Here is a 68,067-nt window from a genome sequence, read left to right as displayed (position 1 = left end):
GTCAAAGTGCTTGAGACGAACACTGAGAGAACAGCAAGAAGAAACAGATGAACCCGCTGTCAAAGTTGGAGGCTTCAAAACCTCTTTCTCGCAAATGGGTAGATTCGGCAAGCAGAAAATCAGTAAGGAGATGGTGAAATTAACAATACCATCGATCAACCGCATACAACTGACATCTGTAGAATACTTCGCCCAACAAGGGCAGATTCTTCTCCAGATCATACGGAACGTTTTCCAAAACAGACCACATTCTGGACCATAAAGCAGAATAGAAAAGAACAAAATCATACAATGTCTTCTGTCAGAAGCAGAAATCATTGACAGAAAGATAGCTGGAAAACTCGGAATGTGTGGAGATTAAATAACACACTTAAAAATAACATGTGGGTCGAAGAAGAAATCACAAGAGACATTTTTAAATATTTTGAACTAAATTAAAATACAACTTTTCGGGGCACCTGGGTGGCTCAGCCAGTTAAGCGTCTGCCTTCGGCTCAGGTCATGATCTCAGGGTGCTGGGATGGAGCCCCGCGTTGGGCTCCCTGCTCAGAGGGGAGTCTGCTTCTCCCTCTCGCTCTGCCTGCTGCTCCCCCTGCTTGTGCTCATGCGTGCTCTCTCTTGCAGTCTCTCTCAAATAAATAAATAAATAAATAAATAAATAAATAAATAAATACCTTTAAAAATTTTTTAAATAAAAACAGGGGCGCCTGGGTGGCACAGCGGTTAAGCATCTGCCTTCAGCTCAGGGCGTGATCCCGGCATTATGGGATCGAGCCCCACATCAGGCTCTTCCGCTATGAGCCTGCTTCTTCCTCTCCCACTCCCCCCTGCTTGTGTTCCCTCTCTCGCTGGCTGTCTCCATCTCTGTCGAATAAATAAATAAAATCTTTAAAAAAATAAAAATAAAAATAAAAACGAAAAAAAAGTGGTTAAAAGAAAGAAAGAAAAGACAGAAATAACAAGATAGTGGCCAGGCCAAGAAAAGCCTTGTAAACAGTTAAGGAGACTGGTTCTTATGCCAAGAGCTTTAGGAAATGGCATGGCTGTTGTTTCCGGTGGCTTCTGCAACAAATTGTCACAAAGTGGGGATTTAAAAAAAGAGAAATGTATCCTCTCGTGGTTCTGGAGACCAAAAGTCCAAAATCAGGGTGCCAGTGGTCCCATCCTTCTCTTGAAGACTTTAAAGAAATCCGTTTTTCTTCTTGTTTTTTGTTTGTTTCTTTTTGCTCCTATTTTTGCCTCCCCTGTGTTCACCTGGCTCCGGTATTCCTTGGCTGTGTCCACCAAAGAATTGCTCGAATATCTGCCTCCGTCTTCACGTGGCCTTCTCCTCTGTGTCTCTAATAAAGACACTTATCATTGGATTTAGGGCTCACCCAGATAATCCAGGATGATCTCATTTTGAGATCCTTAACTTAGTTATAACTGCAAAGACCCTTTTCCCAAATAAGGTCACAGTCACAGATTCCGGGGATTAGGACATGGACATACCTTTTGAAGGACCCCCCTTCAACCTGTTCCGATGCTAAGCTACTTAACGCACATCTACTGGGGTGCTGCGTTAGTCAAGCCTCTCGAGGTGAAACCTACTCTGGCTAAACCAAGCCAAAAAGGTGGGGTGAGGGGACAAATGGGGGTTACTGGATATTACTGGGAAGGTGACAACATTGAAGGAAAAGTGAACCAGCTGGCCTTACAAAGGTCCAGGGCAGCCTCAGCAGTGAGAAGTCGTGAATTATTGCATTAGACCAGGGGTTGGCAATATTTTCTGTAAATGGCCAGATTGTCAATGTTTTCCGCTCTGCAGGACGCACTGTCTCTGTTGCAGCAGCCCGGCTCTGCTGTCCTACATCAACGCAGCCACAGGCGGATGGAAAGGAATGAGCGTGGCTCACTTGCAATATTGATTCCCTATTTATTTATGAAATTTTCCAGCTCTCCTTTCAAAAATGGGAGGTGGTCCAACCGGCGTACTGGGGTCACATGCCTTCCTCATGGCTGGGGGTTAGGGTGGAGGTGAGGCACGGCAGTCGATGAGCCCACCAAAGACGCGAAATGCTGGAGAATGTGTTGCCCACAGGAAAATCAAGATGCTCTTACAAAACCGAGAGGGAAAGGTACTGCCAGAATCCTAGTATCTAGACCAGGGAATGAATGTGGGGCCGTGCCAGGCTTGGAGGACCCTGTATGGACAGAAACCACCATGACTGTGCTCTCGTGAAGCTCACGGTCAAGCTGAGACAGATGGCAAAGAAACACACACGAGTGCACAGTCACACAGACACGCGGAGACAACGGACACAGAGAGACACGTAGGTCAGCTACGGAGCGTTTCAATCTCAGCACTATGGACATTCAGGGCCGGATAATTCTTTGTTGTGGGGGCTGTCCTGTGCCTTGTGGGATGTCTAGTAACACACTCGGACTTGATCCACTGGATGCCACTATCCAACCGCACCCTATCCCTCAGTCGTGACAACTAAAAATATCTCCAGACACTGCCAAATGTCCCCTGGGGGGGTGCCCCTGGTAGAGAACCACTGGTCTAGCGCAATGAAATACAGCAGGGGAACCTGCCCTCTTCTAGGGAGTCAGGACGGCTATCCCAGGGAAACGATGGGTGAGTCGAGGTCTGAAGGATGAGAGAACAGTTACCTGGACCAAGGAAACCAGAGAATCACAACCCAAAGCAGAGAGAGCACAGCAAACGCAAAGCCTTCATGGCTGGAGAGAGAGACATGCTGAGGAACCAAGAAGGGGATCACAAGGCTGGAAACAACGACGTGCAGTTGGGGGGTGTGTGTGTGTGTGTGTGCACGCGTGTGTGTGTGAAGCCACTGAGATATCTTAGCAGATCAGGCACCATAAGAGAGCTGAAATAAACAAAACATAGCAACCATGGTAACAAAGGCCCCGTGGCAGCGAAGGGAAGACAGAGGAGGCGAAGAGGAGGCTGTGGTCTGTAGGAGGGTGAGAGGCGACCAGCCCATTGGTGGCATTGAGGATGGCGAAAAGTAAAAGGATTCGAGGTCAGGGGCATTAGGTGATGAGCTGAAAATGCGGTGAAAGGGACACGTTTCGGGCATGAGCTTTAGGGTTCTCACTTGACCAGAAGGGGTGGTACCATTCGCCAAGGTAGATGAATTAATTCATCTTGAGACGCTCGCGCAACCTTGATTCCTGGAATAAATCCCAGCTGCTCATAGGCTCTGGTCCTTTTTACGGGTTGCCGGGTTTGGTTTGGTTTGTTCTTTTCCTAACTTCTTGAAAGGAGAGATTAAGTGATGGATTTGAGACCTTTCCTCTTTTCCAAGATAGGCACTTACAGCTATAAATTGCACCGTTACATCCCATACCTTTCAGTTACATCCCATACCTTTTCTTACGTTGTGTTTTTGTTTTAATTCTCCTCGGAGGTTTTTTTTTTTTAACTTCTCCTGTGATTTCTTCTTTGATCTGTAAGTTATTTAGAAATGTTGTTTAATTTTGGGGGCGCCTGGGTGGCACAGCGGTTAAGCGTCTGCCTTCGGCTCAGGGCGTGATCCCGGCGTTATGGGAGAGTCCCACATCAGGCTCCTCCACTGTGAGCCTGCTTCTTCCTCTCCCACTCCCCCTGCTTGTGTTCCCTCTCTCGCTGGCTGTCTCTATCTCTGTCAAATAAATAAATAAAATCTTTAAAAAAAAAAAAAAGAAATGTTGTTTAATTTTGAAAAATTTTAGGTTTTTCTACGTATCTTTCAGTTGTGGGTCTCCATTTTAATTCTGTTGTGACCAGAGAATGTACTTCATATGATTTTAATCTTGAAAAATTTGAGTCTTGTTCTGTGGTCCAGCTGATGGTCTATCCTGGAGAACACTCCATTTTAACAATCCTACTCTTGCTGACTTTTTTGTCCCGTTGTTTATTAATTATCGAGAATGAGGTATTGAAGTCTGCAACTATTATTATTGGCTTGTCTATTTTTCCTTTCATCAAGTCAACCTTTCCTTCACTTCTTTGGGTTAATCAAGAGAGGTTGATAACACACAATACACTTATAATTGTTATATCTAGCTCATAGATTGACCGTTCATCATTACGATATGTCTTAAAGTCTATTTGTCTGATATTTTTTTTAAAGATTTTATTTATTTGAGAGACAGAGAGAGAGAGCACAAGCAGGGGGAAGGGGCAGAGGGAGAGGGAGAAGCAGACCCCCCACCGAGCAGAGAGCCTGACGCAGGGCTCGATACCAGGACCCCGGGATCATGACCTGAGCTGAAGGCAGACGCTTAACTGACTGAGCCACCCAGGTGACCCTATTTGTCTGATATTGATATCGAAACTCCAGCTTTCATGGTTACTGTTTGTATGGTCTATATTTTTTCTATCCCTCTGCTTTCAATTCATTTGTGTGTTTGAATATTTGGTGTTTCTGTTTATAGATAGCATGTAGTTGGGTCTTGCTTTTTCACCCATTCTGACAATCTCTGTCTTTTGAAGTATTTACTCTGTTCACATTTAAGGACATTGCTGATATGATTAGATTTATGCTTGTCACTTTACTATTTGTTTTCTATTTGTCATATGTCTCTCTTTTGTTCTCCTTTGCTGTCTTATTTTATGTTAAATATGTTTTCACGAATCACTGATTTGTCGGTTAATTTTTTTTTACTATTTTTTGAGTTATTTTATTAGTGGTTGCTCTAAAGATTACAACATGCATTTTAATTTAGCACAATCTACTTCAGAAAACTAAATTTCAGGAACATACGGGAACTTTCTCCAAGCCTGTCTCATTTTTCTCCCCATCCTTTGTGCCATTATAAACCCAACTACACAGTGTTAGAATTATTGCTTTGCCCAATCTTTTATATATATATATTTTAAAGATTTTATTTATTTATTTGACAGAGAGAGAGACAGCCAGAGAGAGAGGGAACACAGTCAGGCGGAGTGGGAGAGGAAGCAGGCTTCCAGCAGAGGAGCCTGGTGCAGGGCTCGATCCCAGAATGCCAGGATCATGCCCTGAGCCGAAGGCAGAGGCTTAACGACTGAGCCACCCAGGCACCCCCCCAATCTTATATATTTTTAAAAGGCAAGAGGAGAGATGAAATGTACTTATACAATCTTTTATATTTACCATTTCTGGTATTCTTCATATCTTCTCATGAGTTCAAGTTACTGTCTAGTGTAAATTTTGACTTGAAGAACTTCCTTTAGTATTTCTTGGAAGGCAGGTCTGCTAGCAACAAATTCTTTGAGTCTTTATCTGCAAATGTATTTATTTCACCTTCATTTTTTATATTTGCTAGCTATAGAATTCTTGCTTGATAGTTTGTTTAATTTCAGCATTTTGAGTATGTCATCCCACAGCTTTTGGTCTCTATTATTTCTTTTTTTTTTTTTAAAGATTTTATTTATTTATTTGACAGAGACAGAGACAGCCAGCGAGAGAGGGAACACAAGCAGGGGGAGTGGGAGAGGAAGAAGCAGGCTCATAGCGGAGGAGCCTGATGTGGGGCTCGATTCCATAACGCTGGGATCACGCCCTGAGCCGAAGGCAGACGCTTAACCGCTGTGCCACCCAGGTGCCCCTCTATTATTTCTGATGAGAGGTCAGTCATTAATTGTATTTCCCTGGTTGCTTCCTTTTGATGTCCATTTGCCTGGTAAATGTTTCTCCATCCCCTTGCTTTCAATCTGCAGGGATCTTTAGGTCTAAAATAAATCTCTTGGAGGCAGCATACAGATGGGTCTTGTTTTTTTATCCATTCCGACACCCTAGGTCTTTTGATGGGAACGTTTAGTCCATTTACGTTCAGAATAATTATTGATAGATATGTATTTAGAGCTGTTTTATTACTTCTTTTGTCACTGTTTCTGGAGATTTTCTTTATTCCTTTCTTGTCTTTGTCATTTTTGGTCTTTCCCTTGTTGCCTTCCAGAATAAGAGCATCCTGGGGCGCCCAGCCGGTGGAGCATGTGACTCTTGAGCTCTGGGTTGTGAGTTCAAGACCCATGTTGGAGCAGAGATGACTTAAAAATAAAATCTTGAGGGGCGCCTGGGTGGCACAGCGGTTAAGCGTCTGCCTTCGGCTCAGGGCGTGATCCCGGCGTTATGGGATCGAGCCCCACATCAGGCTCCTCCGCTATGAGCCTGCTTCTTCCCCTCCCACTCCCCCTGCTTGTGTTCCCTCTCTTGCTGTCTCTCTCTCCCTCTGTCAAATAAATAAATAAAATTAAAAAAAAAATCTTGAAAAACAAAAAAAGAGAAGAACATCCACAGATCCACAGGCAAAAATGTCACCAATTTTACACTGTTCTTAACTGAAGTTTAGTAATTTTCATTAATAAACCTTCTCAGTTTGTTGTATGCCTTTGACCAATTTCCAGTGGGTTGTAATGGCATATTTGACAGTTTTGTCCAGCTTTTTTCTTTTAAGATTTTATTTATTTATTTGAGATAGAGTGAGACAGCAAGCATGAGCTGAGGGAGGGGGCAAAGGGGGAGGGAGAGGCAGGCTCCCAGCTGAGCAGGGAGCCTGATGTGGGACTCGATCCCAGAACCCTGGGATCATGACCTGAGCTGAAGGCAGACGCTTAACTGACTGAGTCACCCAGGTGCCCCTGATTTATGTTTTTAAAAAACACTCTGGATACCTGTATTATTTAAGTATTGCTCATAAGAAATTGCCTCAAATTTATTGCCTTAACACAATACATATTTATTATCTCATAGTTTCTGTAGGGCAGAAATTTAGAAGCGATTTAGCTTCATACTTCGGATTCAAGTTCTCTGGTGAGGTTGCAGTCAAGTTGTCACCAGGGACTGGACTGCGGGTCAAGATCCTCTTCCAAGTTCACTTCCTTGGCTATTGTAGGAGGCCTTTGTTCCTCACCATCTGGATCTCTCCAGAGGGTTGCCCATGACCTGGTATCTGTCTTCCTTCAAAGCAAGTAATGCAAGAGACAGAGTGACCCCGATGGACCTAGTCTGAGAAGCCTCACGGCGCCCCTGCTCCACTGCATTCATTAGAAGGGAATAGCCAAGTTCAGCCCGCACGCCGGGAGAGGGAAAATGAAGCACTGCTTCCTGCAAAGAGGGGTACTAGGAAACTTTGTGATGGCAAATGAGTCACTTTGGAGAAGCAGAAGGAAATTAAGGGGTGGGAACTGCACTCTCTAAGTCATTACAGGCACAGCTGCCAGGTTATTCTCATATTAAGCTTCATCCATGTGATTTTCCTGCTCAGACGCCTTCATAGTTTTGCACTGCCTGTGCCCTACAGGATGAAGGCTGCAATCTGCAGTGTGCAATTCTAGGCGTTCCAGGATCTCACGCTCTGTTCCAGCCTTGTCTCCCAACTGCCTCTTTCCTTTTCCCGTGGATCAACCGAACGGAGCAGTTCTTCTTCCCCATGCCTTTCCTTCTTGCTCTTTCTCCAGAAAATGCTCTTTTCTCCAATTTCAACGTGTTCAAATCCTTCAAGTACCTGCCCAAACCATTTCTTCTGTGAAAGAGTCCCATCTCAGCCAGAGATCGTAAGAGCTTCCTCTTCTGAATTCCGAGAGAGCTCATCGACACTAGTCTCCCAGCACACCACCTTCTCCCTCATGTTAAAGCCATCTATATGCCTGTCATGTCTCCTCCACAGGTTCTTGGCTCCTTGATGGCATACTCCCCTTGGTCACCCTGTCCACCCCACCCCGCCTTGACACCTAACTTTGCATCTAGAAGTTCAGTAAGTATTTGTCCATTTTATTTGCATCATAAGGACACAAATTATAGTAAAAAAATAGGAGGAGCTTTGGAATCTTTGGATTTTTTTCTTTATGATAAAGTGATTTTGCAAAATTAAGAAAGAAAAAGCTTTGTGGCTGTTTGGAGAAGGGACTGTGATGGAGCCAGGATGCATGTAGTCAGGTTCGTTCGAGGCTGTTGCAGAGGTCCAAGTGAGGGCTAGTGGAAGCACAAGTGGGTAGATCTGACGTATGCTTTTAGAGTGGACCTGATACAGAGTTTGCCTTAGCGTTGGGTGGGGGTGGGGCACCACAGAAGTAAGGATGACTTCCAGGTGTTTGCTGCTGCTCACTGTGGAGCTGGTGGCCTCATTTCCTGTGGGAACAAGAGTATACAAGCACCACATTTGGGTTGCTCATGCAGATGTGGGGATGCCCTTAGGGACGCCTAATGGTAAGGACAAAGGACAGGCAGGTCAGTTAGATCACAGACGACACAGGGCTGGAGATACAAATGTGAAAGTTCTCCGCATCTAGATGGTTTTAAGATGTGGGAAGGGTGAGACTCCCCTAGCAAGAGGGTAGGAGCAGAGGAGGGTCCAAGCCTAGGTCCCGAGAACCTGCAGGATCTAGAGAACAAGTAGAGGGACAGCTCAGGGGGAGAAGTCTGAGAAGGAAGAGCTGAGAAGGTAATAGGAGAACCCAGAAAGGGTGTTGCCTCGGACGCACAGAAAGGATAGTATTTTGAGAAGGTTGGAGCTATCTGTGCCAGTTACTCTTGCACCATCAACCGGATGAAAACAGGCCGTGTTTCTGGAGAGGGAAAGCCGTTGGCATCGGCAGGTGTGGTTCAGTGGCATGAAGGAGACAGAAGACAGAGAGGAGGTGGGCTGAAGCGAGAAAGCAAAATGAAGGATCTAAACATTTGGGTGTTTGTTATATACTCACCAGTATGACCCTGCGAGCCCCACCGTCTGGCCTGCTAACTCTCTCCCACACGTGTTTGCTTTGTCCTCATGCCTGCCTCGAGTTCTCAGCTACCATCCGGTCCCACCTGGATGCACGGGCCAACAGTGTCCTAGCTTGTCTCCGAACCTCTACTTTGCTTCTTCACATCCTTCTTCCACACAGCCAGAATGATCTTCGGAAAACCCTTCATCTGACCCCCCCACTCCTGTATTTCAAAGTTTTCCATGGTTACCCATTACCCTGGGGATAAAGTCTAAACTGCCTGCAAGTTTCCAGGTCCTCTCCTGCCTCCCTCCCTTAATTCACCCCCATCCCCCTTTTTGTGTCTGACCTCCAGCCGTGTTTCCTGCTGTGCCCCATTGTCTCTGTACTCTATTCCAGACTGAAGTCTTGCCTTAAACATAATTTCCCTAGAAAGACCTTCCTTGACCTCTCCTTGAGCTCCCTCCTCTCTACACGATCACCTGAGACGGCTTTTCTTTTCTTTTCTTTGCCATTAGCACTAGATAGGCTGTGTCTGTGGTTTTTAACCCCGTGGCAGCGCAGAACTTTGTGTAGGCCCTCAGTAAATGCCTCTTGAATGGATTAAGCGAAACCAACTTCTCCTTTCCATGGAAATTCTCCACCAGAGTTTCTCTTAAACTGGAAAATATCTTCAATGACTTTATTTACTTTAAGTAATGCAAGCTAATTTGGACATTTTAGATAAGGCTTTTCAAAAAACAACAGGCCAACAATATCTCGGGAGGCAAGACCTACAGACTCAATTATTCTAAATCATTGCGACTTACAGACTGAATGTGATGCTTTCATTAAAGGTTGTTTGTTAATCCATTTAATAATGAGTAACCTATTGAGGCTGAACGAGAGGTGAGTTAAATAATCCCTGATTCTGTAGGAGTAATTAGTTATACATATATTAATTTGCCTGCTTTCAAGTCAGGCACCATTAAAAAAAAAAATCCAAGAGGAGAGATAGTAGGAGTTTAATAGCCATCCATTCTTTGCAACATTTTCAGAAAGCAAATGAAAATGAACCCTGAACAGCAGGGGCACTCATTAACTTAATATACTTTAATCTTGTGAATAGAAGCTAGAGCTTGATTCATGGAATCCAGAGCTGCAGACTTCCACCTCCAACCACCTTCAAGACATCTCCACTTGGGGGTTCTGACGGCACCTCCAATTCGGCACATCACAATCTGAACTCAAGTGAAATGCATCAGGGGCCTCTTCCTGGGCTCCCTGTGTCCACGGCATACCACCCCATACCCACAGGCTAAAGGTCTCTGCAACATCTTCCTGGGCCCACTCTTCGCCCCCCCCAAAAGTGTCAAGTTGCCACATCCTTGCCCACTTCATCCAGGCTTCTCCCTGGCTGGTCGGATACCAGTGCCAGTGGCCTTTGCTTTCCTAGGACACATGGCAAGCCTTGGCTCCTACAGTGCTCTCTCCTTGGTCCAAGCTTGCTTGACTCCTTTTGTCACATGACTCTCAGCTCAAATTTAAGTTTCACAAAGAAGCCTTGTCTGAAGGTCCAAAGCTGGCCTCTCTCCTAGTATCACAGAACACTAGCACTTGTCACCTTCCGTCATTATTTTTGTTCCCTGTTTAGCTCCCTCACTAGAATGTAGGCTCTTCCAGGACAAAAATCATGTCCGATTTGTTCACCAATGAGCTGCAGCAGTAGCACGGGGCCAGATGATGGGGGCACTCAATAACCAGGAGTAGAATGAATGTGAGAAGGAATGAATGAAATCATAGGTCGTGGAAATAGTCACCATTACCAGTGTTCTAGAGCTCCCACCTCTAATGCTCTTCCATACCGATGCATGGGCTTTATCTCTCAAATCATCCAGATCTGATGGTGTTAACGCCCCTGCTCAAATCTTCCCATGATGATCAGCAGTCTACCACTTTTGTATGTCCTACTATGTGCAGGGAACCATGCTGTGGGTTTACAGAAGCATCATCTCCGTAATCCTTAGCAACTACTCCCACGAAGTAGGCCCTCACTTCCAGGGCTGCATTATGACATTTGAGAGCACTTTTGCCTTCGTGGGCCCTTCTTCCATAAAGAAATATCTAAAATTATATAGTACACTGTGTCCGTTCTTTATACCAATTATACAAATACAATCCAAGCTGGATTCATCATTATAATACCTACTGATATTCTAATTTTAAAAGAAATGAAAACACTTTCTTGGGCCCTAGACACTGTGCCCCATAAGTCAGCCCTGCTCTTGTGCCCAGTTGTGAGATGAGAAAACTGATGCTCTCAGGACCGAAAGTCATAGGGAAGGGGGATTGGAGCGGGGACCCAAACCCAGGTCAAGAGTGAGCCTGGTTTTAAACTTCTATCCGGAGCTAAAATTCCTGGGACCCACCCAGGCGGTGTTCCCGGATCTTTTCGGGGGCGGTCCGTCCTCCGGTCCTCCCCGTGAGCCCGGCGCCGCGAGCGTGAAATCGCCCTCTGAGCCCCGCCCCCTCATCCAGGCCCCGCCTCCGCCAGCTCCCGCCCGGCCCTGGGCGCCTCCAGCCACGACTAAGGAGCCGCTCTCTGTGCCCCGCCCCCAGGCGCGCGACCGCGGGGGCGGGGCCGTGGGTCCGCGCGTGCGCTCGCCCGCCCCCGCGTCATGCGCATGCGCCCTACTTGCGCGCGCTCTCGGGAGAGGATGGCGGGGGCCGCGCCGGGCGCCATCATGGACGAGGACTACTTCGGGAGCGCGGCCGAGTGGGGCGACGAGGCGGACGGTGGCCAGGTGAGGGGGGGCGCCGGGCGCCCCCGACGAGGACTGTTGGTCTCCGTCGCCGGCGGGCCGCCGCGGCCTCTCTGGGCCTCGGTGCCCTCCGCTGCAAACGAGTTGGGGCGGGGGCCGGGGCGGGGGGCCTTCTCCCCGGGGTCTGGGCCGCAGCGGTGCTGGCCACCCGGTCTTCACCCGAGGGACCTGCTGACCATTCCCCTGGGGCCAGCCTCAGTGCCAGGCATCATTGCTTCCTGGTCCCCAGCGGCGGGTAGGGCGCAAGCTCGAAGGATTGGGCGCAGAGCCCCAAGTTTGAACAACTAAAATCTTTGAAAAAGTCCAAGTCAGCATCGTGAGGGGAAAAGTGGAACTCTGGTCTTTCTTCCATGTGCTTTACTGTTTGTAAACCATACTTTTCAGTGCTTTGGGTTGACTGAGTCAATCCTTGGGCTAGGTGACACCCAGAGCATCTTCCATCGTTGACCTGGGGGGGGGGGTTGGTATGGAGGCTGAGGAGGGGGCGTCCCCAACTCCCCTCTCCCCCAAGCCGGGTTGGAAGATCAGAACTGGGGCCTCTAGCTCTGCCAGTGTGGTCCAAGCTTAGTCTAATCTGAAAACCCACCTCAAGTGCGCATTCAAAATGCAGCTTCTCAGGTCCCTGCCCTGGAGACCCATACAGCTGGCCTGGAGGGGAGCGTGGGGATTTGCCTGTTCACAAGAGCCAACATCAGGTGCGGGAAGTGCCAAACTCACATTTGGAAGGAAGAGAGGGTGGAGTGGGGCATGCGCCATTGAAAGGGCAGTGGCGGGCAGTGGCGCATGGAGGGCCTTGGAGCTGAGGTACAGAGATGCAAAGATAGGTGCTGTGTTCCTGGAGCTGAAAGGAGTCCTGTGTGGTGAGCTGGACGCAGTGGCATGAGGTTCTGGGAGGGAACACGGTCTGAAGGGCCTTTGATGGCTGCTGACAAGTGTGACTTGTTCAAGAGTTTGGGGCAGGGAATGACACCACAGGATCTGTGTGTTCGGAGGCTCAGAGTAGGGTAGATGGAGGCAGAGCTAGCTGAGAGCCTGTGCTGGCTAGGTGCTTCCCCGCCTTATCTCCTTCCACTCGCGAGCTTTGGAGTTGGATGTTAATCTGCTCGTTTTGTAAATGAGGGAAGTGAGGCAAAAAGAGCAAGTGACCTGCTCCAAGGTTGCAGAACTAGTAAATGAAAGAATGGGGATCCAACCCAGGTCCTTTTGTCTCCGCTGCCACTTTATCAAACTGCTGGACCACCATCGTGATATAAATGAGCTTCGTGGTGGCTTTGTGCTTCTAGCATCCTCTTCAAAATGTCATACTCCTTGTCACGTTGAGCCTTCGAGTCACAGAGTGTTACAACTGAGGCATATCGAAGGGCCATCTAGACCAGTGCCCTCATTTTTGAACCTGATAGTCCAGTTTAATGCCCCGCCTTATGCAGGTAGGAATGGCAGGAGGCTGGGGAGTCTCATGCATGGAGAACTTTAATCACGATTAAAATTCAGCCAACTGACCCTAATAGGCTTAGTGATGAGAGGGGTGGACCTCATGTTCACTTCATGTTCATTCTCACTGCTTAGAGGAGGAAGTCAAGAAAGGTGACTAAAGGGGTGAGATGAGCTGGATTTTGAACGAGTGGTAGGTCAGTTTTTGTGCCACAAATTCTGTTCACTTGATGCCAGATTATTGGACTTGAGAGGCAGGAAGATCTGTCAAGAGGCTACAGTGATAGTAAATCCAGATGACAGAAGCTAAGAGCTACTGAAATGCAAATAGTGTAGTCCGGCTTCAGCTTGCCAGTGGGGACTGGCAAGAGATGAGACTGGCTAGGTGAACAAGTGAAAGGTTAAAGTCGTGCTAGAGGTTGGATATCTTTTCCAAGGGAGACTGGGAACTTTAAGCAAGAGAGATGTCAGATTTGTGGTTTATGAAGACCGTCGTGGCATCCATGTGGAAGATGACTGAAAGGCAGAAATGAGACTGAGCCATTAGGGGCAATTGCTACTGCAAACAATGCACAAAATAAGGAATGGTAAAGATGGAAAGAAGGGCCAGGTTGGGTAAATGTGTGGGAGACAGAATCGGTGGGTCTTTGTGATGGTGTGTGGGGGTGGAGCTGAGGGAGCAGAAACTGAGGATGACTCCCAGCTTTCTAGATTTGGGGTAACCGGTGGATGATGGAATCCTTTACTAAAATATAGGTTGTAGGAAGATCTGTTCAGAGGTCAGTTTTGGACCTCATGAGTTTGGAGAACTAGGGGGCATCAGGATGGAAATGAGAATAGACTGCAGACACTCGAGTCTGGAGCTCGAGAGAGAGATCCCGGCTAACTTCTGGATTTATGAACAGGGAGGTGGCATTACCCAAGAGAAGATGTAGAAGGGACTAGGGCCCAGAGCAGAAGCCCAGAATACAGACACACAAGGATGAGTCGCAGGGTAAAGGCCAGCCTTCCCTCACAGCCTTGCTCAAGGCTCCCCAGACAAGGAAGGTCTGAGAGAAGACTCCCCAGTCTCCAAAGAAGAACTCTGTTTCCAAAGGACTGCTTGCAGAATGTTAGTCTATACCAGGGGTGGGCAGACTTTTCTGTAAAGGGCCAGATAGTAAATATTTTAGGCTCTGCAGGTCCCTGTCACAACTACTTAACTCTTCCATTACAGGGGGAAAGCAGCCATAAACAATATGTAAAATTTTTAAAAATTTTTTAGTGGGTGGGCTGGGTTCTGATAAAACTTTATTTACAAAAACAGAAGGACTGGATTTGGCCCTGAGCCATAGTTTGCTGATTCCTGGTCCAGGTCTTACCCCATTATGTTAGTCGCCTGGAGGTTGGTCTCTCCTAGTTTGTGAAGTCCTTTGGCGGAAAAAGCTGTATCTTATATGTCCTAGGTTTCCTGATGACAAGTACAGTGCTCAGTACAGAGTAAGCATTTAAAAAGCGTCTGCTTATTAGTTGGGATGATAGCGTTCACGCTGGACGGACCTTGATGTCATCACGTCATCATCCTGCTTTGTTCTTAGGTTCAGTGACTCGCCCAAGGTTGCTTCCACCCAGCACAGGGACTAGTCTCCAGCCAGGCCTGCTGATGCGAGGCAAGTCTGTGACCTTCACTTTCTAACAGCGTATTGATGGCTTATGCCTTCAGGAGTCGCTTCGTCAGTCTTAGTTGGAGGGAAGCATTAAAGGGCACATATGAAATAGTAGTTGTGAAAACAATAACTAGTATCTATTGAGTTCTTACTAAATGTCAGGTACTCTGCTTGGTTCTCCCAGAAATTAGATTATGGAGTCCTTAAAACAGACAGATGGGAGCAGTCACTATTATTATCTTTAAGAGACGAGGAAACGGCCACCCCGCGAGCTTAGGTGACTTGTGTCACCACTGTGCACACGTGCCCCAGGGTGGAGGCACAGCACAGCCCCGCTTGCTGTGATTCTTGATTCCGTTTTCATAGCCGCCCATCACTTGTCCAGCCCGCTTCTTGAGACTGTCATGAAAGTCAATGAAATCTTGTATGTGGAACACTTTTGAAAGAGACAGGGTGACACAGATTTAAGGTGAGATTATGGGATACTTGTATTAATGAAAAAATCACATGGCTCTTTTTACCACCAGCAGGAGGATGATTATGGAGAGGGAGAAGATGACGCAGAGGTCCAGCAAGAATGCCTCCACAAATTTTCTACCCGGGATTATATAATGGAGCCCTCCATCTTTAACACTCTGAAGAGGTGTGTGAGAAAAGTCATTTATATTGGGAGGAGGCTGGGGGTGACTTAGAGTCAGTTTGTCAGAGATCCAGACAATGATGTGCAAAAGTGAGAATGATGTGGTTTTGGAATGAAAGGCTTCTAGTCCCTCCCTCCGCTTTAAAAACCTCAATACCCTAGCTATCTGGTCATTGATCCCTGTGCCCATCTTCATTCATCTGAATGCCGTAGCTTTTCTGTTACTTTTTCTAGGTATTTTCAGGCAGGAGGGTCTCCAGAGAATGTTATCCAGCTCTTATCTGAGAACTACACGGCCGTGGCCCAGACGGTGAACCTGCTGGCTGAGTGGCTCATTCAGACAGGTGTGTCATGGATGGCCCCCATCCTGGCTAGTCACTTCCCCCCACCACCGTTTTTATAGACCTTTGGATCATTGTAATGCTGATGGCTTTGTTTGTTTTCCTGGTTTTTAAGACTTCTATAAGTCGGAACTGAACTTCTTACCCAGCTTCGTCAGCTTGATTCTTATCTTTGATTAAATAATTGAGGTTTACAGATAGCCTGCAAATGCGATTCTCATTGAGCTGCTTGCCCTACCACGTTGTAGAATTATAGGATTATACAGTATATGTTCAGTGTGTCATTTTTAAGAGATCTGTTAGAGCGAGCAGTAATTGACGGATAATGTAAGACTGGTATGATTATGGCTTTTAGCTAATATGATCAAAGTAGCGCCTGTAAGTCCACTGAGCTGGGTGTGATGACATCATGGGGTAGGCGCTGCCCGGAAGGCAGGCGGCTCCTTCCTGCCACAGCGCTCAGAGAGAGTGCGCCTCTCGTGGCTGGCATCTGATCTCTTCCGCAGTGGCAGGTATGTCTTTCTGTCCTCCTGCCTGTGTTAGCCATTTGTTCTTGTCCTTACCGAGGCCTCCAAGACACCGCCTCCATTTCCGTGTAGGTAGACATCCTTGATGTCCTGCCCTGTGCTCTTGTTTGAGTCTTATCATTGACTACGGTTAACAGATAGTAATTTTTATGAGAGGTCCCAAATTCCAAGTGGTCAGAAGCAGTTCCGTGGTCTTTGATTCACACGTGGACTTTTGACCTGCCTGCTTTTTCTAAAATACAACAGATGGAGCGGTCGCTGTCTTCCATCTGGTCGTTTCTGTTTTCTTGCAGGTGTTGAACCCGTGCAGGTTCAGGAAACTGTGGAAAATCACTTGAAGAGTTTATTGATCAAACATTTTGACCCCCGCAAAGCAGATTCTATTTTTACTGAAGAAGGAGAGGTGAGGAGTCTGTCTTCTTTTTCTCATGCGGGTTTTTTGGGTCTTTTGCTCATCCCACACATAGTGGAGTGTGCTGCGTTGTGTGCGTAACGTAAGGAGTCGGGCCCTAACGTCAGGGTGTGAGGCGAGTCGCGCTGAGTTGGAGCTGCCCTCTGAGTGCCCCGCGCAGCGTGGCAAGCTCCGGCGGGCTGAGGGGCGCACAGGTCGTGAGCTGGGGAGGAAGAGCAGATTCGCAGCTCCCGTGTCCTGCTGACTCTCGAGCACAGGCGCTGAGCAGAGTGCTGTCACCATCCCGGCGCCCTAGAGGCAGATGCCAGGACGGGGTTGTGTGTGTGTGAGAGAAGATGAGTGGGGCTGTGGGTGTGGCCCCCCGAAGGCAGGAGGGAGGGAGGGAAGGAAGGTGGGGGACGGAGAGCCCTAGGCGACAGCGCAGCTTTCAGAAAGTTTCTGCGGTGTCCGTGGGGCGTCTTCAAGCCACCGTCGCCTGTCACTGAGCCCCAGGTCTCCTGGGAACAGGCCTGCCTGAGGAGCCCTGCCACACAGTTGGTGGCTGGCAGTGTCCCGTGAGCAGCCTGGCCTTGGCGCAAATGGGAGGTGGACTCAGAGTCAGCCCCGGGGTCTGTCAGTCACTCAGGAGGGGAGCTGTGGCCACCACACGTGGTGATGGACAGAACCACCGCACTACCCAATGGCCTTTTCCTCGTACCGAGGGCACGCAGCTGATGGACGTGCGTGACGTGTGCGTCTGCTGCAGCGCCATCCTCCCTGTGCTTCCCTGGCCGCCCGCGTGTCTCCCAGACGCGCCTTCCGTATGCTCTCGTGTGCAGTTGAGGCTTCCAGAAGCTGTGAGTGGGCCTTCAGGGCTCTAGCGCTGCCACTCAGCGTCCCGCGTGGCAGCGCCAGCTCTGGGCCTGCCTCCGCTGCTGGGCCTGCGGGCCTGGAGCTAGATGCTCTCGGGGCGTTTCTAGCTGGAATAGCCAGCGACTGTTTACACGATGTCGTCTTCACTTAAGCTCAAGCTAGGCCTTTTATCTTGCTGTCTGTTTGTTGGCAGACCCCAGCTTGGCTTGAACAAATGATTGCACATACCACGTGGAGAGATCTTTTTTACAAACTGGCTGAAGCCCATCCAGACTGTTTGATGCTTAACTTCACTGTTAAGGTAGGAAGAGTACTAGAGTCACGAAAACGATCAGAGTGTTGATGAGCAAGAGTTATTTTGGTTTGGTTGGGGGCGGTCTGTCTCTTCTGCAAGACCGTATTGGCTTTTTGGTAAAGGTCTCCATCACTTCACTTCCGTAAGTCTGAACAGTGAGAAGGAAAAGCATGGAACATGTATCTGGGGGGTTTTCGGTTTTTTTTGTTTTGTTTTGTTTTTTAAAGATTTTGTTTTTAAGTAATGTCCACACCCAGTGTGGGGCTCGAACTTATAACCCTGAGATCAAGAGTCACGTGCTCCACTGTCGGAGCCAGCCAGGCGCCCCCGTATCTGCTTTTGGATCAACGTGAACTGTGTTTTAGAATTTGGCAAGAGCGTATTTGTAGAGTCTGTTGTGTGCTGAGAGGAATCTTTCAGACTGCCTGGTTTGGGCGCCTGGCTGGCTCGTTTAGAGCATGTGACTCTTGATCTTGGGGTTGTGAGTTTAAGCCCCACGTTGGGCTTAGAGATTACTTCAAAAAAAAAAAAAGAATGCCTGGTTTGTCTCCTTCATGTGACACATGAAGAAACCAAGATGGGATGGTTAGCCTGGGCCACAGGCCTCGTGAGTGGCAAGGCCAGGATCAGAGTAAAGGTCTGAGACCTGAGAGCAGTGTCTGCTCGGCCCACCTTACCACAAACACGACACGCCCACTTCCTATGCAGTGTGTCGTCACTGCCTGTTCACACTTTGTTTGGCTTCTTATTTTTGTATTGTAGCTCATTTCTGATGCAGGGTACCAAGGGGAGATAACCAGCGTATCCACAGCCTGCCAGCAGTTGGAAGTGTTTTCTAGAGTACTCCGTACCTCTCTAGCCACAATTTTGGATGGAGGAGAGGAAAACCTTGAAAAAAATCTCCCCGAGTTTGCCGTAAGTTCTCTATTTTGCGTAGCTCAGATTGGGAGGAGGCTGCTTTAGGTCATGCACGTTCACACGTGAACGGCTTCTTCCCTGTAGGCAGTGTCCAGGTCAGAAGGCCCGTTCCAGCGTAAATAACTTGCGTGCAGACAGGGTGGGGGTCTGGCTCTTTTGTCAGCATTTGTCATTGCTGCAGTCGTGAAACCCCAAACTCTCTCCCCCTGCCATTTTCCAGAAAATGGTGTGCCACGGGGAGCACACGTACTTGTTTGCCCAGGCCATGATGTCGGTGCTGGCCCAGGAGGAACAGGGCGGCTCCGCCGTGCGCAGGATCGCTCAGGAGGTGCAGCGCTTTGCCCAGGAGAAGTGAGCAGCCGTGTTTTCGCCTCCCCTGGTCCTAACTAGATGCCCCCCACGAAATGCCCCCCCGTCCCCCCTGCCCTCTCTCCATAGCCGGAGACTCTGGGTCCTCCTGTTTTGGCAGATGGATAAACTTCCTTTTACCTAGTACAGCTGGAAAAGTCAGGGTAGTTTTACATACATGTAGAGAGCTTGCTTTCTGAAGTTTGGCTTTGATGAGTGTTTTGTAAAGTGATTATTGTTCAGTTCACTGGATTTGTGAACCTGTATTCTCCTATATTAGGATTCATCAATAGCAAATAAGTGGTCCTGAAATAGTTGGTCAGTAGTCTACTTGTTACGTTGTAGTCCGTACCTTACAGAACAAAATGAGCCCTTGTGAGCTTTATTCTCCACTAATGGAGTCTTAATAACACATTAAAAGTGCGTGGCTCCTTTTGGAAAGTCTGCAAGCTGCGTCCAGTCATTCTTTCCCAGTTAGCTCTAAATGCTGTTTTTATGGGTCAGTCAGGTTCCCAGTGAATGACAGAAATATGAAAAACAAAGGGACCCAAACAGACCCAAGTGTTAGGTGTGAAACAAGGAAGGAGAGGGCAGGGCGGGGTGCCGCCGCCTTAACAACGGGCTACATGCTTTTTTCCATCAAGAGGTCATGATGCCAGTCAGATCACACTAGCGCTGGGCACAGCTGCCTCCTACCCCAGGGCCTGTCAGGCCCTTGGGGCTATGTTGTCCAAAGGAGCCCTGAATCCGGCTGACATTACAGTCCTGTTCAAGATGTTTACAAGCATGGACCCGCCTCCCGTTGAACTCGTAAGTTGCTTTCTTTTTAATAATGAAACACCTGAGTGTAATAATGAAACACCTGAGTATAAATCCATGTTGAAGTGTTTCTGTCCTCCTCCTCATCCTTCCCCATTACATCCTCAGCCCCTGCATACACTGGGACATCTGCCGGGTTGAGCGCGCGAGGGTGGATGTGAGTGGGCATGCTCTCACTCCTGCTATAAGTTTATGTGGACTTACCTGATATCTGTTTCGTGCATTCCTTTCCAATGATGTGGTGTGTCCCCTCAGATCCGCGTGCCGGCCTTCCTGGACCTGTTCATGCAGTCGCTCTTTAAGCCGGGGGCCAGAATCAACCAGGACCACAAGCACAAATACATCCATATCTTGGCCTATGCAGCAAGCGTGGTTGAGACCTGGAAAAAGGTACTGTCAGTTCTGAGAATTCCTGGGCTTTTGGAGAGACAAGGAACCTCCTCTCTTTGGTATTATTTGGGAGTTTTGGCTGCAAGAAGTCATGAACCCAACTCGTGTCAGAAATGTCTTTTCTAGTGTTCATGCATGAAATAAAGTGCTAAATCCCCAGGAGGTACGTGTGGCATCTGTAGTACTTTTTCAAACTGGAATGAAAGTGCAGCTAAGGAGACCTCCCAGATCTCCCTCAGCCCCAGGCCCAGCCTCCCTGGCGTGTTTCTGTAAGCAGGTGACCGTGGAGTGCAGCAGCTGAGTTGGCTCCTGACTCTAGGGATGGGGAGGGGTCCGCAGGGGGAGGTGGCCAGTGGCAGATCACCCCACCTGCAAGGCCACGCATGCCATCGGGATTCACGGACTCGCATCGTGTTCTCAGAACAAGCGCGTGGGCATCAACAAGGACGAGCTGAAGTCAACGTCGAAAGCCGTGGAGACCGTTCACAATTTGTGCTGTAACGAGAACAAAGGGGCCTCTGAACTGGTGGCAGAGCTGAGCACGCTTTATCAGTGTATCAGGTGAGCAAAATAAAACCTCGTTCTAAACGGGATCCTTCTGGAGGGGGTGGTCTGGGTTTTCATTTTATTAAGAGCTCAAAAAAATATATAATGAAACCTTCAGAGATACTTATTGATTTTATGTTTTCTTTGTAAACTGTATATAGAGAACTTTGAACTGTTCTAGCAGCATGAGTAATTCTCAGGTGCTTACCTGCCAGAAGTCTGTTCATAAATTAGCCTCAGAAAAAGGAAGACCCACCAGAATTACAAAAGCTGCTTGGAAGAAAAGGGTCTGTTTACAATCCATGTTAGGCTGACAAGGTATTGCTTAGATGGAAAGGACTTGTGACCATAGCAATGGTAGGAACACACACATCGATTAGAAAAGCTTACGAATAGGGCGATCCCTTGGGCATTCAAGTCTTTCCCCTGGTAATTTGTGTTCAGGACAAGGAAAGGGTTTGCTAAATAGAGCTTCAACCCAGTCCAAGCTCCCTGAGTGTTCTGCAGTAACGATCTTGTCCTTCTAAACCAATCAAGTGGTTCAAAGTAAGCCCATACGGGAGTTAGGGCTCTCAAACCGCGTGTTGAGAGGATGCTGACCTCCCAGGCTGCCTCACGGACGAGCATCTCCCTGGCACAGCATACTGGGAGTGACTCACTGGGATAGGCGGAGTGGCGGTGGTTTTTTTAAACCTTCCCAACCATTTAGTTTTGGTGGTGGTGTTTTTGTTGTTGTCGTTTTAAACTTCATGTACAGGAAGCATCGTGCCTCATTTGTCCCTGCAGGTTTCCAGTGGTAGCAATGGGTGTGCTGAAGTGGGTGGACTGGACGGTGTCTGAGCCCAGGTACTTCCAGCTGCAGACGGACCACACCCCAGTGCACCTGGCCTTGCTGGACGAGGTAGGGGGCTGCAGGGCCAGGGATGGCACTCTGTACTGTACCCTTCTCAGGCCGTGCTGCCGGGACATCTGGTCACTGAATGCCAGGAGCTGCTCCTTACGGGGCTGGCTACTTTCTATTCTCAAAGAGGGTTTTCCTTTTAAGGAACTAGTTTCATTGGCTCCAAAGATTTCCAGTTTTCAGCACGTGTTTTGAAAGGATGAGGAATGGCACAGAAGCTGATGGGCCCGGGCTGGGTTCTGAGGACTGTGGTCGTCGGCGCCCCGCCGTATTCCGGCTATGACCGTGCCGGCGGCTCTCTGCGCTGCTGGGGAGCCCGGAGCCCCGGCCGCAGGGCTCAGCACGGCTCCCTTTGGCGTGTTCGTAGATCAGCACCTGCCACCAGCTCCTGCACCCCCAGGTCCTGCAGCTGCTCGTTAAGCTGTTTGAGACGGAGCACTCGCAGCTGGATGTCATGGAGCAGGTGAGCAGGGGCCCTGGGCGTTGTGGCGGCGCGGGGAGAGGAGCCATTCTGACACTTGTCTGCCCCGCTCTCGCAGCTCGAGCTGAAGAAGACCCTGTTGGACAGGATGGTTCACCTGCTGAGTCGAGGTTATGTACTTCCTGTTGTCAGTTACATCCGAAAGTGTCTGGAGAAGCTGGACACTGACATTTCACTCATTCGCTATTTTGTAACTGAGGTCAGCAATACACCATTTGTTTCATGTTTCATACTGTTAACACTAGCAGTGCCGTTCGGCTTAAATTTAGTTCAATTTGTACCTAACTCTGAGAACTGTGCTTTCCGATAATCGTGGTGACGGCAATGATTAGATACCAATTGACCAAGCCCCTCCCACCTGCAGGAGCCGTATTCTGTGTTTTACCTACGTAACCACCCGGGTGTCTTAGTGCTGGAAACTCTGTTGTTACCGCTGAGAAGCGGAAAGGGTGGGGAGAGGAGGGTGGCTTTCTCCGAACTGATTGCCACTTTGTCAGGTGTTGGTGGGACGCCACTCGGAGGCTGTGCGGGGAGTGACCCGGTGTTCTCTGCTCCTAGGTACTGGATGTCATCGCTCCTCCGTACACCTCTGACTTTGTGCAGCTGTTCCTTCCCATCTTGGAAAATGACAGCATCGCCGGCACCATTAAAACAGAAGGTGAACATGACCCCGTGACGGAATTTATAGGTAGGGTTGACAAGCGTGTCCCTTCGCTACAACTTTAAAGGTCATTGTTCACCTCCTGTTTCTAACCCAGTGCCTCTTTTCCTTCTGTCTGTGAAAGCTCACTGCAAGTCTAACTTCATCCTGGTGAACTGATTTAAAGCATCCTCCAGAGCTGACCCAGAACGTTCCGGGAGCCCAGCGGTGGGAAAGCCCTTCCAGCCGCTCCTGCTGAGGTCCAGTCAGCATCCTGGGACCGGGCTCTGGCGGGAGGAGGTGGGTGACCGTACAGCCGCTAATGCAGATGGCCCCTCTCGTCCGAGCCCGGGCTGCCCCTGCACACTGCTGACCGTGTTCCTCTCCCCAGCATAGGAACTGGGGCCCTCCCACGGTGGCAGGGAGCTCAGAACCTGAGACCTTCCAAGGTGACTTTTCTCACAAAACCTGCTTAGTTGATCTTTAGTGTGTCATTGTTTTAATTTTCCAAGAATAAATTAAAAAGCCTTTCTGCTGGATTGGCAGGCGGAGACCCTGCTGTTCTCACTCTTGTGTGTAAATAAGGCACACTCAGCCTCTATGCCTGTGGGGAGTCACGTGTTTTATTCATCACTTGGGCAAGCTCACATGGCCATCGCCTCCCTCCACCCCCACCACTGATCCAAGGTGATACAAGAACTGGTGATAACGCTGCCCTTTTTTACCACATCACAGACCACAGCTGCCACATAGAAAACATCAAATCATGTACTGAAGAGACCGGAGGTCCCTTACGGTCTGCGGATCACACCTTGGCCAGGCACACCGTCTGCTGCCGTCATGGTGGCAGGGGAGCCGCCGGCACAGGGGTCTCAGCCACCCCACTTCAGACTCTTCCCCCAGGAGTGTGCACTTCCGGCCAGTGTCACAGCAGTCTGCATGTTGACAGCGCCCCTTCTAGGCGCCCAGTGCTGCGACCAGCCATCAGATACATTGAATGCCAGCCCCTCGTCCCTTCAGACCGTGGTGGTACCAACCCAGTGCCCACAGCGATAGGACCCCCCTCTGATTGTGGTTCATGATACCATTTCTTAAAACACCGCTTTTCTGGAGGCCTGTGCCTTAAACAATGGGGTCTCCAAATGTACAGGACTCTTCGACAGCAAGGTTGTAACTGGCACCCTTCCCATCTTTATAGGTGCTGGTCACTATCCTCATCCAGCCGTGCTCACCCTGGGGGAAGAGGGGTCATGTGTTAGCTCCCCACCCCCGTCTTCCATGGCTCCTGCTCTCCAGGCACACACAGACCCTCCCCCCGCCTCGGGCGTGATGCCTGCTCGCTCGGCTGCTCCCGTCCTTGTGCGGGGACCCCGACTCAAATACCTTCTGTGAAATATTTTTACTTGGTTAATGTTTAACAAACAGGGTGCATGGCCCTGTAAGCCGAAAGCAAATGAAAGTAACTAGGATGTTGACTCTTCGGGCCAGGTGACTTAACTACCTATTAATATCCCCGGTTTCTAGTCCTTTCATCAAAAATATTGACATTTCATCACTTCAACATTAATCACTCTCCCCCACTTCAGAGTAATGAATTTCTGTGTCTTAAGCTGCTAGTGGTTAATACTGGGTCCTAGAAATGAAAATTCTGGCAGTTAATTTATCTCCTCTGGATTTCTGACCCAACTCAGAAGTATTTTTGAAAATATGCCACACTATTAGGAGAGCTGAGACTGTGGCAGCAGAAAGGACAAGACGGTTGTAAAGGAACCGTCGAACTGAACTGTAAGTTCCAGAACAGTGCTTCACAACCAGGGCGGGGCCCCCAGGAGACACGTGGCAATATCTCCAGACACTGTTGGTGGCCGCAGGGGGATGGGGAGGAGCCACTGGCGTCTGACGGGTAGGGGGCCAGGGATGCCGCTACACGTGCCATGATCTACAGGACAGCGACAGCCCGCCCTCCCCCCCGGGAGGGTCCGACCCGACTCCGGGCCGCGGTTCTCTGCCGTGAAGCCAGCAGAAGCAGGGGAGTGGTGGGGGGCATCTGCAAGCATCTTACCCACGGCTCCCCCCACGAATTGCGGACAATCCAGTACTCCGTGCCGTCGCTGACACCCCAGCCGACCACGGAAATGACGTGGTTTATGTAGGCCTGGTCATGGTACTCCGCGTAGATGCCTCCCGTGTAGTTGACCATCTTCTCCGTCGCCATGATACCGCAGCTGAGCGCAAGCCACGGGGGAGTTAGCGCCCCCGCGGGGAGAACCGAGCCCTGTTCAGTCCCGGGCCCACTCCGACCACGCGCGGGGCTCCTCACCTGATGGGGCCGCTGGCGTAGATCTCTGCCATCATCTTCTCCCTGCCAGAGAGGGAGCCGTAGTCGCCAACCTTCCAGAGGGTGTAGTTCTGGATGGCGTGGCACTCCTTGAATTCCGTGCACGTCCCGCACTGGTTGAACTTGTTGCACTCTGGGGGACACAGGCGAAGTCCGCGTGAGGCCGCCGCCCCGTGAGCCCGCTCACAAGCACACCCTCACGCGCTCTCCCCTTGGCCAGCTTAGCCGAGGGCGGAAATCATCCCGCCACTGGGGCCGCGGATTAGCTCTTCCTCCAGCAGCGCGGAGTAACGAAGCGCCGTCCCCCCACCTCAGCAACAAAGCCAGACACGCGGTCACGCGCGGAGTAGGCCACTCAAAAGTTAGTCTCCTTTCTTTTCTTTAAAGGCCAAGAACGGTCTTTTCACAAGACTCCATCGCCGAAAAGAGTGTAATTAAATTATTAGCTTTAAAGGAGATAATTGTATTGCTGGCTAGTGAACAGGAATACATTTGGAAAAAAATAAGCATTTTCTTATTTTTTTGATGTAGGGAGGTATCAAGAATTAGGCTTAAAAAAAAAAAAAAAAGGAGGCTCTTAGTTCTGTAAGACCACACCGTCCCCTGCATCCTTCCCAGGCCCTTGACATCCCCCATCCTGCCTTTTTACCGCTCTCGTGTTACCCACCTGTTATAACTTCCCATCTGTCCATTCCTCCCCTGGGACATCAGGCTCCTTGAGGACTAAGTTGTTGGTTTCATTTGTCCCTGGGACACCAAATGCCCCATGCCCAATACAACTGGAGAGGGATGGATCTGTGGCCGCATTTGCGAATACGGAGACAAGACTATGTATTGCCAACAGTCGGGTCTGCTCAGTTGTACAGGTGGGTTACAGGGGCCCGGCCTAGGCTGGACGAGACCAGTGCAGAGCAAGGCACGGCCCCGGGGACCACTGGATCCCTAGTTCTGTCGAGGCTTCTCCCCTTCATCTGCCCTCTCCTTGGTTCTCTGACCCCTGTTGTGCTTACCACTCCAACAAGACTCACCCAACCAGTCTGGGGGAATTCTTTCTGGCTGGGCAATATGGCTCCGGAGGCAAGGCGGGGGCACCCCGTGGGTGTGGGATGGTGCCCAGAGTCTGCTCGGGCACTGAGAGGGCACAGGGGGCTGCTGGAGCTCACCCTTTTATAGAGGGAGAGAGTGGGGGCAGAAAAGCTCCCCGAGCTCCCCACTCCTCCAACACTGCTGTCTTGGACGGCCCACCGGGTTCACCCCAGTTCTCTGCTCTGGCCAAGAGGCAATTGGGACAGGGACAGGTGACTTAAAACTGCCAACTGTGGGTTTGGGGTTTGGACTTTCTTTCCTTTGGCTTCCAAGGGGAGCAGCCCAGAAGGACTGTGCAACTCCCAAGACCAGGCCAGCTGCCTCTGCTTGTCCACACAGGACCCTCCACTCCAAGTCTACCCACACGTGCACAGCCCCGGCCAGGGCAGCAGGCTGACGTGGGTTCCAGCTGCACCTGCATGCTTCACTCTACCTACCTGCTGGCCTGCCCTCCTCACCCGCTCCTGGAAAATGTACTCTTGCCTTGACAAGAGTATCTCACCTTCCAGAGGCCGGGGAAACCACCAAAATGCCAACATGGCAGAACCCCAATGCCACAGCCAGTCCTGGCCACACGGGGCACAAGGCTGGAGACATCCTCCCCAAGTCTTTTTGGCTGGACTTCTCAACAAGGACTGCAGGCTCCAGCTGCCTGCTCCCCCAGCCCCACCGGTTTCGAGCTCCCACCTCTATCCGGCCCTCAACCCCACCCCTGTACCCCGGGCACACTTTCCCTGGGAGGAGGGCGGTGGGGGCGGGCAGGGGCCTACCCTGGTCCTTAGCCTGGTAGTTGTTGCAGGTCTCGTCGGGGATACCGTGCTCGTGGGCGTACCCCCACACCGGCAGGTCGTTGCCTCCCTCGCAGGAGCCGGCGTTGGCGCAGTCGAGGACGTGCTGCACGGACAGCAGGGTGGAGGGCCACGCCCCCTTCCTCTTGATGTTGATCCTGTCTGCAAGGGCAGCACCCACACCTGGTCAGCACCCACACCTGGCCAGCGCACGCCCACCCGCCCATCCGGGCTCCGACCCAGGCTCGGGAGTCTCTGCTCTCCCGGGGCCTTCCCTGCCCTTCTGGGCGCAGGTATGTCTGCCCATACCGCCTGCCTGGCAGCCACCAGGGCAGCGCTGGGTCTGTCTGGCTGGCTGCGGGGGCCCCGGAAGCGCCTGCTGGCTAGTCGAGAGCTGCAGGCCAGCCCCAAAGACTGAGCCCGAAACAGGACAGTCCTGCTCCCTGGGGCGCGCCCCCCACCAGCAGCCGCCCCCCCCCACTCCAGCTCACGCACATTGCTAGTGTCACCACCCAGACTGTGGGGCTCCTGCCGCTCCACTTATCCTCGGACCAGCCCGTCCCCCTCTCGCCCAGCCCGGCCTTCTGGAACCCACGGGCTATCACCAGTAAGGCCCCTGCCGCCTGCTGCCCCTTCCTCCATGTCCCCGGGCCACTCCTTGGCCCAGAGAGCCCTTCGTGCAGACACACCTGCTGGCTGCAGGTTGCTGGCCTCCGCCCTGCCCTGCACCTCTCAGCCCCCCGCAGCTTGTGTGCTAACCCATGGCACCTGCTAACTATTGCACGGAGCTCCCTGGCTCCGTCTCCCACAGCACGTGTCCCCAGCGGCAGCGCCTGTGCGACACGGTGTCTGACACGCGGCAGCAGCTCAGTACCACACATCAGCTGCACTACTCAGCGCACGAAGTTTCTTTCACTAACTGCAGCCTGGCGCCGGCTGCTGCCCCCGGGAGGTCACACCCCCCGCAGCTTCCCCCAGGGAGGTTCTCCACCCTCACACCCCACACCGTGCAAGCCTGCAGCTGGGGTGCCGGCCCCTTGGCCCCCCTGCCATTTCCAAAACGCTTCGCCTCCGTTGTTCTGCGTCTCCTTACGCACTGTGACTACGCAGGGGTGTCCCCATTTCTGGGAGATGCTTGCTGCTGCGCTGACCGGGGGCCCCTGCCACCTGGCCCTCTCACGGGGCCCACAGTGACCCCTCTCACCCCGCCCCGCCCCTCATTCCCAAACTTCACTGGAAAACTCAAAGGCAGGCCCCTTGTCTCTCCGCCACCCAGCATACGGGCTTTCTATGTCCCCAAACCACCGCCTGTGACAACAGGTGGCATGACCCTGCCCCCTACCCAAGGCCCACGTGGACCCGGGCCTCTCTCTCACATCAGCACCTGCACACACGCACGGACCTGCCTTTCTTGAAACCTCACAAAGAGCCCCTGTGGCCCCGCACGCACCCCCACGGATGTGGCAGGTGTCTGCTGTGTAGTGAGGCTCCCAACAGCACTCTGGGTCCCCATTCCCAGTCCCATTCTCCCTGCGGCCCAGGACAACCTCGCTGGTGTCCCCTCCCCTCCAGTGGAGCTGCCGCTGCTGACCCCAGCTTCTCCCCGCAGAGGTGGGCAGGTGGCCGCTCCATCCCCGGGAAAGCAACTCCTGCTGGGCTCCCGGGGCGAGTCTGCACTCGGGTGCCCCATGCCTCTGGGGAGCTCACTCCCCACCGCCCAGTGCGGGCCTCCCCGTCCACCCCTGAATCACATATCCAATCCCTACCTGACCCAACCACCGAGGGTCTAAGACGCTTCTTCTGTGGCCCAAACACAGGGAAGATCCACCCCCCGCTGTCCTGGCCTGTCTCAGTAATCCGCAGGTGCTTGCTCACCCCCACTGCATGCCAGGCCCTCTTCCCGCTGGGCATCCAGCACCGAACAAGTCAGAGCCTCGATGCACAGGGTCCCAACACGGGATAGAGGCCACCTTACAGGGGCTCTTGTAGGTCAAGTAAGGATTTTGTGTTTTATCTGCCCAAAATCTCAGGGGGTTTCAAGCAGAACAGAAGCGCAATCTGCCCTGGGGTTCAGCAGGCTCGGTCTAGCCAAGATGGGATGGCAGGGCAAGGGGACAAGCAGAGAGGCCAGGCGGTGCGAGGGCAGGTGCACGAGCCAGGGGTTCAGACTGGGGGTGCACGGATGGGGGCTGCAAAAAGCAAAGGGGTCCAGAACATACTTCGAAGGTAAAACCGACAAGATCTGGCCCAGGACGGCATGAGGGGCAACACGAGGCTTCCGTGTGAGTATCGGGAAGGCGGAGGTCCCGACTGGGTGAGCCCAGCGAAGGTGGAAAGGCTGAGGTTTGAGATGTCAGGTGTCCGAGCAGAGGGAGAGCGGGTGGCTGGTGTAAAGGTGCAGTGCCCATGGAGGCCAGCCTGGGGTACTCTGATGGGAATCGGAGGGGATGAGCTGGGAGGATGAGCTGGCAGAGCAGAGGGAAGACGGCCTGGAGGCAGCAGGAGACCGCGGGTGGTGTGAAAGGCAAGCAAAGTGTCCCAAGGACAGATGATGGAGCACAAGCAGAGGCCGAGGCCTGGTGGGGGACTGCTGCACCTGCCATGTGGCAGCCCTGCGTGGGCAGCCTTGGTGCCCGCAGAGTGGGAGGGGAAGCAAGGCTGGAGTAAGCTTGGGGAGGGAAGAAGGGGCTGCAGACACCTCTCCTGGGAGCCCAGAATTGGGACAGTGGCTGGAGGGGGCACAGGCTCAAAGCTCCCTGCTTACACGTGCACAGTGATGGCCAGGGCCCAGCACAAGGCGGGGAGCCAGGGGCTTGGACGCCAGATGCCCAGGGACAGGAGGAAAGGCGGACCAGGAGAGGCTGTGTTAGGTGGCAGCTGGGCCAGTACCTGTGGAAGTCCCCTCTTAGGGGCTTCTGTTTTCTCAATGAAAGAGGAAGCAGGTCCCTGCTGCTGGGGGAAAAAGTTAGAGGTTCAAGGAGAAGGAGGAGAGAAGCAGTTGTCTGCCCAGGAGACAGTCCACTCCAGAAATGTGGCAGGGCTGACCATCCGAAAAGGGAACCATGTTAAGGGCCTGCCCCGTGACCTTCTTGGCCCTTCCGTCCAACCCCCACCCTTAGGGATGCCACAAAGGCCCTCTTTCAGTTCCTCCCTGTGAGCGCCATGCCTGCCCCAGCCTTTGCCCTGACCCTCTGCCTCAAGGCCTGCCCACACCCTGTCAGCCTGGCTGGCCCAGGTCTCCCAGGGGCTCTGGTGGTTAAGCCTCAGGCTCCACATCCTCCAGGGGCCCATTCCATCTTCGTCTCAGGCAGGGGGCCTCCCCAGCCTCCCCCAAGGGCCCTCACACCTTAAAATGGGGCCTCAGCCTATCTGCCCCTTCCTCCTCTTTCCTGAAGGGTCAGAAGTATGCTCCAGCCCCCCCTCCCCCGCTCGGGTCTCCTCACCAATCCCCAAAGAGAGACAGGGCAGGGCCACCAGGGAGACCCCCCAAATGCCCCAGCTGCAGCTGGAGTCCAGACCCCACTCCCCACTCCTCAACCTAAAGACAGCCCAGCAGGGCTCCAGGCCCAAAGTCCAGACTGCTGGGTTATCCTCCTAGCTGCCGCTCACACCATGGCCTAGCCTCCTGACCTTCTAGCCAGGGACCTCAGCTCCCTGGTCTGCAAAATGGGAACAGTCACAGGGCAGCTCAGAGGCTCCAACAGAGCCACCCTGTCCTTAACCCATTTAACATGAGGCCACAGACAACGCCAGGCCTGCCCATGAGCTCCTGGGGCCAGATTCCCAGTCGGAGAGTCCCTTCTGCCATGGATTTCCAGTGCCAGTGCAGGCTTCTGGACCCCTGGGTGGCCCTTGGAGATGGCAGAGCCCCTCCCACACGCTAGCAGGCCGGCTTGGGGCTGAACGGAGGCCCAGGGCCGGGTGACGTCTCTCTTCCCTCCTCTCCCAAGGCCTCCCCTCACGGTGGCCAGCCGGCTCAGGGCCAGATGAGAAAACCAGCCAGCCTTGCTCAATATTCCAAGCCCAGGATGGGCCTGCAGCTCAAATATTAACTGCTGCTGAAAAGTGCTTTCACTTCCTTGTCCGCATCACGGGCAGGGGGTTGAGTGAGTCTGCATTTCTGATTTGATCCCAAATGGCCAGGGTCACAAGCTTTGGGAACAGAAAAGGCCCCCCACAAGCCATGTTATCACTGAGCTCCAGGCCCCAGGCAGCCCAACCCTGTGCGATGGAAACAATCCGTTTATATCAATCACTCCGGCCTTCCGGCCTGGTGAGGAGCCGCAGAGGGCACAGGGCAGCTCCCCGAGGCCTGAGCGGCTCAGACACCTCCCACCCCGAGCTGAGTCCAGGCACGGAATCACGGCCGCCGTGGCCACCTGTGCTGCCCAGGAGACAGGCCAGGCCTCAGTGGCCCACCGTCAGGAGGGGCTGGGGAAGCCCGCCTACCCGCCATGGCACTGGTGCTGCCGTGGGCCCAGCAGGACCCACAGTACTGGGGGATGTGCTGGTTCCTGGTGGCACTGGCGTAGTTGACCCCGTTCACGTTGCGCCAGTCCCAGCTCTTGGGCAGGTCCGATGGGGACAGGTACTCATGAGGCCGGGGGTAGGTCCTGGGAAGAGATCGACACCAACACCATCAGTGCCCACTCCCTTCCCCAAAATAAGACGGGGGGAGAGTGCGCGCCCCAATCACCAGGGGAGCCCAGCTCCATGGGAGACCCCACCCCCCCAGGATGTGAAGGAGACAGGGCACCCCCAACTGCAGGCACCACGCTGCCCCCAACAACGCCCCGAAGACCCCAGGCCAGGCTGGTCCAGCCCAGCAAATGTAAAGAGAAGGAGCGCCCCCCAAAACACAGGGGCTGGATCTGACCCTCAAAGGTCAAGGGAGGCAGGGCGCCAGGTTCTGGGAGCCCCGGGGAGGCGGCAGGGCCCCCAGGAGCCCCGGGAGGGGCCGGCCCGCGCGCGGCCCACCTGCGCCCCAGCCCCGACAGCTGGTCCCCCCGCAGGGGCAGGCGGCAGCCCCGGCCCAGGCGGAAGGAGGGCCCGCCGCCACCCGGAGCCCCCCGCCCCCCGCCTGGCTTCCTCGGGCCGGTGCCCCAAGGCCCAGGCCTTTCCTGCAGAGGGGCTCACCCTCCGCAGAGCAGGAAGGAGGGACCCGTCTAGAAAGCGCCCCTCCAGGACAATTTCACTTGGCTCATAAATCATGATTTCCACATTCCAGCTTCCAAAGATGCTTGAAAAGCTTTCCTGCTAACGAAATACGTCATGGGCAAAAGGGGAACCAAAAGCAGAAGTGGGTCCCCCAGGCCTTGGTTTTATGATTTAACAGTGTCTCCCTTCCTCCTGGTCCTCGTAAGCGGCAGTCACCTGAGCAGGGCCACAACATGGCCTCCTTCCTCTTGGAAGACAAGCTCCAGGCCTTGTGTTCTAGGGGCCTCTCGGGCCATGCGCTCCTCAGATGGGCTCCGACGGCTCTCCTATGAGTAAATGGGCATTCACCGCCTTCCTGCGGCCCCTTCCTCTGCCCGCGCCAAGCTGGCCATCTGGAATGAAAATGCCCATGGGCTTCCTGCAGTTTCCATGACCACCCTCGGAAGCGCCGAAGTGGGCCCGGGATCGTGGCAGTGCCTGGGAGGGCCGAGCGGGCCACGGGGGCAAAGACCCAGCCCGCTTTACCAGTCCAGAAGTTTAGTCCCTGCTCCTAAAAGGCCATGGCTGAGGCCCCGAAGTGCAGACCTGGGCTTTACCCACTGATGTGTCTGTGACCTTCCTGGAAAGTTGGCTCCTGGTAACCCTTAGTCCCAGCCAGCTCATCACTGGGAGGTGCGAGAGGGGTGGGATGGGGCCGCCACCTGATCCCGCAAGAAAGCGCTCAAGTCTGAGCTGGGTGGGGGAGGGGGGTGGGGGTGGCATGAGGTGGGCACTAAAACCAGGCCTGTGGAGGTGGGTTTGCCCCAACAGGTGCCCCGGGCCTGATCTCAGAGCCCTTCCCTCCGCCCTGGGTGTGAGCTCTGTGGGACCCATTTCTGCTTCCACGTCATGTCAACTAAGGGACGCAGGACCTCCACACAGGGAAAAAGCCAGTGGCTGACCCTCTCATGTCCCCCGGGTGGGGCCTTCCTGAAAGGTGGACTTCTGGTCCCCGCTAAAGAAAAAGCTAAGAGCTCATCATTGCTTGGGAACAGCCAGAGTGGTGACGACCCCGTGGGTGAAAACTATTGTTGGGGGCCTCCTGTACCCACAGACTGTCAGGGTCCAGACGGTGCAAAGGCCAATCACGCGATTTACAGCAAGGCAAACAGAAGGCCCCCGGGTGGGGAGAACTCACTCAGCACTTCCCCTCTGATGGCCAGGCTGTGAGGTCCGGGGCCACGTCCCTAATATTGGGTGAAAATGTGCTGACTTACAAGTTTTTCCACTGCAGGGGCCGAGGGCAGGTCACCCCAGATGGCCACTTTGGCATGAAGATGACTCTGAGCCGAAGGCAAGGGACACTCTGTAGGCTCAGGAGAGACTTTTGCCCCTCCCCCTGACTCCACAGAAGAGGCTAAGTTGGGAGTCTTTCCCAGAATGAGCGCTATGAGCAGAGATAACTTTTATCTGAGTGACCCATCCGTGTGGCAGGACAGACATCTAGTGACCAAACACCCGCTCTTCTTAGCTCCCTGTGAGCTGCAATCCTGGTCCCCATCCCCTGCATTCCCGAGGTCACATTTGCCTTTGAATGGGGACAGGAATTCTTGCTCCGGGACACCAGTGATACAGCCCTTGGGAGAACTGAAGACGCCCTGGGTGTAGGCACTGTGTGACCCTGTCAGCCTGGATGCTGGCCTGCACCAGGCCCACATGCTCATTTTGCTCCAGGCCCTGCAAATTCTTTGCTGGGCTTGACTGCTCCGTAGGCCTTTCTGGGCCGGGGTCAGACAGAGGGTGGTCTTTAAAAGTTCCCTGACCCAGTTCCAGCATGAGACGTGGGTCCCCTCCCCTTGCCCCCCAAATACCCAGCAATTCTCAGATACCAGCTGGGCGGCTGAGATCTCAGCGCAGTCCTGAGCCTGTCTGGCACCGGATACCACAGGTTCGGGGCTCAGTCCTACAAGACTGCCCCCCACATCAGAGGCCAGTTGCGAACCCCTCCAATCCATTACAGATTGGAGGTTCCAAACACCCCTTCCTTACATTCGATTCATTTGCCAGAGCAGCTCACAGAACTCAGGGAACTACGTTTACCAGGGTATTTCCGGGTAAGAATCAGCAGCCAGCTGTAGAGATAGCCAAGGCAAAGAATGGGGAAAGGGTGTGGAGCTTCAGGGCCTCTCCAGGTGCCCCCAACCCTCGGAGGAGGAGGTGGGGGGGGGAAGGGACTAGAAATTGTAACCCACTAATCACAAGGTGGGCCCTCTGGTTTACCAGCGCCCCCCTTGGGTGGGGTCCAAAGTAGCCTCTATTAACCTAACAAGAGACATGTTGGGGCGCCCGGGTGACTCAGTCGGTTGAGGTTGAGCAGCAGACTCTTGATCTGAGCTCAGGACTTAATCTCAGGGTCATGAGTTCGAGCCTCACGTTGGGCTCCATGTTGGGCGTGGAGCCTATTTTAAAAAAACACAAAGCAACAACAACAAAAACCCCCACCTTTATCGCCCTTAACCGCTTTCAAAATACCAAGGGTTTGGGGACTCGTGAGCCAGGAACTGTGGACAAAAAATTAAACACGTGTGAGAACTATATTGTGGTCATCTGAATGACCAAATACGTATTTCTTCTAAATCACCACATTGCAGGTAAGAAGGTCAGGAGCATGGAACCCCGGGGCACGCAGGTGGCAGGGAGGGGCGGGGCGTCCTCAGGCTGCTAACAGGTAGGGCCTCCAGGAGCCGACCAGCAGGGGCTAAGCAGGATTTTCCCCACAAGGAAGCAACTCACACTCAGAAAATGAGGGAAAACAGGGCCGGGGTCGGCGGGGGGGGGGGGGGGNGGGGGGGGGGAGTCCGGACATTTAAAACCACAACTTTCAAGGCAAGAAGAAGGAAGTGAGGTCTGATGGGATCACCCTGTCTCCTGAGCCCCTGTGATGGCTCAAACCCTAGGACCCTGGGCTCCTTCTCCCTGTGAACTTGGCTGTGGTCAGTGGGTGCCCATCCGGCCTGGCTGACCGCTCTCGGAGCAGGCTGGCTGCGTCCCTTCGGGGGTTACGGGCACGGGGTGGGGGGTTCCTTTCAGTAGAGGTCCCCAAACGTGTTCTGTCGAGGGGGTGGCCGTGGACACAGCTGAATCCAGGGTTCGGCCCTCGGGATCTGCCGAGGGCTCCGCCGGCGGCGCACTGCTACCAGCCAAGCGGAGCCCACGTGAGGGCACACGGGCAAACTCGGGAGGCTCCTGGACCACGAGGAAGGACGTGCCGGGCACCCTGCTGGAACCGGCTGCCCCCAGCGCCCGCCCGCCCCGTGGAATCCACCCTCAGGCCCTGCTCTCTTCCAGCTTCTGGGACTCCCAAACCTGACAGCCCAGTCCCTTCCTGACGCCACTCCGCTTGCCCGAGGGCACTTCGAGGATCCTGACTCACCTTCTCCCCTGGCCGGGGCTGGGGGAGGCTCAGAGCAGGCCCACGCCCAGCTGCCTCCGAGGCCCACACCCTGCGCCTGGCTCCTGGCCCTGCCCTCGGGGCTCCTCGACGCCGGCAGCGGTGAGCCTGGAGCGGCACCGAGCACACGTCTGAGAGCTCGGAGGCTCTCCTGGAAGCAAGTTCTCTCCCCACGAACTGACTCGGTGCCCGAGCCCTGTCTTCCCGGTTGTAACCGGATCATAACCTGCTCCCTGGTGGGGCTTCAAGGCAGAGGTGACGACACTCGAGGAGACCGACCCCTCTGAGAAATGTCTGTCCTCCTTTGATTGTCGGCACAGCCCCGCTGAGGTGGAGTCAGAGGCTCACCCCCCATTTGACAGGTGGGAAGACAGGCTCCCGAGGGCTCTAGAGACCTGTGGTCAACAGACAGGAGGCCTTTGGGTGGCAGGTGTCAATCCTTCCGGTTTTTTCACCCCATAAAGTCTCCTGGCGAACATGTGACCCAACGCCCCAGCACGAAAGCCTATTTGTTTCTAAAATAAGGGTGATTTTCCCCCTCGTTGTGTTGAAGAGCACGCAGACTCGACAGGCCAGGGCTGGCGCGCTCTCGCCACCCAAGGAAGAACACAGGGTGACTTTCCATTTATTGGAAATCCTTCCTTTCCCTCGTCTTCTGGGCCATGTCGTCTGGCTCCCACCCGGCAAGCGGCAGACGTTTCCTATTACTCCACATTCCTGAGTTTGGCCACATCCTGGATACGGGCCTTTGTTTTGGTGGATGCTGACGAGTCGGGCTTTGCGGGGCACCGTGGCTTCCTTGCCGGCCGCAGCCCCTCTCCGTCCATGCTCCTGTCACCTCCCAGACACCTTTGCAGCCAAGGCCTTTCAGAGGAGTAGGGAGGTGCACGCACAGGCTATCCTGCCGCTGTCCCCAAACGCCATCATCAGAGGGTGGAGACCCTCTCCCGGCTGCACACGTCTGCTTGGGAGGGAACGTGGGGTCCCACTTGTGGGGCTGCCCCACCGCAACACCTTCAGAACCCGTCGGACACAGTCGGGCATGTGACATACAGCCAGCTCAGGAGCGGCCCACGACCAGATGGCTCTTAGTCATTCATCGGATCACGTCGGTTAGGCGGTTGGCAAATATTTGTTGAACCCCTAGTTTGTGCCAGACCACTGTCCCAGCCCTGGGGATACAGCAGTGATAAGTCCCACGGGGCAATGCTAGAGACAGGGCGCCCTCTGGGGAGTCTGGTCTGGGACGGTTCTTACAGCCACCCACGGGGTTGGGATGGAATGATGAGGACATAGCCATGGAAAGTGCTGGACTTTTAAAACAGAAGGAAGAATGTATGCAAAGGCCTTGAAACGCACACACATTGGTAGGCATGACCAGCTGGAAGAAGCCAGTAGGGCAGAAGAGACGGCTGGCCAGGAGGGAGGCAGGGGTGAAGTCACCGGAGAGCCAACAGGACCCTAAACATCCCTCTCAGCTTCCCAGCTACAGGGACCACAGCTTGGAGCTCTGCAGTCCAGGCCATGCTTCCGACACTGCTCCATTCTGCCCACCTCTCCTTCCCTCCCTCCCCAGGGTAGGCCTGCACCTGGCTCTCCTTCGCCCCCATCAGAGATCTGAACAACACCACATCCGCCATGGCGAGAGGGCTGAGAGGCTTGGTTTTACCCTAGCTGCAGCTAGTTCCCCAGAAGGCAGTGGACGAGGTCTGATTTTTGTTTCATGAGATCCCTCTGCTGATGCCGGGAGGGTGAAATGGAAGGAGGCTGGGGCGGGGTGTGTGTGTGTGTGTGTGCAGTGGGGGCTCCCACAGTCACAGATGGGAGAGCTGGTGGTGACGGGGCAGGGATGCTCCTGGAGACGCAGGGAGAGGGGACCTGTGGGGCCACGTACCTGGGGGGGGGGGCTGGTGGACCGACCCACTTACAGACCAGAGATGAGGAGGAAGGTGAGCTGACCGTGCGGACCCCTCGGATGCCCAGCTGGAGGTGGTCTGGCCAGCCTGCTTCTTGACTCCTCGGAGTGCACCCCTCAGTGTCGGGGTCCGAAGCCCCGTGACTGTCTCTGGTTCTGCCATGTCATCCCAGGATCTGAGCTTGTCCTTCCCCTCCCCAGGCCTCAGACTCTACCGCACGATGGAGAGAACCATCACCTTGTTCAAGATCCGGCCCGAGGGGGCGGCGTCTAAGACGTGGCGGAGACCTTGTCAAAGGCCAACGAGAAGGGGGTGGTGCTGTCCTGTCTCTGCATCCCTGGGGTGTAGGGCCCAAACGTCCCACTTCTCCGAGGTCCCTCGAGCCCCCAAATAGTACTCAGCCAATATTTGTTGGGTAAACGAATGGATTCCTAAGACTTTACAACAGAGGTTTCTTGGACAAACACTGGGCTTCAAAAAGTATATATTTTTGTTTGATTTCAGCTCCAGGTACTGAACCATACCCTGCTTATCTCTGTTCCCGCCACTGCACGTGGCTTATCAGGACCCGCACACCTTGGGAGATGGGAGAGATGCAGTTGAGAAGGTTAATGTGTCCACGCAGCTCGACATTCACAGCCGCTCAGGGGCAGTGGTGCGCGCCGCGCGCTTCCTCCTGCAGATCAGAGATGCCACAGCCCGGGACGGGACTCGCGGCGTCCCCGCAGAGGTGGCACGGCGCTCGCGCTCTCGGGGCCCAGGGGCTGGGAAGGAGACGAGGGCAGCCCAGCGGGTCCACGTAGCGCAGGCGGAACAGCGCACTGCAGCGGTGCGGGCGGAGGTCTGACCTCGGTGTCGCCTGGCAGCCCTGATTAGTGAAAACCAGAGACATCTTCCTCGTTCTCTTCCCTGTACTTACTGCTTCATCCCCCCAGAACTTTCCTGTACCGTAAGAGAACAGCGAAGGCAGAGGACAAGAAAGCAGAGCTCAGTTCATCTGACGATCTACGCACACGCGCTGACTCACTCATAATGGCTCCTCGGATGTCACTTTCTTGCTAAGACATTTGGAAAAATTTCTGCTTCTGAATCACAAGCAAACACTGTAATTCAACAATCTTCTCTGAGTTATTCAAGGAACTTCAATGCACTCAGAGGTGGAAGGATCAGGGGCGGATGGAATCAATGAAATCTCTGAGTACTCTGTTTTTCTCCTAATTATATTTCATTTGCCCAGTGGAGGTGGGGGGGAGCTCCATCTGACCCCGGAGGGCCATCTCCTGGGGGAAGTCTGGAAACAGCCGATTTGGGGTTTCTGGGTGACACTTGGTTTTTCTTATCATCTTAGTTCTGTTCCCATAATAGAGCCAAGTGTCATGCAGGAAAAGGCTCGCTACCACCGCGTCTTCTCGTGGACGGGCGGCCACGGCCTGCCAAGGGAGAGAGGGTGTTTCAGCGAAGGGTGGGCCTGGTTGTCCTTCTTCGTCCTCCCGGTGTCCTCGTTGTGCGGCATCACACCTGCTCAGGGAAGCTCTCGCTCCTGCCCTCTGCCTTCTTGGGCAAAGCTCACTAAAGCTCTGCCCTGAGCCCTCATTCCCAACCTGCCTTCGCCACAGCCCTTCCTCGTGGGGAGAAAAGGCGTTTTTCACTCATCACAGATGGTCCCCTCTAATCCTTTGCTGCCGTTCAGGGCTGGGGGTCACCTTCAGCTTGGCTGGAGAACAAACCCTGGGGAAGGCCAGCCTTTCAAGGGACAGTTTACCTGCGTTGGGGGAAGGGACCGTTTCTCTTGCTCTGGGAAAGCACGTACCTCCACCCCCTTCTCTGGCTTGTGTTGGCAGTCAGAGGAGAGCTCCTTCTGCAGGGGAGCGGGTCCCTGGGTAAATGAAATGGTGTGAACCTACTACTTGCCCCCCTGCTCTGTCCACACAGTTTCGACCCCAGAGCACAGCCCTCTGGGCCCTGACACACCGTGGGCACTCTGTTCCTAGGTATTGAATGAATGGCGCTGTCCACACATCTTTCACTTCCATCCTGCGAAGCCCATGTGAAAAGCACTGCCTGCGAGGGGATGTTGGGGGTTAACCCCGGTGTGCTCTGTCTTTCCCGCAAACCTGGGACTCAGGAACATCATCCCATTCTACAGCTGGGAAAATACAAGTTTTGGGAGGAGGTGGCCTCCCTGAGCTGCTGGGGCTGCCAAGCCTCCCTACCCCGATCTGCCCCTCCCCTCACAGCGGCCAAAGCTCAGCACAGCCGCCCAGACTGAGTCAACACTGCCAGGGAGCCAGGAATCAAAGCAAACAGGGCTCGTCTCCTCTCCCCCCAAACTTTTTTTTTTTTTTTTTTGCCAACTGCCCCATTAACAGAAAAACCTTTTAAGCGCCCATCTGGAAACCTGGCCTTTTCCCTCCCTGAGCAAACTGAGATGACCAAGAGGAATGTGCTCCAGGGTGAAGGTTTGGCAGGGGGACCCCAACACACTGGATCCTGCTCATACAGCAAAGAATGAACACAGAAAGATCAAAAATGCCCCTTTGGCCCAGCCCAGTGGTCCCCGCGGCGGCCAACACGGGCCCCTTTCAGCAGCCCTGCCAGCCACTGCTTCCCGTAATAGCTCGTGCGGTCGCTCCTTCTACAATCCGGCCCTGACATCCAGCTTTCTTGGAACAGTCTACACTTTCAGCCTAGACCACCTCTTAGGGGCCAGAGAAAAAGTCCTCGGGCATCATGCCCCCACCTCACCCATCAGGACATACTCGTGAATAAATACATTATTGGCTTAAAGAAAAATTGCCATTCCGAGCATGACTGCTCAGACTTGCCCAGCTGTTAGTGTGCACTCGACAAACATTTGCTGAGGCCCTCTCCTGTATCAGGCACTCTGGGGACTCAAAGGTGAAATGACACGGGCTGCTCCCAGGCCGGCGGGGAGACAAGGCGTGAGGCTGGGTAATTAGCAAACAGCCGCACAGATGGCTGTGAACTATGGTCCTGCACCTGTGGGGGGCTCCCACCTAGGATGCTGCTGCTGGAGATCCTGGGCTCTGCCTTGGAGTTTTGCAGTCCCATGAGCAGGGGGAGGGTGGGGAGGGCGGGTGAGGGGTCAGAGGGAAGAGCAAAGGGGCGAAGGTAGGCACGGGGTAGGGTGTGACTGTCATGGAAGCTGAAAGGTTTATTCTGTGTATATATGTTTTTAACTTGTGAAAAAAATACTGCTAAGTACACGCAAATTTCTTCCTTTTGAATTTACACTTTCTTCTCTTTACCATCGGGGGTGGCAGGGTTTGGACCAGATCCATCTGTCGTCATGTGGTCATTCAGATTGGAGTAGAAAAACATTCCAAACTCAGAGATGTTGTTGGAGCATTAATCTTGTGCTCCGTTTGCAAAGATTCACCAATTGTTAACATTTTGCCACATTTGCTTAACCGGACTCTCGACATTTATCACATTGTTACTGTTCTTGCCCAACTGTTTGCGAGTGAGCTGGGGGCAAGGTGACTCTTGTCCCTGAGTATTTCGTCCTGTCTCTTGAAAACAAGAATTTCCATGTGTGTAACCCATCCATGATCAAATTCAGGAAATACAACATGGATACAATGTGATTATTCAATCCACACAGCGTGTATTCAAATTTCATAGCTGTCCCGGTAGTTCCCTTAGGGCAACATCTGCTCTGGTCGGGTCCCCGACCCAGGGTCATGCAGCGCTCTCAGTCGGCACATGGCCCATGAGGTCACTGGACAGTGGAGGACAGGAGCAGCCCTGGGCTGGCACCCACGAGACAAAGTCCTTCTTCCTGCAGGGACCACTCCAGCTCCTTTTACTTTGTTAAGTATTTTCCAGCAAAAAGGCCACTACAGAGCAGTCAGGGACTTTCCTGTCCAGATCACTGACCTCCCTTCTTGGGCCTCACCAGGCCTGTGGAAAGTGCACAGGGTTTAGGGCTGCCTGCCAGTCAGCGTGATGACAGGCAGGGCCGGCCCCTCAGCCGAGGTCACCTGTCCGGTCAGAGGCGGGGGAGGGAGCACCAGGGGACTCCGGGTCTGAGTGCCTTTGGTCCTGCCTTTGAGTCCACGTCCTGGGGGCCGGAGTCTGCCACGGGGAGCTTCTCCACCAGCTCAGCGGCTGCCCGCGTCTGTCTCCTTCATCTCCTTATCCCTGGCTCCGAATGACTGCCCAGCGCACGGCAGCTCCGGCTCTGCAGCTGTTCTGAGAATGGGGGCCTCGGGAGCTTGGCAGACACGGGGGAGAGGCCTGGAGACGCAGGTGTCCGCTGGGTGCGGCTGCCCGCTGGCCTGGGCCTTCAGGAGAGAGGTACTGGTCTGGGCAGAAGCTCTACGGTTTCTGGAAGAGCAGAGACTGGCACGTAGGGTGGCAGCAGAGGGCAGGTGGCCACACACCTGTGGACGGCCCAGCGTGGAGGGATCGGGAGCCCTGACAGCACCGGCTCTCTGGGGACCAAAGTCTGGCAAAGGGGCTGGAGGGGAAGCGCGGGGCCACGTTGGGAAAGGCCTTGATGGAGAGCCATGGAGTTGAGATGCGTCTCTTGGTAGCGCTTTCCCAAACGCTGAAGAACCACATGTTGCCTTTACAACTTGGACCAAGTTCGAAGGAAACTTTCTCTTATTATCATTTTACTATTATAAATATTAATTATTTTTTCCTATTAATATTAAAGTAGACAATGTAAAAATAAAAACTGTCCACCCATGTTCCCCCAAAGGACCCCTCAGTGCCAACAGGGGCTGTCAGAGTACTCCGTAGGAAACACAGCTGAAGACACGGGAGCCACGGCCACTTCTAAAGCAAGGTAGGGACATCTCACTGGCTATGACTATGGTGAGGTCACTTCATGCTCTGGGATAGCGTGGCCTCACCTGTCAAGCGATGGGTTTAGGCAAAGGGTTCCTAATAGTACAACTGGCTTGGTCAGGGAGAGCTCTCTGGAGGTGGTCCGGTCACCCCATGAGCTGGGAGCTGTGGCTGGGTTGTCATGTCAGGAGCCCCATCCCCATCACCCGGAGTCCAGAGCCAGTGCCGGCACCCAGAGTCCACCACGGCCAGGCCCACACCTGGCACAAGACCTCTAGGCACTGTGCACAAAGGCAGCATTTGGTCTTGAACTCTAGGAAGTGACTGGGCAATATTATGTGTTTGGAGAGGAAGAAACACCCCCTTCACCAGGATGACAGGCAGAGAGCAGAAGAGAGTAGAGGCTGGGCCTCTGGGCAGTGGACACACCCTTGGGTCAGTCACACTGGGACCAGCTTGGTCAGCTGGTCCCATCATTGCAGTGACCAGAGTCGTGTCGGGCTCCCAGCAGCCAAGGGCATCTCTCTCAGAGACAGAGGGTTCCGTGAAGACCTCAAGGATGCGTGAAATCGTACATATTCAGATTGGCCAGTGTGGGAACCAGATCGGAGCCAAGGTAAGGAAAGTTCGAGGACTAGCTTTCCTATGGTCCCTGGGTGTAGCCAACTCAGAAAATACCCTAAGTCAGCAGGGAAGGCAACAAGGTCAGCAGATCGCATGCACTTGCTGAATACTTGGCTTCATTAACCGATGCCCATAGGGAAAGAGACAAGGGGGTAGTAGGGCTGAAAGGGTTAACTTAATTCATGCTAATTTCACCGCCACTTGGGGGGGGGACCCTGCTTACTTCCATGACCCTAGCAATGAACTTTCATATCTAAAGACAGTAGTTTATCTCAAAAGTGTCCCAAAGTTTGCTGGGCAACTTTTTACGCCATATAACTAAGACGTCTTTCCATCCCCTCCCTTGTTTATGCTACAAAGTTTAAAAAGATCCACATCTGTTCCATTTAGTAAGAACAGGAGACTAAGGAGGTGAACCTAAACATTTTTGGGTGCAGTAGCAGAAATAATTAAAATACACTCTCTGGAATATACATGAGTGTGTCTCCTTCCCACCTAAATTTTTGTACAAAGTGCCTGGTTCAGTGGCTTACACTCAGAGATGACACAGCCCAACAGGTCTCCAGCCCGGATTTCATCCCTGGCTTTACACACTTGTACTGTGTTAACAGCCAGATTCTGATTGCTCCCTTTGCCATTTTGAAATTACTTTCACTAGTATGAATTGTATTAAAAATGTAATCGCATTGGGGCGCCTGGGTGGCTCAGACGGTTAAGCATCCGAGGCTTGGTTTGGGCTCAGGTCAGGATCTCGGGTCATGGGATGGAGCCCCGGGTGGGCTCTGCACTCAGCAGGGAATCCGCTTGAAAGATCCTCTCCCTCTGCCCCTACCCCCACTCTCTCTCTAAAATAAATACAAAGGAATAAATAAATGAATAAAGCTTTAAAATTTTTTTAATTGCATTAAAAGTTAAATTTTTTAAAATTGTGGTAAAACACACACTGTAAAATTTACCATCTCCATCATTTTTAAGTGTACAGTTCAATAGTGTTAAGTATATTCACAGTACTGTGCACCCAATCTCAAAATAATTTTCCTTTTGCAAAACTAAAAACCCTGTCCCCATTAAATACTAACTCCGCATTTCCCCTCCCCCAGACCCTGGCACACACTCTTCCACTATCTAAGAACTTGAACTCTTTTTAAAAAAAATTTTTATTTATTAATTAATTAATTAATTAATTTATTTATTTAGAGAGTGTGAATGGGAGGTGGGGGGGGTGGGGAGAGGCAGCGGGAGAGGGAGAGAGACTCTCTAGCAGGCTCCACGCCCAGCACAGAGTCCAACTAAGGGCTTGATTCCACGACCCTGAGATCAGGACCCTGAACCGAAATCGAGAGTCAAATGCCCAACCGACTCAGCCACCCACGGACCCCTGAATTTGACCTCTTCTAGGGACCACATAGAAGTGACATCACATGGTATGTGCCCTTGTGCGTCTGGCTTGTATCCCTGAGCATTATGTCCTCAAGGCTCAACCACGTTGCAGCCCGTGTCCGAATCTCCTTCCTTTTCATGACTGAGCATAGGTTGTTTCCAACTTGGAGCTGTTGTGAGTAACGCAGCTATGAAAAACAGTCTTTTAATGTAGGTGTTTAAAACCTGGGGCAAAGAATATTACTGCTTGAAGAGAAGTTGCCATCTCTCCATGCCACGGTGATGAGAGCTCCGAAGTCGAACACACGGAGAAGCGGGAGGCACCAGCCCCGCGCTCTGAAGCGGGAAGATAATCTGGAGGGAGGCGCAGGAGAGGAAGTGCGGGTCCAGATAGGGTCTCAGCTCTTCCTCCAGCATTGTGCTGTCTGGCGCTTAAAGCCCCGGCGACCACTTATTATATGGGGCCATAAGAACTGTAAGAGACGTTTAGTTTGTGGTGATATAGAACTTAAATTTATTTATTCTTTCAGACTCTGAACAGTGCTGGTAATTTACTATAAAACAGAGTCTGGTTAATGAGACCACGGCCAGAGCAGAGCCATCACTTATAAGATATGGCTGGGAAAACACCCTTGGGGATTTTAACATAAATGAATATATTTTCATTGCACTTGAATATGTCCTTCTCTAGGACAATGAAAGGGGCCATCTCAGTAACTGTTTCCATATTAAGAGCTCTGCACACAGCTATATTAATAAATACTGTATGTGTGATCGAAAGTGTCATATGTTTCAAATAGTTACAAGAGCTGTGCATAATCTTGAATTGTGTGCATACCTGATCATGAAAAATGCACACGGCTAAAAGCTGGACCTGGATGTCCTAGTTATGGGCTTTTTGGAAAACTGCATGAAAATAAATCCCCAAGTGAGGGAGATATTATTGTGAAATCAGATAAGAATTCAGTCTATTTTCATTTAATGGGATCTATACTTTACTAGCTCCAAGCACCAGAAGGTGAAATTAGAGATACCCGGTCTGATGCAAATTGTAAAACGACAGCTTTAATGTATACCACGGCCTCCATTTAATAGGAGCAAAATCCAATTTAATATTTTATGTGTTGGCATTTTATTTAAGGCATTCAGGTGGGTATAAAACACAGTCTTCATATTCACGTTTAGTGGAAGCAAGAGCAAATTACGCCGAGGAGCCGGCACTGACAGAACGGGCCTAAAGGCATGTCTAGGAAAGGGGGCTGCCAGACAGACCCCTCCGGGCAGGCCCAGCAGCACTCCCCTCCTGTCCCTCTGGCCAATCTGCTGGCTCACGGTACCCGCCCCCTGCCCTTTTCTGGGGTCCCTCTGTACACTGGCCTCCTCTCTTGCTGCTTACAGTTCTGGGAGGTGATTGGCGAGGAGCACGGGATCGACTCGGCCGGGGGCTACCGCGGGGACTGCGCGTTGCAGCTGGAAAGGATCAGCGTGTACTACAACGAGGCCCACGGTAGGACGCTGTGCTCTGGTGGCGATGCCCACCAGCCCGGGGAGCACGGTCAGTCAGGGTGATGTCCAGGCAGCGCAGCGGGATCCCGAGACTGGCGGGCCCCCAAGTCCCCTCTAGGGCAAGGGCCCCAGAAGAAGGCGCTGAGTGGGGTCACGTGTCTTAACCCGCGCTGCTCGAGCACCAGCTTTCCAGCTTAGTTCTTAAATGAACTTCCTGTAGGGGGCAGGATCTCTGTCATGGGCCAGACGACAAAACAACACAGAAAATGATGGATAACGTATTTGGAAGGTATTTTATAGATTTGTGCACTTGTTGGGGTCAAGGATATCATTTCAAATGTCTTTCTTCTAGAAATACCTTTCTCCTGACGGGTATCACAAGGTTCTATTTTGATGAAACATTAACTTTAAGAAAAACAACAGTTTGCTGACTTCTTCCTATTTTTCTACACAGGTAAGAAATATGTGCCCCGGGCGCTGCTGGTGGACCTGGAGCCCGGGACGATGGATAGCATCCGATCCGGCAAATTGGGAGCTCTCTTTCATCCGGACAGCTTCATCTACGGTAGGTTCTTCTGCAAGGGGGCCCCGGGACGAGGTGAGGGCGCCTCCTAGTGGTGCCCCGTCTGCCCCGCCCCCACCCGGGCAGCCCGGTAAGCGGCCTCCCTCCGCACAGGGAACTCCGGGGCTGGCAACAACTGGGCCAAGGGCCACTACACAGAGGGCGCCGAGCTGGCCGAGAGCGTGCTGGACGCCGTGCGCAGCGCCAGCGAGGCGTGCGACTGCCTGCAGGGCTTCCAGCTGGTGCACTCGCTGGGCGGCGGCACGGGCGCGGGCATGGGCACGCTGCTGCTGAGCAGGATCCGCGAGGACTTCCCCGACCGCATCCTGAACGCCTTCAGCGTCCTGCCCTCGCCCAAGGTGTCCGACACGGTGGTGGAGCCCTACAACGCCGTGCTGTCCCTGCAGCACTTGGCGCAGCACGCCGACGCCTGCTTCTGCATCGACAACGAGGCGCTCTACGACATCTGCTTCCGCACGCTCAAGCTGGCCGCGCCCAGCTACGGCGACCTCAACCACCTGGTGTCGCTGACCATGAGCGGCATCACCACGTCCCTGCGCTTCCCGGGCCAGCTCAACGCCGACCTGCGCAAGCTGGCCGTGAACATGGTGCCCTTCCCGCGCCTGCACTTCTTCATGCCCGGCTTCGCGCCGCTCCCCAGCCGCGACGGCCGCCAGTACCGCGCGCTCACGGTGGCCGAGCTCACGCAGCAGGTGTTCGACGCGCGCAACGCCATGGCCGCCTGCGACCCGCCGCGGCCGCTATCTGACCGTGGCCTGCATCTTCCGGGGCCGCATGTCCACCAAGGAGGTGGACGAGCAGATGCTCGGCGTGCAGAGCCGGCACAGCGGCTGCTTCGTGGAGTGGATCCCCAACAACGTCAAGGTGGCCGTGTGCGACATCCCGCCGCCGGGGCTGAGCATGGCCGCCACCTTCATCGGCAACAGCACGGCGGTGCAGGAGCTGTTCGGCCGCGTGGCGGAGCACTTCTCGGCCATGTTCCGGAGGAGGGCGTTCGTGCACTGGTACACCAGCGAGGGCATGGACGTGGGCGAGTTTGCCGAGGCCGAGAGCAACATCCACGACCTGGTGTCCGAGTACCAGCAACTGCAGGACGCCAGGGCGGTTCAGGAGGAGGAGGGAGAGGGCGTGGGGGAGGCGGAAATGGAGCCGGAAGACGGGCCGCTCGAACCCCGCGGAGCCGTGTGAGGTCGGCTGCAGCCCGCACCCTGCAGCCGTCCCGCCGGCTTCCCACCCGGCGCACCGCAGCCACCGGGGTCCGCACGCACGCACACACGCACGCGCGAATGCGGGGTCCTTCCGCTGGCACTGGCTAACTCCAGACTTCGATATTCACTGCACTCTATTAACTGGTTTTTAACAGCAAAGTGAATTTGTCTTGAAGCACACCTCCTTTGCTTGAAAATGTTGATCGGGTAGTTACTGCATGCACAGCGCTGGGCCGGGCATCAGGACCACGCGTGCGCAGTGTGCACAGCCACCGCGGCCGACTCCCCTCCCCACCCTTTCGTGGCAGCGACGAGCGTCCTGGAGCCTAGCTTGGCACCCTTGCTAAGAGTTATGCCCCAGGCTGTGTCGTGTGCGCTGCCCAGCATCCTACCTCCTGGTGCTCGCTGGCCTCCCGAAAAGCCAGGTGACTAACTGGTACGTGGGGAGCTGTGCAGCCGAGGCAAGTGTGAGTCAGCATCCACTAGTATTGAATCGTGTGGACCTTGTGTGCACGTCAGCGTACTAACTGGAAAGGGAAAAAGGGAGAAAAAAAAAGTGGCAGTGCTTTTCACCAAAATACCTGGCCAACCGCCCCCCCAACGACAGGCAAAAGTCACCAACCCCAATCCTCTGATCTTCGTTTTAACATAGATGTTTAGATTCTTACGGGTGTTGCATTCTGGGAATTCATTAATCACCATCTTCGGTCTTCCTTGTAAAGGCTGTTTCAAAATGCCCTTTTCACTTTCATTCAGTAAACACCTTCTGAAAGCCTCGGTAGCCTCTGCTCTTTCAGAAAGGGCACCCGGTGCGGTGCGCTGGGCAACCATTCAAATGCAGGAATTCGGCCACCGCAGTGTCCTTCCTCCTCCAGGAGGACATTGTCTCATTAGGGAACTTTTACAGTTCAAATTAATTTGCAGAAGTTGCCGTAAATGTTTGCATGATGACACAGCTTTGGCCATTACCTGAGTTTAATCTGCTCACATTACAACAGGACCAAATACACAGGAGTGTCATCAAATCATCCATAACTTTTTAATTACAGTTTACCTATTCTGACATACCACAGGGTAAATCCCTTCCAGGGCCATAAGGGTCTTAACGGCCTTCTAGAATTACCACTGAGCTCTCCTATTTGATCCATGGGTAGCCGCAGTGGGAAGAGCCTCTGACACTCCCTGCAGGAAATATTTACTTGCAGGCAACTAGGTTCTCTCCGACTCCTGTTTGTAATCTGCAGTCAGGTAGCAGGTGGGGGGGTGCCACTGGCGGCTCAGTCTGAGAAATGTCCCTCCTTCACGTATGCATCGTGAGCAGTAACGAAATATGTAGGGAAAGAAAATGAGGTCCTGCTGTCGCCATCGTGACAAGCCTTCTATTTACAACACTGAAAAAACTTTTTAACACTTTCTACTTGTGGCTCAAGCACTAAAAACAAAAGCAGATTTATTAAGAAAACGTACCTATATACTCTCAGTTTGAGGTTCCTAACTTCTCAAGAGGCTAAAAAGACGTACGACCTTTGATGTTACAAGAATTTATACACGCTTCCACTAGCACTTTCCTTCTCAAATCTAAAAAGGCAAAATCAAATAGATACAAGGAACGATACAGATCTAAATTAGAAAAAAAAAACCCTGCTGATTTCTATTACTGTCAAGATTTTTGTTTGCTCAATAGTAATCATTAAAGTACAAGGAAATTCAATTTTAAATGGCTAAATGGCTTTATTTCAGACTAAATAAATTCCTTTTCTTGGAGCCTAACCGCCCAGACTGATTAATTTGAGTAGTTAAAAATATTTCAAAATGTATCTCACCATCCTACTCTTTTGTATGGTAGACACACACACACACACACACACAAACCCACTAGAAACCAAAAGGAATCTGTCCCCTCAGATTTTGAGGAGCCTATTCCTTTAGCAGTATGGTTGCCATGGCGACACTGGTCTCAGAGACAGAGACATGGGATCAGAATTTCAGAGCTTGTCCGGTTCCTTCAGTTCACACACAAGAACCCCGCGTGAACAGAGATTAACGACTCCCTCAGAAATCACTCAACTAGTTAGTGAAATACCCACAGCCAGGTCTGATCAGGGTCCCCTGGCCGTCTGGATACAGCAGACTGCCCAGCAGGCCTGGACACTGGAAGTTTACTTTATTTTCTATCAGTTCAGGATTTTTAATCACAGAGAAAGAGGCTCAAAGAATCTTTGCTGGGCAGTAAACCTGTCTTTTATTCAGTTGCTTTACCCCTTTCCCTATCACCAGCGCTGACCCTAAGTCTCACCTTAAATACCCCATCTGCCATCCTCACTGGTGACTTCTCTCTAGTTACCTGGCTGCAAAGAATTCAGCCCTTTGCCCATCGGCTTTGCTCCTCTATGAAAGAGGCCGGACAGCCTCGAGATTCATAGATTCCTATCCCTGTAATGAAAGATGCTTCCTAGTACCCTGATTTTAGGGACCGAGGTGCTGACAACCTTGGTGCTCTGACTTTAGAACAGCAGACCGGCCCAGGCAAAGAGCTCCCAGGGGCCCTCACGTGGCTACTGCCCAGTGCCCCGGCTCTCACACTCCATCCAGGAGCACCTCCTTGCCTGTCCTGGGCCAAGAATTAAATAAAACCTACATACAGGTCAAGTGTCCTGGGGCAGGAAATCGCCTGCAGAAGGCCGAGAACAAAGGCATTCTCTTGGGCGCCTCCTCGGCACTGCTCAGTGGCCCCCAGAACTTATTGTTAGCTTAAGTACCATGGGGAGAACTGGTCCTGGCATAGAAGCTGAACCGTGTTTCAAAATTTCCTGTTCAAATTTCTTTCTCTGTTTTCCAAAACCGTTCAGATCAAGCAGTTTAACTCTGCAGTGGGTGTTTTACTCAGCCCAGTGCTTCCAAGTTTCAAAGGAAGATAAAAACAAAACACTTGCAACGTGTCTTCACGCCTGAGCATTTAATGAAGCAGTGAGTCACTGCAAACCCCATGGAGCAGCTGCCATGCTCGTGCCCGGGGCCTACAGGCAAGAGTCCTGAAGACTGAACTTCAGCTCGGCCCTCGACTCCATGAGCAAGGTACTGAACGCGGCCCATCCCCCATGGGGAGTGCTCCTGGGACAGAGATTCATTTACAAAACAACGTGAAGCACATTTCTTGCTGAAATTCCGACGTTAGTGGTTCTTCTCCACGGGTTTTAAGTGTACAAAAAAAAATGAAGACCACAATCTAGTTATTTCTTTCCTTCTAATCTATGCTTTTAGTAACTATTGTCATTTAGGCAAATGGCTAAGCTGGCTGCGCGGGAGAACCAGGCCAGTGGGTAATAAGCCATCCGCCACTCGGCCGTGACTTCTGCAATTCAAAGATAAGGGACAGTGAGAGCCTCAACAAGAGGCTAATTTTGTCAACTGATATGAAAAAGAGAACTTTCTATCCCGAAACATTTAAAACATCTTTTGTCTCCCTCTGCTCACTAGACAGTAAACCTGCTTCCCCCACCTTAAGACGCCGTAGTCCCTACGGTCCTAATCCTGCAGGTGTGGACAGTTCCTATGACAAAAAGTCCAAAGGAAAACAAAAACCAACAGCAAGAGTGAACCATACTTCGATTTATTGGCATTGTCAATCTAGAACAAGACAGGGCTATTTTTCCATGCAGGGAGATCGTTTGCACACTGCCGTAACATGTACCCACACATCTTCACCGCAGAAAATGCAGTGTTCGAAGCTTTAGTCAGGGTCTAGGAGGAGAGAAGAAAATGCAACAGTTGCTAGTCCTTTGTGTTTTCTTTAAAATCCAGCATGAACATGGGCAATGACTTCCTTGTCACGAACTGTATAACTCTGGCGTCACTTCACATGGCTGATGCTGACCCTTGGCTCTTGGCTGTAAAAACTGCTGGTTCACGTGCATGGCCTTAGCTGAACAGGAACTTCCCTTCTAAGTAGAACCAAGTACTCTCTGGGCAACAAAGAAACTACTCTCCCTTTAAAAAGACACTAAAAGCCCCCTGTGTTCAAGGGCTGGGAGCATCCCCTGCAGGACATATAGAGAGCAGGTGTGTTTTGTTTAACTGGAGCTGGACACTACACTTCCTGACCCCAAGGACATCACAAGGTCAAGGGAGTTCGATGCTGAGTTTGGCTCGGCTCTCCTGCAGAGGCTCAGTGATTTTCTCAGCTAGCTCATTGTTAAAACAAAACAACCCAACATAAAACCAGGTCTCATCACTTAGAATTATGAGATGAGACAGAGAGCCCCTAGAAAAAGGACTACATTCAAAACTCCGCATCTCCAGACTCATAATACAATATTTACTAATTCAAAATGGAAATGAAAAGCGCTTAGGGGAGACAGCTCCAATAAGTAAAATTGCTCATAACCACGAGATGCCAAAGGATTCATACTGATCATACTTCCTTGCCGCTGCAGGTCTGACGCCTTTTTTTAAAGCAAAACAAGAAAATTAAATCTGAAAAACATCTCTCTGGTTATTTGCCTTGCTTATCTTCGAAATAACAATGTCAAGAAAGAGGCTTAGAGATCAGATCACTTTAGTAGTTGGGAGCCAAGAGTCAGAACTTATCAACTGTACAAAACGGTCTTTTATGGCACAGGATGTAACTCTACATGGCTCACATCTCTGGAGAAGTAAAATGAACCAGACCCTCCGAAAGATCATAAATTTAGCAAAAAACAGTTGTCACTGCAGGGTCTTGCAGATGTTACTGCTTGATAACATCGCAGGACCCTTGCCTGCGCTTGTAGCCCTCGTGTTCAGGAAGCAGTCATTTGTGAGAACATTAGCAGATGTGGGGGAAATGAAGACGTAAAGAACTGCAATTTGTCATGCCCCTGAGCTGTTACGTAACTCTGACAGCAATTACAAAAAGTGGGGAGTTAATCCTTCAAATTATTTGATGTTGTGCAGACAAATGAAACAGGTTTAATTAAAATAAGACGGTTCTCTACCTAAGTACTGCTAAATGAGCTGAAAATCAACGTGCCAATTACTTCTACTTGTCAGGGCCCGAAACGAGATTCTTTTATGATGCCACAGGACTCCTATCACCTGTATGCTTCAAATTACTACCCACTAACCAACATATGAATGTACTGATTGACCAAAAAATGGACAGAATTCAAAACTAAAATTACTTTGTTTTGAAAGTGCTCTAAGAACTTAAGATGCAAGTCTTCTAACCAATCAGTAACTTACAGATTACTCCTTTTTCACTTTCACAATTTTTACGGTGCTGCCGGAAGTCTTCTCAGCATTTGCTTTGAACTCTGCCTTTAGTGCATCTCTCACTGCCTTTGCACAGATCTGGGAGTATCGGATGTAGCTGGAGAAAATGAAAGATGATATAAAGTTAATTACCAATGATCCAGCCAGACTGGTCATGTTACTATTGTTTTTTCTTCCTATACTTTTAATTTTGGTTTGATTGTACATTATTGTGGGACTGGGTTTAAAATGACTAGTGCCAAAAGCAATCTACACGGAGAAAAAGTCCTGAAAGAAATGTACCAAAGTCTTAACTGGTATTAGGATGGGTAATCTTTGCTTTTTCCTCTTTTGTACCATCCTAATACATGCTAATTTAAAATACAAGATTCATAGTGATTTTTAAAAATCCCACAGCATAAGAAATAGACCAAAATGTTCTTATGAGAGACTATAATAAGTGATGTTTTCCCTCATTTCTCTAAAAATTTTTTCCTTACACTATTCTTACAAGGTAAATACATACAATTAAGAGAAAAAACTATTTGAAATTCAACAATTCTTCCTGATTATTTAAAGGTTTTCTTGAGAATATTGGATTTTGTTTCCCAAGTCTGCCATTGAAGACACTTTCCAATCAAGGTTTCTAAATGAAACCTTGCAGAACATCCTTAGTTCTAACAAAATATCTAACAGCCTGCTTCCTGTTTGGTAGATGGACTCACATCGACATCTTATTTTCCAAAAAATAATGTCAGCTCACTTTTTACACTTTTTGAAAACAGGAAGGGGGGGGAATGCTGCTATTTTCTCATGTTTCAGATTTGTTTTTTTGGGCCAGAGGCAGGCATCCCAGTGCCTCGCGGAGGGCGGGCTGACTGGGCTGACCTTCAAGGCTGCTCACTACTTTATCCACCTGGGGACACAAAAAAATAAACAGCAGGATAATGATGCCTGTCCACTGACGGTGGAGGAGGGACAAAGCAGGGACTGCCACACCGGTCACTGAGCAGGTGCTTAGGAAAAGGTCCGTGTTACTGGGGCCGCAGACCTGCCAACTGGACAAAACTGTGCTTGACCTCACAAGGCGGGAACCCTGGGGCTGCTCAGCCGTCCCAGTCAGGTCCCCCCCCCCAGGGGGCTACTCTAGTCAAGTCACAAGGAGTGCCCCCCGCACCAAGGTGCATGGCCCAGTGGGTACACGAAGCCACCAGGTGTGAGGGCGGCGCCCATGGCTCCCCCGTCACTGGAGGTCGTGTCTTCCGACGGGTTCCACACGTGAGCTTCCCGAGGGCCCCCACTGCCCTCTGTGCCGTGCACCGAGGGCCTGCTCCCCTTTTACCGGGGAGGCAGCCCGACAGCGACGGGAGTCAGTGTGTAGTAAAAACACGTGTGTACTGGACACGAAGGCCCGCGGTACGGGCTGGGGTCATACTCCCAGGGCCCTGTCCCGAGCCTCTGGCGCCCCGACGGGGGAGGGGGGCGAGGACCCTGCACTCAGCCTCTGCGGAACGCGCGGCGGGGGCCCGGCTACACCCCGAAGGCTGGGGCACCGCAGGTGCTCGGCCCGCCGCCCACACGCCGCGCACTCGAGGCGCCCCCGCCCCCCGCCATCTTGGGGCCGCGCTCCCCCGGCCCCGACCCCCGCCGAGCGTGGCGTGACCTCCGACCGCGAGCCGCGCCGCTGGCTCCCCGCACCCCCGAGGCGCGGGTCTACCTGAGTCCAGCCTGTCGCCAATACGCCACCATGATGTCGCGAGGGTTGGCGCGTCGGGTCGAATCGCGAGGACGCCTCAAAGTCGGCTCGGCGCACGGCCCAGCGGCAGGAAGGTCAGCCCTGGGAACCGGAAGAGGCGGGACTCCGGACCTGCCAATCTCGCCGCCTCTTGCCCCGCCCGGCCTCCCGAGCAGCCCCTGTTGCCCCGCCGCGGAATCCCCCCCGACGCCGGGAGCCAATGGGGGCGGGCGGCCGGGGCCCTCGGGTGCCAATCCCCGGGCGGGCCGGCCGGCCGCGCCCACCGATTGGCTCCGCGGACGCCTCGAGCGTGTGCCTCGCGGGCTTCCGTAGTACCCCGGCGGGGCCGCGGGGGCCGCGGGGGCCGCGGGGGCCCGCGCCGGGCAGAGGCCCACCTTCAGCCTGGGGTCATGGCCGCACCCCGGCGTCGGCGTGGAGCACTTCGCCCCCCTCCTCCGGGGACCGGTGGGCAAAAGGGAACCCGACCCGTACAGCGCGCAGGCCTCCGGGGCCACCCGCGACCGGCGACGGCTTGGGCTAGACGGCCGGGCCTGGGCGCTACGGGAAGGGGCGTGTGCGCACGGAGCGGTGACTACACAGAAACCGTGAGCAGGAAACACGGCGTTACGAGGAAGTTTTCACAAACTAGAAACCTAACTTCCATCTGTAATGCTAGCTAGGGTAAGACGCCCCACGGTCCAAGTGTAACCTGTGAACACTGTCTCAGTTCAGTCCCCCCAACACAGCTGCTTGCCGTGCCTACGAGATTTGCGTAGGTAAAAGCCACAAACTACCAGCTACTTCACTACACTGGAAAACCAAAGTTTCTAGAATTTCTCATTAGATCAGAGTAAAAAAAATCAAACAGGTTAAAAATTTGTTTAGAAATCTTTTTATCGTTAGGGCATTACACCTTTTTCAGAACAAGTATAATTTACAGAAATTATACAAGGCAACTTTTTATCAAAACATCAGTATTTTGCTACGTTTTGTTTAATGGAAATGTTATTTCACATTTGTAAAAACCATCTCTGGTTACAAAAAATAATCAAAAACCTTATTGGATTTAAGTTGCTTTTACAAATGTCCTACGAAGTCTTAAGCTAAACAACATAAGTAGAAAAACACTAATTTTTAAATAGTTTGGTATACTATTTCTGTGGTTTATGTACACATACTAACTGGTTTCTTTTACAGGAAACCTGATGAGTTTATTACATTAGCACTGTAAGATAAAGGCAAGAGCTAATCACCTTTTAACAAAAATACTCTGTATGCAACAACTGCAAGTATCAGAGAGATTACTGGTCGGTAACTGCCTGCTACAAAATAGGAAATACATTTACTGGATTGTTTTCCAGACTGCAGCTGCCCCTTAGCATCCAAAATAATTGATTTTCCACAAATAAAAGCTGCAAGCAATTCACACAGTGGTTCGTTTAGGTCAATGCTTCTTTTCTCATTATCATTCTTTTTTTCTTCCCCACCGCCCCCACCCCCCGCAGTTGCACCGTATTATTAAAAACACTAAGTACCTGGGATTTATACTTCAGAAAGACACCGTTTGAGTAATTTCAAATGATGTACAGCTCTTCATGTAAAAAAGATGTTTTGTGGTCACAATTACTTCAAAAAGTAATTATATTCAAATAACCTGACATATCATGCTTTAGCAATTACAGAGCCATGATTTTGACACATGGCAATTTATAAGTTAGGCAAATGTGAAATGCTAAGCTAAAAGATGTGAACAGCTGTTCTGTTTAAGTTTAGAGTGCTGCAGAATTCCGGTAATGACTTTATTTTTTCAGTGAACATCACCAGCTCACGGTATAGCATACTAAGTCATAAAGTACAAATCCAAGGAAGGTAATACCTTTCCTAAGTTAAAAAACTTTGGCAAATTAATACAGTACTCTTTAATACATTAAAATTCTTTTTTTGTTTTGTTTGTTGGAGTCATGTATTATTTTAGTGATAATTTTCATTCCAAAAATGTCATTTAAGTACCAAAACAAAACACTCTATTTTTTAATGGTGGTTTATAGCAGAGCAAGTTATTTTATACAAATTAATATGTCTTTTCAAACTTTAAGTTTTCCTTTTAAAGAGCAAGCTCTTGCAGGTTACCATAGCAGGGTAATTGTATGTGTCTAGGTGGCTCCGCTTTGTGCTAGGTTGGTCCAAAGCCAGGTAGAGTTCCAATGCATGAAAAGCTTTACAATTCTACCTTAAAGGAAATTTAATAGCGAATATGATTTTCCAAGTACTTTTCAAAAATTGTTACATCTTCACATAAATACTGGAATCCTCAAAATCAGATGGTCATTTGAAACAATACTACTTTGGGATGATCCCTTTTATTCAGAAACCCTGCACCTCTTTGTTTTGATCAGAAGTCCTATAGCTTTTCTTCAGCTTATTAATAAAAAAAAAACTCTACCTAAAATATAGTTTTATTTTTTAAATAACAAATAAATATATTGCCAGTTTGCAGAGACCTGGGGGGCGGATGTCAGGTACTGACTTTCCTCCTCATTTCTCTACAAACGCCGCCGCCGCCATCGGTGTCCTTATGCTCCCTCTTGCCGAAGCCGTCAATTCTTCAATTTCAGCATTTAATTTATGTATTACCCATTCCATTGCTTCTCGGCCCTTAAAAAAATCCAACACATCCACTGTTACCAAGTGAGAGCAAAGGCACCTATCAAATAAATGGCACATCAGGAAGTAACAAGGAGCATTTACAAATATAACTAACCCTCACCAGAATGGATTCTTATTGTCCTTGTTTTTTTCCTTTAATATTACTTACCAAATAGCAAATGCCCTGGACAGCTGGACTGATCTATAAACTCATTTTTATTTTGCATGCAAAAGATGTTCTCAAAAGATTCTACAATTCAATGATCGTGGTCGTTTCCTTATTTCTGATTGGGGTGGTCCCTTTTGGGGGGACCAAAAGGTCAAATCCATTTTTTGGGGGGGGGGTGTCCATTATTTTATTTAAAAAAATTTTTTTTAAAAATATTTTATTTATCTGACAGAGAGAGATACAGTGAGAGAGGGAACACAAGCAGGGGGAGCAGGAGAGGGAGACACAGGCTTCCTGCTGAGCAGGACTCTGGGATCGTGACCCGAGCAGAAGGTAGATGCTTAACGACTGAGCCACCCACGCGCCCCTGGGTCCATTATTTTAAATTAAAATCCTATACAAGGTCCTGGAAGATCTGGTCCCCGACTTGCTCTTCATCCATTCTCTCCTGGTGCTTTATGACGGTCCTTGAGGAAATGAGAAACATTTCCTGCTTCCTTTCTCAGGGTCTTTGCACATGCAGCCCCTCTGCTGGAGAGGCTTCCTGGCACACCCCTCACAGCCAAGGCACTCATTTGGCACTCAACAGAACACTCATGAAAGACTTGTATTTCTGTACTTTTCCTTTCCTAATGGCGTGATTAATGCTGCCTTCCTCTTAGTTCCATGAGGGCAGGGACCATGCTTGTTTTGTTCCCTGCTGTATCCCTAATCTAGCCTAGCACTTCCCCTGGTACAGAAAAAAGCACCTATTAAGTATCTTTTGACTGTTGAATGATTATTTTAAATATGTCTTATAACAGAGTGCATTCAGTATCTCTTTCTCTAAACTTAAATTGTTTTAAATCATGCATTCTCCAAGGGGCAAAAATTGGTTGGGGGTGGGGAGAGGTGGAAATATCTCACTATTTATATGTACATAGCCCATTCATCCTTTCATCCATCTATCCATGGTCTTAAATACTTTCACGTGGTGGTGGTTGTTAGAGAAAAAAATGTCTAAAATGGACCTGGGGGTCATGGGGCAGGGAAGATAAGGAAACAGGTTAAGAATTGGTATTTTAGGGGCGCCTGGGTAGCGCAGTCGTTAAGCGTCTGCCTTCGGCTCAGGGCGTGATCCCGGCGTTCCGGGATCGAGTCCACATCGGGCTCCTCCGCTGGGAGCCTGCTTCTTCCTCTCCCACTCCCCTGCTGTGTACCCTCTCTCGCTGGCTGTCTCTGTCACATAAATAAAATGAAATCTTAAAAAAAAAAAAAAAGAATTAGTATTTTAAACAATGGCACACAGTGAGGTATCACCAAGCACTTCCCACATGCTGGGCCGTGGGCCACACGCTTCCCATATGTTATCTCATTTACTCTTCATGACCAACTGGTAAGATGGCTAACTGATCTCCACTTCACAGATGGGAAACTGAGGCACAGAAAGGTTAGCTTAATTGTCCAAGGCTGAAAGGCTGGTAAGAATTATGGCTTGCACATAAATCCCAGGGTGCTAGACCCCAGAGCTTGTGTGGGAACTGTGTATATGGATTCTCCCTGCACTGTGGCTGAGAGTCCATTTGCCAGGACAAACACACATTCAGTATGAAGCTCTTTTAAGACAAGAAACCCAGGACCAATGATTAGGGAGCAGCCTGACTTACTTTATTAGCATTTGAAGATATCGTACTCGCCATCAGTCCTTCCAGGTAACTGCTGAGACTGACTCCTTTCACAGTGATTATGGCTTCTTGAGTCAAAACAGTTCTGGAACAGAACACATTCACACAGCTTCAGAATTTTTTATTTTATTTTATTTTTTTATTTTTTTTTTTTTAAAGATTTTTATTTATTTATACGACAGAGATAGAGACAGCCAGCGAGAGAGGGAACACAAGCAGGGGGAGTGGGAGAGGAAGAAGCAGGCCCATAGCAGAAGAGCCTGATGTGGGGCTCGATCCCGCAACGCCGGGATCACGCCCTGAGCCGAAGGCAGACGCCTAACCGCTGTGCCACCCAGGCGCCCCCAGAATTTTTTATTTTTTATTTTATTTTTTTTAAAGATTTTATTTATTTATTCGACAGAGATAGAGACAGCCAGCGAAGAGAGGGAACACAAGCAGGGGAGGGGGAGTGGGAGAGGAAGAAGCAGGCTCATAGTGGAGAAGCCTGATGTGGGACTCGATCCCATAACGCCGGGATCACGCCCTGAGCCGAAGGCAGACACTTAACAGCTGTGCCACCCAGGTGCCCCAACTTTTTATTTTTTAAAGAAATACATGATAAAAAAACCTAAAACACCCTGTAAAACAGTTTGTTGAAACGTTTTTACTCACTTTTCTGGGTCCTGAGGATGTGGTTTGTATATAAGTCTCTCATCTACTGAAACCATATTTGTAAATGAAATCTATAGAATGAAAAAAAAAATCATTTTGAAAACTAAGATTAAAAACATTTGCAAAACTAATTCACAAACCAAAATCTTGCTAGGTAAATATACAAATAACAAACCACTTTGATATTACTGCAAAAACAGAACTTAAATTTCACTATTCACTTCTTTTTATTATAAAAATAATAAATGTGGCAAAAGGATTACAGTAATAATATGCACATGATCCCAAATTCATTTTATTGGGTGCTGTCCCCTGGAAACAAGAAGTAGCCTCACTGCTCCAATGAGGAGCAGGAAAGGACAATACAGCACATGATCAACTAGTCCCTAAACTATGCTGAAGAGCCTGTATTCACCTGTACATCAACCGTGAGACCCCCCCCAAATTAAGCTATTAATTTAAAATCAAAACAAAATGGAGCTAAAACTTACATTAGTAGATTTAAGTTCCATTGTCTTCTCTACAGGATCAACTACAGAATGTTCTTGCACATATGTTTTAGTTCTTGCAGCACCAATAAGCTAAATAAAATATTAACAATTAGTAATCAGAGGAAGAGGGATTTCTTAACAATATTTTATTAGAAGGTAAAAATGTGTTAATATCTTGAACCAAAAAATCTGTTTCATAAAAAACAGGAGTAATCAGACAAAGGTCGGAAAGGAGGCCCGTTTGAGGGTATCAGGAATTCACACACCATGAATGAGATGAGACCGCGAGATACAAAAACCCTTCCCAGAGGCAATTAGCGACCAGCCCAGGGAGAACACGTGCGGTATAAAGCAGATACTGAAATCGCCAAGGTGTGACAAGGAGCACTGAGCCTGAAATATGGAAATCAGAATATATGGGTAAACATGGCATCTGGAGAAAGGAGAGCTCGAGAATATCTGTCCATATTTTCCCTAGAGCAGTCTGAGCGAGAGGGTGCTGCAGCCTCGTTCTCCAGACAGAAAAACGGCCATCTCACGATGGAGGATAATGCATCCCATCCGGCGTCACTCTTGGGCTCGGACCCCAAGCCAACCCCCTGACCTTGCTCATTTCTGTGTCCCCCACTATCTAATCCAGTGCTTTGTGCAAAGGAAGTAATCAGGACATTCCTGCTAAAAAATGTGTCCTTTAGATTTCTGAGTGGACCTAGCTTCCCCAAGGAGAAAGAAAACTGAGTCTGCTTATTATACCAGAGTTCTCTCACACTGTAATCATCTGGAACTCCAGTTTCTTGCTGGTTAAATTGGCTCATTAAAGCCTGCTCACATGTAACTGAACAGAATTCTCTTTTTAATGTATCGGGGAGGAGTCTCAAGCCTTGGAACAACTGTGGCATAGGAGAGCCCAAGAACACGCTCCTCACTTAGTGTCACGACCCACCACTGACCACAGTCACTGCCACCTAACCATTGCCACGAGACCACGACTTCCAGATCTTACTACTGGTCTGAAGTGGCTGGCAAAAGCAGGAAAAGCAGAACAGAGCTCCTTTTAGATTACAGAGCATTAGCTGGCTTCCTTCAGAAGGTTTTATCAGGCGCCTTCATGAAGACTGTAATAATATTTCCAATTCATTATACACTCATAACTCAAGTTTATTATAATACAATTTGAACTGATGCAAAAATGACATTCAGAATCGGCTCCCACAACCTATTTGAAATTATAATGTGGTTTAGAAAACTTCTCCACAGCAGTCACATTTCCACAAGAATAAAGACACACTTACAGATTTCACAATGGAAGGCAGTCCCCACTCTGTGCTGAGAAGTCTATGGCTGTGCAACTTTCCAGAGGGATCTATATGTCTGTCCAACACATCAACTCCAACCACACTTGGGTTCATAGGGTTTGGGTATTTCTGCATTGCAGCTGTCGTAACGGTTTCCCATGGGTGGCTGCCGACATGAACCAAAAACCAAACATTTGAAAAATATGCATATAAATTAAACTTTTTATAATCCATCAAATCTTTCTTTACAGTTGAAGTTTAATTTAACTAGAGAAAATTATTTTCTGAAACACTGACTAAAAGATAATTTGGGGAGCTCAATCTACATTTTGAATATGTATAGATTTCAGTACCTTCCCAGCACACAGGCTATATGGTACAACTGAGGTCTATAAAGATATAAATAGCCTATAACACATCAGTTTTTTTTATCTTTTTTTTTTTTTTTAAAGATTTTATTTATTTATTTGACAGAGACAGCGCGAGAGAGGGAACACAAGCAGGGGGAGTGGGAGAGGAAGAAGCAGGCTTCCAGCGGAAGAGCCTGATGTGGGGCTCGATCCCATAACACCGGGATCACGCTCTGAGCCGAAGGCAGACACTTAACGACTGCGCTACCCAGGCGCCCCAACACATTAGTTTCTTAAACAATCTTTCCTATTTACCCATGTTCACTTTCACACATAAATTGTTTCTAAGAATCACTGATTCACAAAAATGTATTTTAAAAAAATATGTTCTATGAAAACAATCAGGAAAAATTGTTAGTATTATACCATTTGTCCTTTTGTCTGGCCCCAATTCCATAAAGCTATAAAGATGTAACAAAAGTAAAAGAACTTATAGACACCATCAATTCTTTAAGGGATTACAAAAAGATCCAAAGTATTATTGATTTAAATACTATAATTTAAAAATATAGTTTTCTCTATATTAAGGTAATAAATAACAGTGGCCCCTCCAGTCAATCTTTACCCATTGCTTTCCCCGAAGGAGTGATTCTGATTTGTTTTGAAAAGGTCACTCAATACCACAAAGTGTTTTTAAGGCGCTTCTAATATACTCTTTTCTAATGTTCTCTCTTAATATCATCTTCTTGAAAAAACCCGTGTGCTTGCATGATTCAAAATGTGATGTACATTTTGTTCACTTCACAACTTGTGTGAATAAGATGCTGGTACAAAAGCCATCCCTTTCAAAAGAACCCCTTATTAAGGACAGTGAGTATTAGAGGTGACTGAGCCCACCTGCAGTCTGATGCTTCCCTACCTGCGCTCTTGTCTTCCTTGAAAGGAAAAAAGAGATCTGGAGATGTTTCAAACCACACTTACCGATAAACCACACAGCATTACTTTTTATTTTTCTAAAGGCAGAACAGGTAGGCCATTAATCCAGCTCAACTGTCCAGAGAACTAAGCCTGACAACTACTTCTTGCCCATAGAAGGAAAATCTCAGCACCATTCATTTCCCAGAACCCTGGACAACCAGTGACATTATTTTTAATGTTTTCATTTTTGCTATTATCTAAATGAACCTCATTCTGTTTTTAATCTCAAGCCTTATTCCACAATCAATACAGGTACATAAGGGGAGCTACGTCATGAATCTAAACAGTCCCCACAAATAGAAGTGATACAGGCCGAGCACTCAGACTGTTACCAAGGCAACTATCTAAAATGAAAATCAGATGAACCCGGTCCCTGTCTCCAACTAGTCATATACCACAGTTAGCTGGCTTCCTTGCACTTATCTCTTCCCCCATCCCCTCTAAAAAAATTAATAATTGCACATGGCTCCAGGGTGGTTATGTATTATTTGTAATATAGTCCTTCTCTACCCTGAGCCAACTCGAAAACATTGGTGTTGACTTAACTTGAACTAAGACTGCTTTATGAAACATAATTCGGTCGTTACAAAGGATGCATGTTAACAGTCTTCCAGCAATTAATCTGAACCCTACTAATGTAATCATGTGGAAAGACCTCACACCGCAAGACACTCAGAATGGCACCAAGGGGCAAGCAGAACCTTATCCACCTGCCCAATATCTTCGCCTATAAAATGAGGTAGGTGGACATTTAGGTATACTTAACTCCAGGCAGGCAGCAACAATGTCTTGATTAATCTACCGATATGTAACCAATTCAAAGAAAGGTGCCGGCACACAGGGGGCATTCCTATTTGTTGAAGGAACCAATGAATGACTTCACCGGGATGCCAACTATATGTGAAGCCCCAGGAGAAAGCACTGAACGTATTATATGGGTAAGACACAGAATGAGGACTTTAATATTGTAGACAGAAGCATCCTTAAGATAGGAAACACTTGGCAATGGTAAGATTTGTGAGGGGAGATGGTAACTTCCATTTCAGGACTGAGTTTGGGAAGCCCACAGGACACGAGCAGAGATGTCTGGTAAGACCTGAAAACAAGGATTTGAAGTTCGAGAGAGGCTGGAGCCCAGGGTACAGATTTGGGTGTCCTAAGTGTGTATGTATCAGCTGGGACCCTGACTGAAACGCTCAGATTATTTGGGGAGAATTGGGAACAGGGCTGCTTCTCCCAGGACACGTGCAGCATTTGTCTGAATAGGTCTATCTTCTGGGAGGGGGATCCCAGAGCTTTCATCAAATCTCAGAGGTCTGTGGATAAAAAATTAAGAATCACTGATGAAATCCAAGACAAGAAGGCCACTAACAGAATCTCCTTGAACACTGACACTGAAGGGGAAGAGAGGGAAACACTGAAGAAAAGAACAGGAGTGGAGGGGTAGCAGGGAGAAGAGTGTTAGGGAAGACAGAACGACGTTCTAAGGAGACGCAAAGTTCAAAGAACTTCTGAAGCACTGAAATCCAGAAGAGGATTGTCAGCAAGAAACCATCCATGACCCCAAGGGCTGAAATATAGTAAAGACTGTTACCAGGTAAATAACATCAGAAAGATCACCAATTTACAGAAAGACTAGGCGCTACGGAAAAAAGAATCTTCCCCCTGATTTTAATGCTCTAAACTTCCCAGGACCCCACGGACTCTTGGATGTGGTCTAATTCACTGAGTATGCAAAGAGTTTACAACTTCTTTTAAAACTGCTCTTGGAAACATGGTTTAAAAAAATCAGACGGTTAAACTAAAACATACCGGAAAGCTATAAAAATTAAAACAGTGTGGCAACAACAGCAAGATCAGCAGAACAAAGCAGATGGCTCAGAAATGGATTCAAATGTCAAATCACAACAGAGTTCAGGCCGAAGATGGCACTGCAAATCGCTGACAGGAGGGCTGACGGGTCAATGAAGAGCCCTTCCCTCGATTAACCATTTGGATTAATTGCTTCTTTATGCAAAAGAAGAAAAAAAAAGATGTAACTGCTTATATCCATGGTTCGTTTGTATATGGAATCATGGACCCGGAAGGGGATTCAATTCCCAAGATCCAACTGGTTTAAGGCCTACTGTGTTGCTAAGAAATTCTTCTAACCAAGAGATGTCACTGAGCGTGGCCTCCAAGTCATGCTCCGGTGGCAGGCCCGGACTGCACCATTGTCTTCCGTGTCTCCCATAAAAATGGGCAGCCCAAGGTCACACAGCGTGCCGGAGCCAGAGCTGGACCTTGGACTCCAATTGTAGTAAGGCTCCGTTCCTCACGTCATGAGCTGCCAGAAAAGTTTCGCCTCCTCGTCGCCTGAGCTCACCCGGGGAGACACTCCACCCAAAGGTGGCGGGGCGACCGGACTCCCGACAACGCCCACGCTTCCTGTTGGAATCCGCCGGTCCCCGTCCCACCGGGTTTGGCATGGCCGGAAGTGGCACGCAGGGGCCTCTCCTACCCCGAGTGCAGTCGAGGACCTCGTGCCAGGCGAGGCCCCCACCAGTTCAGGGGACCTCCCCGGGGGCCAGGCCACTAGTGCCCGTCTCTGGACCCTCTTCCAGCCGGGGCAGCAGCGAGGCCTCAAAGTACCGGGCTCTCTCCACCGCCGGGGCCGCAGACCCCGTGTCCCCGCTCCCTCCTCCTCCTCCCCGCCCCCGGCCCCGTGGGACTCAGGCCCAGCTCCCCCCACCACCAGGCCCGACGCCTGGAAGCTCCCTGAGGAGCGCCCCGGCCTCGCCACGACTCCGGCCCGAACTGCCCGCCCACTCTGCACTTACCCTGTACGCCCCGCCGACCCGTCCCACGCCCCAAACTTACTCAAAGACGTGCTCTGAAGTCCAGATCTTCATGGTGCCGGCTGCCTGCGCGGTGTCCGGGCGGCGCTAGGGGACAATGAGGCAAAAAAGCCACACTTGCCCCCGCCCCGCCCCCCCAGACGCCCAGCCGGCCGCGCAGCGCGCACGCGCCGTCGGGCCCGACGCGAAGGACGTCCCGACGCGCTGCCCCACGCCCTATCGCGGCCCGGGTTTTGCCCCAGCCTAGCGCGCGGCGCAACGAAACCCCGCCCCTTAGCGCCCGGCGCAACGCGCCGGCGCAGTGCCCGGGCAGCGCCCGGGGCCGCCGGCGTAGGTGCTGTGCTGCGCAGGCGCGACACGCGGCCGGCTGCCCGCCCCCTCGCGGGCGTCGCCGGGAACGCTGACCTCTGCGCAGAGTTGGGCCAGGCCCAGCAGGTTCCTGGGTGCCCTGGACATACCTTCCTCGCGTGCTGGTTGCATTGCGTTGGCAGGCCTGTGGACGGGCTTAGTAGACGGTCCGGTAAACCCGCCTACACGGACATTACTGTGCTGTGTAGTTGAGCAAAAATGTTCGTATCGCCTCATTAGAACATTCCTACCAACTCTTGTCTTAATATGGACTGTGGATCCCCAAAGTTATCCAACCAACCAGCCGCCGTCTGTCTCTGTTGAGATTGTGGGCATCCCAAAGTAATCCATCCAACCAACCAACCAACCAACCAACTAGCCACCTCCCATCTCAGCCGAGGCTGTGGGGGCCCCAAAGTCATGCAACCAACAAACCAGCCAATCAGCGCTGTGCTCATTCCTCTTGCCCCCCCCACCCCCGCAATTATGACCCTGGCGGGGAGAAGACATAGACACAGAGAAACTAACACCTGACAGTGTGCTTGATGCCCAAATGAAGGGTATTTTAGGAAGCATGGGCGCTAGTTGGAATAGATGGAGAAACATGGCCCTGAGTTCGTAGACAAGTCTTATCTCAGATGTCATCCCTGAGAGAGAGCTCCCCTCATCACCTTTCCTTAGACATCCTCCAACCCCTAGTTCCTCCATCAAGACATTCCGTTGCATTTTTCTGAGCATGCACCAGTCTCTAGGATTATCTTGTTTATTTGTTTAACTTCCACTTGAATTAAGTCCTTGAAGGCAAGGCAGCTTTTGCTCAATAAATGATTTTCAGTACCTGGTATATAGTAAAGGTCCAATGATTATTTACTGAAAAATAAAATGATAATTATTTGTGGAACAAATGAATTACTGAAATCATCTAGTTTAACTTCCACTAGACTGCAAACGAAGGGTGAGGCTCTTGCCAGACTTGTTCAATGATTCCTGTCCCTAAATAATAATTATTGCATAAGTGAGTGAATGACTAAGAAGTGAGGGGCAGGCAGGAATGACATATGACATCATATGCAGGTGAGCCTTGTCCAGTGGACAAAGTGCAGGGCCAAGCTTTCAGGTTAAGCTCTCCCCTCCTGCCCCTCCTGCCCCTGTTCCTAACAGAACATTTTGCCATTTTAAATGATGGCTGTGGAACAAAATCTTTACGTCTGGTTACTTGGAAGCCAGTTAGAGGCATTGCTTCATGCTTGTTCCCAGCTCGTTTGATTATTAAAAACAAATAAAAGCCAGGTTAATTTAGGACGGAGGATAATTTTTTAAAAATAGCTGAAGTCCTTTATATAGAAAAACAGAAAAATTACATTAGGCAGGAAGGAAATAATATGGTTGGGTAGTTGCTAAGTGCAATTTGTGGTACCTAGGACTTAAAAAAAAAAAAGTCCTTTGGTACTTGGAGTGAATTCTTGGGGAGGTAATGCTTTATAGGCGGCCGAGAGTGGCTCAGCCTTGATTAAGATGTGAAGTTAATGTTGCCAGGTGTTTAAAACACTGGTTCAGGTCCCGAAAGCACAGTACAGCCTGTCCATGCTATTCCTGGAGCTCCGCGAAACTGTTCGCCATCCAGGATTCCTATTCTGTTTATTTTAGAGAACGCTATTCTTCCTTCTAGTTCAAGATTTCTGTTTTTCAAAGTCATGAAAATGAAATGACATCTGTCCCCCACTCATACTGTATCAGTCTATTGATTATACTTGCTGCATCTGGAGTGAGTGATGGGGACAGGGGCATGGAAGGATGGAGATTTAGGACCCAAGTATTTTTTCTACGTGTTTCCCAAAGGTCAAAATAATACCACCTTGTACTTGGATTTGGAGAGCAAGGCCCTGACATAGATTATCTCCCAGAGACTCACTTAGAAATAATGCAGAGGAAACAAATGGTTGGGTTTTAAATACCTAAGAATTGTGTCACTGACTGTGCCTGTCACAGAAACAGGAAAATTATTATCAGGTCATTACTCTGACCTTGATATTAAATAGGTGAATGACCCTGGTGGCACTCACTGCAGGGATGACACCCAATCCCCTGGTGCCCACACCCTTCCTGTGCTTGGGGATGGAGGGTGGGGTGAGGGAGGGAAGAATGTAGGTGTGATTCCAGCCATCAAGGAACTTC

The 68,067-nt window shown here is 50.9% G+C and overlaps 5 protein-coding genes and 1 long non-coding RNA gene across 10 annotated transcripts; 2 read left to right on the top strand and 4 right to left on the bottom strand.

Moving 5' to 3' along the window:
• The first annotated feature begins 11,302 nt into the window (after positions 1-11,302).
• NELFCD (negative elongation factor complex member C/D) lies at positions 11,303-23,201 on the top strand. Of its 4 annotated transcripts, XM_034639843.1 has the most exons (16): positions 11,348-11,457; positions 14,484-14,555; positions 15,080-15,195; positions 15,427-15,536; positions 16,354-16,463; positions 17,518-17,625; positions 18,382-18,534; positions 18,758-18,888; positions 19,530-19,695; positions 19,960-20,094; positions 20,516-20,655; positions 21,427-21,541; positions 21,909-22,004; positions 22,081-22,221; positions 22,581-22,710; positions 22,808-23,201. In XM_034639843.1, exons 3-16 carry the CDS (start codon positions 15,164-15,166, stop codon positions 22,840-22,842), a joined length of 1,602 nt encoding a protein of 533 aa, XP_034495734.1. In that variant the 5' UTR covers positions 11,348-11,457; positions 14,484-14,555; positions 15,080-15,163; the 3' UTR covers positions 22,843-23,201. The 4 variants fall into 4 exon arrangements, 3 of the variants coding, with proteins under 3 accessions (XP_034495732.1, XP_034495733.1, XP_034495734.1); XR_004619388.1 differs by lacking the exon at positions 14,484-14,555 and having other exon boundaries at positions 11,303-11,457; positions 22,081-22,132; XM_034639841.1 differs by lacking the exon at positions 14,484-14,555 and having other exon boundaries at positions 11,303-11,457.
• LOC117795401 lies at positions 16,457-20,605 on the bottom strand. The gene is made up of 3 exons (XR_004619390.1): positions 20,464-20,605; positions 19,909-20,084; positions 16,457-17,767 (listed from the first exon to the last, which is right to left on the bottom strand). It is a non-coding gene; the product is annotated as an uncharacterized LOC117795401 (long non-coding RNA).
• A 64-nt stretch (positions 23,202-23,265) lies between the features above and the next one.
• CTSZ (cathepsin Z) lies at positions 23,266-37,101 on the bottom strand. Its single transcript, XM_034641576.1, has 10 exons — positions 37,051-37,101; positions 35,444-35,569; positions 35,116-35,256; positions 32,380-32,508; positions 31,852-31,994; positions 31,324-31,487; positions 26,857-27,036; positions 24,983-25,133; positions 24,725-24,887; positions 23,266-23,895 (listed from the first exon to the last, which is right to left on the bottom strand). The coding sequence occupies exons 1-10, from the start codon at positions 37,099-37,101 to the stop codon at positions 23,785-23,787; spliced, it is 1,359 nt and encodes a 452-aa protein (XP_034497467.1). The 3' UTR covers positions 23,266-23,784.
• A 5,475-nt stretch (positions 37,102-42,576) lies between these two features.
• TUBB1 (tubulin beta 1 class VI) lies at positions 42,577-49,257 on the top strand. Its single transcript, XM_002915516.4, is given in 5 exon segments — positions 42,577-42,811; positions 45,598-45,706; positions 46,160-46,270; positions 46,382-47,015; positions 47,017-49,257. Coding segments are annotated over 5 exon segments (1,371 nt in total). The 5' UTR covers positions 42,577-42,754; the 3' UTR covers positions 47,477-49,257.
• A 1,828-nt stretch (positions 49,258-51,085) lies between these two features.
• ATP5F1E (ATP synthase F1 subunit epsilon) lies at positions 51,086-54,979 on the bottom strand. Its single transcript, XM_034639845.1, has 4 exons — positions 54,856-54,979; positions 54,443-54,562; positions 52,717-52,843; positions 51,086-51,237 (listed from the first exon to the last, which is right to left on the bottom strand). The coding sequence occupies exons 2-3, from the start codon at positions 54,472-54,474 to the stop codon at positions 52,720-52,722; spliced, it is 156 nt and encodes a 51-aa protein (XP_034495736.1). The 5' UTR covers positions 54,475-54,562; positions 54,856-54,979; the 3' UTR covers positions 51,086-51,237; positions 52,717-52,719.
• A 357-nt stretch (positions 54,980-55,336) lies between these two features.
• Positions 55,337-65,723, bottom strand: PRELID3B (PRELI domain containing 3B). Of its 2 annotated transcripts, none has more exons than XM_002915515.4 (6): positions 65,567-65,723; positions 61,377-61,545; positions 60,085-60,174; positions 59,594-59,664; positions 58,922-59,024; positions 55,337-57,115 (listed from the first exon to the last, which is right to left on the bottom strand). In XM_002915515.4, exons 1-6 carry the CDS (start codon positions 65,596-65,598, stop codon positions 56,996-56,998), a joined length of 585 nt encoding a protein of 194 aa, XP_002915561.1. In that variant the 5' UTR covers positions 65,599-65,723; the 3' UTR covers positions 55,337-56,995. The 2 variants fall into 2 exon arrangements, with proteins under 2 accessions (XP_002915561.1, XP_034495735.1); XM_034639844.1 differs by having other exon boundaries at positions 61,377-61,559; positions 65,567-65,680.
• Positions 65,724-68,067: the final 2,344 nt, after the last annotated feature.

The sequence above is a fragment of the Ailuropoda melanoleuca genome, chromosome 13 (assembly GCF_002007445.2).
Source record: "Ailuropoda melanoleuca isolate Jingjing chromosome 13, ASM200744v2, whole genome shotgun sequence".
NCBI lineage: Eukaryota > Metazoa > Chordata > Mammalia > Carnivora > Ursidae > Ailuropoda > Ailuropoda melanoleuca.
Note: the sequence above shows the minus strand (reverse complement) of the source record. Positions and strands in the feature narration are given on the sequence as shown.

What these genes read in the sequence shown, in the direction of transcription:
- NELFCD (XM_034639841.1), top strand. Translation starts at nt 11,332, where the DNA reads ATGCGCATGCGCCCTACTTGCGCGCGCTCTCGGGAGAGGATGGCGGGG. An exon ending in TTCGCTATTTTGTAACTGAG is followed by an intron (nt 22,222 to 22,580) that starts GTCAGCAATACA and finishes CTCTGCTCCTAG; the next exon opens with GTACTGGATGTCATCGCTCC. An exon ending in CCCCGTGACGGAATTTATAG is followed by an intron (nt 22,711 to 22,807) that starts GTAGGGTTGACA and finishes TGTCTGTGAAAG; the next exon opens with CTCACTGCAAGTCTAACTTC.
- CTSZ (XM_034641576.1), bottom strand. Translation starts at nt 37,101, where the DNA reads ATGGCGGATGTGGTGTTGTTCAGATCTCTGATGGGGGCGAAGGAGAGC. An exon ending in AGCCCCGGCCAGGGGAGAAG is followed by an intron (nt 35,257 to 35,443) that starts GTGAGTCAGGAT and finishes CTCGTGGTCCAG; the next exon opens with GAGCCTCCCGAGTTTGCCCG. An exon ending in CTGTCGGGGCTGGGGCGCAG is followed by an intron (nt 31,488 to 31,851) that starts GTGGGCCGCGCG and finishes ATCTCTTCCCAG; the next exon opens with GACCTACCCCCGGCCTCATG.
- ATP5F1E (XM_034639845.1), bottom strand. Translation starts at nt 54,474, where the DNA reads ATGGTGGCGTATTGGCGACAGGCTGGACTCAG. An exon ending in TGGCGACAGGCTGGACTCAG is followed by an intron (nt 52,844 to 54,442) that starts GTAGACCCGCGC and finishes CATTTTCTCCAG; the next exon opens with CTACATCCGATACTCCCAGA.
- PRELID3B (XM_002915515.4), bottom strand. Translation starts at nt 65,598, where the DNA reads ATGAAGATCTGGACTTCAGAGCACGTCTTTGA. An exon ending in CATCCTCAGGACCCAGAAAA is followed by an intron (nt 59,025 to 59,593) that starts GTGAGTAAAAAC and finishes GTTCTGTTCCAG; the next exon opens with AACTGTTTTGACTCAAGAAG. An exon ending in TATCTTCAAATGCTAATAAA is followed by an intron (nt 57,116 to 58,921) that starts GTAAGTCAGGCT and finishes GATTTTTTTAAG; the next exon opens with GGCCGAGAAGCAATGGAATG.